Here is a 71,471-nt window from a genome sequence, read left to right on the forward strand (position 1 = left end):
TCCTTCAAGGCTCTCCCTGAATGGCTACGCCGCCCCCTTTTATCCCAGTTCTCTTCAATGCTCACAGCTGCAGCCCATCAAGGACAACCAGGACCTGTGGGACAGATATTCAAATAGAATCCATTTCCTCTACTCTAGCCAGTAAGTACTACCCTACAAGTCCTCAGAACCCCAAAGGCCACCTTTCATCTGACACCCAGACCCTGGGGAAAGGACTTCTTTTTCCCATGGCAAATGGCCTCCCTTGGCAGCCACTCACCCTGGCAGAAAGTGGGAGCCTAGCTAGAATGATGCAATCGTTGCTGGATTTTTCCAAAAGAAAAGCTGGCAGCAACTAGGGCCCTGGAAGTACTTAGAGCCTCAAACGCCACCTTGAACATATTCCTGAGACCCTGGGGAAAGGACTTCGTTTTTCCCATGGGAAATGGCCTTCATTTGTGGCCACTTGGCCTGGCAGGCAGGGCAGTGCCAAGCCAGGAATCTACAAACTCTGCTGGATCCTTCCAGAACGAAAGCTGCCAGCAACTAGGACCCTGCAAGTCCTTAGAGCCCCAGATGCCACCAGTCATCTGACACCCAGAGCCTGGGCCAATGACTTCGTTTTCCCCATGGAAAATGGCCTCCATTTCTGGCCACTCGCCCTGACCAAGAGGGTGGTGCCCAGCAAGAAATTTGCAAGCTTTGCTGGATTGCTCCAAATCTAAAGCTACCACTTGTTGTTGTTCTATTTCTCTAGAGTCCCATCATGCTGTTCTCAGATTGCTAAAGTCCATACCTCCTCGGTGTGTTCTTATGGCTGCAGATCTTCACAGCACAGACGCTTTCTTCTGCATGCTGTTCTTTCCCAGTTCAGGGCTCCTTCAAGGCTCTCCCTGAATGGCTACGCCGCCCCCTTTTATCCCAGTTCTCTTCAATGCTCACAGCTGCAGCCCATCAAGGACAACCAGGACCTGTGGGACAGATATTCAAATAGAATCCATTTCCTCTACTCTAGCCAGTAAGTACTACCCTACAAGTCCTCAGAACCCCAAAGGCCACCTTTCATCTGACACCCAGACCCTGGGGAAAGGACTTCTTTTTCCCATGGCAAATGGCCTCCCTTGGCAGCCACTCACCCTGGCAGAAAGTGGGAGCCTAGCTAGAATGATGCAATCGTTGCTGGATTTTTCCAAAAGAAAAGCTGCCAGCAACTAGGGCCCTGGAAGTACTTAGAGCCTCAAACGCCACCTTGAACATATTCCTGAGACCCTGGGGAAAGGACTTCGTTTTTCCCATGGAAAATGGCCTTCATTTGTGGCCACTCTGCCTGGCAGGCAGGGCAGTGCCAAGCCAGGAATCTACAAACTCTGCTGGATCCTTCCAGAACGAAAGCTGCCAGCAACTAGGACCCTGCAAGTCCTTACAGCCCCAGATGCCACCAGTCATCTGACACCCAGAGCCTGGGCCAATGACTTCGTTTTCCCCATGGAAAATGGCCTCCATTTCTGGCCACTCGCCCTGACCAAGAGGGTGGTGCCCAGCAAGAAATTTGCAAGCTTTGCTGGATTGCTCCAAATCTAAAGCTACCACTTGTTGTTCTTCTATTTCTCTAGAGTCCCATCATGCTGTTCTCAGATTGCTAAAGTCCATACCTCCTCGGTGTGTTCTTATGGCTGCAGATCTTCACAGCACAGACGCTTTCTTCTGCATGCTGTTCTTTCCCAGTTCAGGGCTCCTTCAAGGCTCTCCCTGAATGGCTACGCCGCCCCCTTTTATCCCAGTTCTCTTCAATGCTCACAGCTGCAGCCCATCAAGGACAACCAGGACCTGTGGGACAGATATTCAAATAGAATCCATTTCCTCTACTCTAGCCAGTAAGTACTACCCTACAAGTCCTCAGAACCCCAAAGGCCACCTTTCATCTGACACCCAGACCCTGGGGAAAGGACTTCTTTTTCCCATGGCAAATGGCCTCCCTTGGCAGCCACTCACCCTGGCAGAAAGTGGGAGCCTAGCTAGAATGATGCAATCGTTGCTGGATTTTTCCAAAAGAAAAGCTGCCAGCAACTAGGGCCCTGGAAGTACTTAGAGCCTCAAACGCCACCTTGAACATATTCCTGAGACCCTGGGGAAAGGACTTCGTTTTTCCCATGGGAAATGGCCTTCATTTGTGGCCACTTGGCCTGGCAGGCAGGGCAGTGCCAAGCCAGGAATCTACAAACTCTGCTGGATCCTTCCAGAACGAAAGCTGCCAGCAACTAGGACCCTGCAAGTCCTTAGAGCCCCAGACGCCACCTTTCATCTGACACCCAGAGCCTGGGCCAATGACTTCGTTTTCCCCATGGAAAATGGCCTCCATTTCTGGCCTCTCACCCTGACCAAGAGGGTGGTGCCCAGCAAGAAATTTGCAAGCTTTGCTGGATTGCTCCAAATCTAAAGCTACCACTTGTTGTTGTTCTATTTCTCTAGAGTCCCATCATGCTGTTCTCAGATTGCTAAAGTCCATACCTCCTCGGTGTGTTCTTATGGCTGCAGATCTTCACAGCACAGACGCTTTCTTCTGCATGCTGTTCTTTCCCAGTTCAGGGCTCCTTCAAGGCTCTCCCTGAATGGCTACGCCGCCCCCTTTTATCCCAGTTCTCTTCAATGCTCACAGCTGCAGCCCATCAAGGACAACCAGGACCTGTGGGACAGATATTCAAATAGAATCCATTTCCTCTACTCTAGCCAGTAAGTACTACCCTACAAGTCCTCAGAACCCCAAAGGCCACCTTTCATCTGACACCCAGACCCTGGGGAAAGGACTTCTTTTTCCCATGGCAAATGGCCTCCCTTGGCAGCCACTCACCCTGGCAGAAAGTGGGAGCCTAGCTAGAATGATGCAATCGTTGCTGGATTTTTCCAAAAGAAAAGCTGGCAGCAACTAGGGCCCTGGAAGTACTTAGAGCCTCAAACGCCACCTTGAACATATTACTGAGACCCTGGGGAAAGGACTTCGTTTTTCCCATGGAAAATGGCCTTCATTTGTGGCCACTCTGCCTGGCAGGCAGGGCAGTGCCAAGCCAGGAATCTACAAACTCTGCTGGATCCTTCCAGAACGAAAGCTGCCAGCAACTAGGACCCTGCAAGTCCTTACAGCCCCAGATGCCACCAGTCATCTGACACCCAGAGCCTGGGCCAATGACTTCGTTTTCCCCATGGAAAATGGCCTCCATTTCTGGCCACTCGCCCTGACCAAGAGGGTGGTGCCCAGCAAGAAATTTGCAAGCTTTGCTGGATTGCTCCAAATCTAAAGCTACCACTTGTTGTTGTTCTATTTCTCTAGAGTCCCATCATGCTGTTCTCAGATTGCTAAAGTCCATACCTCCTCGGTGTGTTCTTATGGCTGCAGATCTTCACAGCACAGACGCTTTCTTCTGCATGCTGTTCTTTCCCAGTTCAGGGCTCCTTCAAGGCTCTCCCTGAATGGCTACGCCGCCCCCTTTTATCCCAGTTCTCTTCAATGCTCACAGCTGCAGCCCATCAAGGACAACCAGGACCTGTGGGGCAAAGCCTCTAGACAGATATTCAAATAGAATCCATTTCCTCTACTCTAGCCAGTAAGTACTACCCTACAAGTCCTCAGAACCCCAAAGGCCACCTTTCATCTGACACCCAGACCCTGGGGAAAGGACTTCTTTTTCCCATGGCAAATGGCCTCCCTTGGCAGCCACTCACCCTGGCAGAAAGTGGGAGCCTAGCTAGAATGATGCAATCGTTGCTGGATTTTTCCAAAAGAAAAGCTGGCAGCAACTAGGGCCCTGGAAGTACTTAGAGCCTCAAACGCCACCTTGAACATATTCCTGAGACCCTGGGGAAAGGACTTCGTTTTTCCCATGGAAAATGGCCTTCATTTGTGGCCACTCTGCCTGGCAGGCAGGGCAGTGCCAAGCCAGGAATCTACAAACTCTGCTGGATCCTTCCAGAACGAAAGCTGCCAGCAACTAGGACCCTGCAAGTCCTTACAGCCCCAGATGCCACCAGTCATCTGACACCCAGAGCCTGGGCCAATGACTTCGTTTTCCCCATGGAAAATGGCCTCCATTTCTGGCCACTCGCCCTGACCAAGAGGGTGGTGCCCAGCAAGAAATTTGCAAGCTTTGCTGGATTGCTCCAAATCTAAAGCTACCACTTGTTGTTCTTCTATTTCTCTAGAGTCCCATCATGCTGTTCTCAGATTGCTAAAGTCCATACCTCCTCGGTGTGTTCTTATGGCTGCAGATCTTCACAGCACAGACGCTTTCTTCTGCATGCTGTTCTTTCCCAGTTCAGGGCTCCTTCAAGGCTCTCCCTGAATGGCTAAGCCGCCCCCTTTTATCCCAGTTCTCTTCAATGCTCACAGCTGCAGCCCATCAAGGACAACCAGGACCTGTGGGGCAAAGCCTCTAGACAGATATTCAAATAGAATCCATTTCCTCTACTCTAGCCAGTAAGTACTACCCTACAAGTCCTCAGAACCCCAAAGGCCACCTTTCATCTGACACCCAGACCCTGGGGAAAGGACTTCTTTTTCCCATGGCAAATGGCCTCCCTTGGCAGCCACTCACCCTGGCAGAAAGTGGGAGCCTAGCTAGAATGATGCAATCGTTGCTGGATTTTTCCAAAAGAAAAGCTGGCAGCAACTAGGGCCCTGGAAGTACTTAGAGCCTCAAACGCCACCTTGAACATATTCCTGAGACCCTGGGGAAAGGACTTCGTTTTTCCCATGGAAAATGGCCTTCATTTGTGGCCACTCTGCCTGGCAGGCAGGGCAGTGCCAAGCCAGGAATCTACAAACTGTGCTGGATCCTTCCAGAACGAAAGCTGCCAGCAACTAGGACCCTGCAAGTCCTTACAGCCCCAGATGCCACCAGTCATCTGACACCCAGAGCCTTGGCCAATGACTTCGTTTTCCCCATGGAAAATGGCCTCCATTTCTGGCCACTCGCCCTGACCAAGAGGGTGGTGCCCAGCAAGAAATTTGCAAGCTTTGCTGGATTGCTCCAAATCTAAAGCTACCACTTGTTGTTCTTCTATTTCTCTAGAGTCCCATCATGCTGTTCTCAGATTGCTAAAGTCCATACCTCCTCGGTGTGTTCTTATGGCTGCAGATCTTCACAGCACAGACGCTTTCTTCTGCATGCTGTTCTTTCCCAGTTCAGGGCTCCTTCAAGGCTCTCCCTGAATGGCTACGCCGCCCCCTTTTATCCCAGTTCTCTTCAATGCTCACAGCTGCAGCCCATCAAGGACAACCAGGACCTGTGGGACAGATATTCAAATAGAATCCATTTCCTCTACTCTAGCCAGTAAGTACTACCCTACAAGTCCTCAGAACCCCAAAGGCCACCTTTCATCTGACACCCAGACCCTGGGGAAAGGACTTCTTTTTCCCATGGCAAATGGCCTCCCTTGGCAGCCACTCACCCTGGCAGAAAGTGGGAGCCTAGCTAGAATGATGCAATCGTTGCTGGATTTTTCCAAAAGAAAAGCTGGCAGCAACTAGGGCCCTGGAAGTACTTAGAGCCTCAAACGCCACCTTGAACATATTACTGAGACCCTGGGGAAAGGACTTCGTTTTTCCCATGGAAAATGGCCTTCATTTGTGGCCACTCTGCCTGGCAGGCAGGGCAGTGCCAAGCCAGGAATCTACAAACTCTGCTGGATCCTTCCAGAACGAAAGCTGCCAGCAACTAGGACCCTGCAAGTCCTTACAGCCCCAGATGCCACCAGTCATCTGACACCCAGAGCCTGGGCCAATGACTTCGTTTTCCCCATGGAAAATGGCCTCCATTTCTGGCCACTCGCCCTGACCAAGAGGGTGGTGCCCAGCAAGAAATTTGCAAGCTTTGCTGGATTGCTCCAAATCTAAAGCTACCACTTGTTGTTCTTCTATTTCTCTAGAGTCCCATCATGCTGTTCTCAGATTGCTAAAGTCCATACCTCCTCGGTGTGTTCTTATGGCTGCAGATCTTCACAGCACAGACGCTTTCTTCTGCATGCTGTTCTTTCCCAGTTCAGGGCTCCTTCAAGGCTCTCCCTGAATGGCTACGCCGCCCCCTTTTATCCCAGTTCTCTTCAATGCTCACAGCTGCAGCCCATCAAGGACAACCAGGACCTGTGGGACAGATATTCAAATAGAATCCATTTCCTCTACTCTAGCCAGTAAGTACTACCCTACAAGTCCTCAGAACCCCAAAGGCCACCTTTCATCTGACACCCAGACCCTGGGGAAAGGACTTCTTTTTCCCATGGCAAATGGCCTCCCTTGGCAGCCACTCACCCTGGCAGAAAGTGGGAGCCTAGCTAGAATGATGCAATCGTTGCTGGATTTTTCCAAAAGAAAAGCTGCCAGCAACTAGGGCCCTGGAAGTACTTAGAGCCTCAAACGCCACCTTGAACATATTCCTGAGACCCTGGGGAAAGGACTTCGTTTTTCCCATGGGAAATGGCCTTCATTTGTGGCCACTTGGCCTGGCAGGCAGGGCAGTGCCAAGCCAGGAATCTACAAACTCTGCTGGATCCTTCCAGAACGAAAGCTGCCAGCAACTAGGACCCTGCAAGTCCTTAGAGCCCCAGATGCCACCAGTCATCTGACACCCAGAGCCTGGGCCAATGACTTCGTTTTCCCCATGGAAAATGGCCTCCATTTCTGGCCACTCGCCCTGACCAAGAGGGTGGTGCCCAGCAAGAAATTTGCAAGCTTTGCTGGATTGCTCCAAATCTAAAGCTACCACTTGTTGTTGTTCTATTTCTCTAGAGTCCCATCATGCTGTTCTCAGATTGCTAAAGTCCATACCTCCTCGGTGTGTTCTTATGGCTGCAGATCTTCACAGCACAGACGCTTTCTTCTGCATGCTGTTCTTTCCCAGTTCAGGGCTCCTTCAAGGCTCTCCCTGAATGGCTACGCCGCCCCCTTTTATCCCAGTTCTCTTCAATGCTCACAGCTGCAGCCCATCAAGGACAACCAGGACCTGTGGGACAGATATTCAAATAGAATCCATTTCCTCTACTCTAGCCAGTAAGTACTACCCTACAAGTCCTCAGAACCCCAAAGGCCACCTTTCATCTGACACCCAGACCCTGGGGAAAGGACTTCTTTTTCCCATGGCAAATGGCCTCCCTTGGCAGCCACTCACCCTGGCAGAAAGTGGGAGCCTAGCTAGAATGATGCAATCGTTGCTGGATTTTTCCAAAAGAAAAGCTGGCAGCAACTAGGGCCCTGGAAGTACTTAGAGCCTCAAACGCCACCTTGAACATATTCCTGAGACCCTGGGGAAAGGACTTCGTTTTTCCCATGGAAAATGGCCTTCATTTGTGGCCACTCTGCCTGGCAGGCAGGGCAGTGCCAAGCCAGGAATCTACAAACTCTGCTGGATCCTTCCAGAACGAAAGCTGCCAGCAACTAGGACCCTGCAAGTCCTTACAGCCCCAGATGCCACCAGTCATCTGACACCCAGAGCCTGGGCCAATGACTTCGTTTTCCCCATGGAAAATGGCCTCCATTTCTGGCCACTCGCCCTGACCAAGAGGGTGGTGCCCAGCAAGAAATTTGCAAGCTTTGCTGGATTGCTCCAAATCTAAAGCTACCACTTGTTGTTGTTCTATTTCTCTAGAGTCCCATCATGCTGTTCTCAGATTGCTAAAGTCCATACCTCCTCGGTGTGTTCTTATGGCTGCAGATCTTCACAGCACAGACGCTTTCTTCTGCATGCTGTTCTTTCCCAGTTCAGGGCTCCTTCAAGGCTCTCCCTGAATGGCTACGCCGCCCCCTTTTATCCCAGTTCTCTTCAATGCTCACAGCTGCAGCCCATCAAGGACAACCAGGACCTGTGGGACAGATATTCAAATAGAATCCATTTCCTCTACTCTAGCCAGTAAGTACTACCCTACAAGTCCTCAGAACCCCAAAGGCCACCTTTCATCTGACACCCAGACCCTGGGGAAAGGACTTCTTTTTCCCATGGCAAATGGCCTCCCTTGGCAGCCACTCACCCTGGCAGAAAGTGGGAGCCTAGCTAGAATGATGCAATCGTTGCTGGATTTTTCCAAAAGAAAAGCTGCCAGCAACTAGGGCCCTGGAAGTACTTAGAGCCTCAAACGCCACCTTGAACATATTCCTGAGACCCTGGGGAAAGGACTTCGTTTTTCCCATGGGAAATGGCCTTCATTTGTGGCCACTTGGCCTGGCAGGCAGGGCAGTGCCAAGCCAGGAATCTACAAACTATGCTGGATCCTTCCAGAACGAAAGCTGCCAGCAACTAGGACCCTGCAAGTCCTTAGAGCCCCAGATGCCACCTTTCATCTGACACCCAGAGCCTGGGCCAATGACTTCGTTTTCCCCATGGAAAATGGCCTCCATTTCTGGCCTCTCACCCTGACCAAGAGGGTGGTGCCCAGCAAGAAATTTGCAAGCTTTGCTGGATTGCTCCAAATCTAAAGCTACCACTTGTTGTTGTTCTATTTCTCTAGAGTCCCATCATGCTGTTCTCAGATTGCTAAAGTCCATACCTCCTCGGTGTGTTCTTATGGCTGCAGATCTTCACAGCACAGACGCTTTCTTCTGCATGCTGTTCTTTCCCAGTTCAGGGCTCCTTCAAGGCTCTCCCTGAATGGCTACGCCGCCCCCTTTTATCCCAGTTCTCTTCAATGCTCACAGCTGCAGCCCATCAAGGACAACCAGGACCTGTGGGACAGATATTCAAATAGAATCCATTTCCTCTACTCTAGCCAGTAAGTACTACCCTACAAGTCCTCAGAACCCCAAAGGCCACCTTTCATCTGACACCCAGACCCTGGGGAAAGGACTTCTTTTTCCCATGGCAAATGGCCTCCCTTGGCAGCCACTCACCCTGGCAGAAAGTGGGAGCCTAGCTAGAATGATGCAATCGTTGCTGGATTTTTCCAAAAGAAAAGCTGGCAGCAACTAGGGCCCTGGAAGTACTTAGAGCCTCAAACGCCACCTTGAACATATTCCTGAGACCCTGGGGAAAGGACTTCGTTTTTCCCATGGAAAATGGCCTTCATTTGTGGCCACTTGGCCTGGCAGGCAGGGCAGTGCCAAGCCAGGAATCTACAAACTCTGCTGGATCCTTCCAGAACGAAAGCTGCCAGCAACTAGGACCCTGCAAGTCCTTAGAGCCCCAGACGCCACCTTTCATCTGACACCCAGAGCCTGGGCCAATGACTTCGTTTTCCCCATGGAAAATGGCCTCCATTTCTGGCCTCTCACCCTGACCAAGAGGGTGGTGCCCAGCAAGAAATTTGCAAGCTTTGCTGGATTGCTCCAAATCTAAAGCTACCACTTGTTGTTGTTCTATTTCTCTAGAGTCCCATCATGCTGTTCTCAGATTGCTAAAGTCCATACCTCCTCGGTGTGTTCTTATGGCTGCAGATCTTCACAGCACAGACGCTTTCTTCTGCATGCTGTTCTTTCCCAGTTCAGGGCTCCTTCAAGGCTCTCCCTGAATGGCTACGCCGCCCCCTTTTATCCCAGTTCTCTTCAATGCTCACAGCTGCAGCCCATCAAGGACAACCAGGACCTGTGGGACAGATATTCAAATAGAATCCATTTCCTCTACTCTAGCCAGTAAGTACTACCCTACAAGTCCTCAGAACCCCAAAGGCCACCTTTCATCTGACACCCAGACCCTGGGGAAAGGACTTCTTTTTCCCATGGCAAATGGCCTCCCTTGGCAGCCACTCACCCTGGCAGAAAGTGGGAGCCTAGCTAGAATGATGCAATCGTTGCTGGATTTTTCCAAAAGAAAAGCTGCCAGCAACTAGGGCCCTGGAAGTACTTAGAGCCTCAAACGCCACCTTGAACATATTCCTGAGACCCTGGGGAAAGGACTTCGTTTTTCCCATGGAAAATGGCCTTCATTTGTGGCCACTCTGCCTGGCAGGCAGGGCAGTGCCAAGCCAGGAATCTACAAACTCTGCTGGATCCTTCCAGAACGAAAGCTGCCAGCAACTAGGACCCTGCAAGTCCTTACAGCCCCAGATGCCACCAGTCATCTGACACCCAGAGCCTGGGCCAATGACTTCGTTTTCCCCATGGAAAATGGCCTCCATTTCTGGCCACTCGCCCTGACCAAGAGGGTGGTGCCCAGCAAGAAATTTGCAAGCTTTGCTGGATTGCTCCAAATCTAAAGCTACCACTTGTTGTTCTTCTATTTCTCTAGAGTCCCATCATGCTGTTCTCAGATTGCTAAAGTCCATACCTCCTCGGTGTGTTCTTATGGCTGCAGATCTTCACAGCACAGACGCTTTCTTCTGCATGCTGTTCTTTCCCAGTTCAGGGCTCCTTCAAGGCTCTCCCTGAATGGCTACGCCGCCCCCTTTTATCCCAGTTCTCTTCAATGCTCACAGCTGCAGCCCATCAAGGACAACCAGGACCTGTGGGGCAAAGCCTCTAGACAGATATTCAAATAGAATCCATTTCCTCTACTCTAGCCAGTAAGTACTACCCTACAAGTCCTCAGAACCCCAAAGGCCACCTTTCATCTGACACCCAGACCCTGGGGAAAGGACTTCTTTTTCCCATGGCAAATGGCCTCCCTTGGCAGCCACTCACCCTGGCAGAAAGTGGGAGCCTAGCTAGAATGATGCAATCGTTGCTGGATTTTTCCAAAAGAAAAGCTGGCAGCAACTAGGGCCCTGGAAGTACTTAGAGCCTCAAACGCCACCTTGAACATATTCCTGAGACCCTGGGGAAAGGACTTCGTTTTTCCCATGGAAAATGGCCTTCATTTGTGGCCACTCTGCCTGGCAGGCAGGGCAGTGCCAAGCCAGGAATCTACAAACTCTGCTGGATCCTTCCAGAACGAAAGCTGCCAGCAACTAGGACCCTGCAAGTCCTTACAGCCCCAGATGCCACCAGTCATCTGACACCCAGAGCCTTGGCCAATGACTTCGTTTTCCCCATGGAAAATGGCCTCCATTTCTGGCCACTCGCCCTGACCAAGAGGGTGGTGCCCAGCAAGAAATTTGCAAGCTTTGCTGGATTGCTCCAAATCTAAAGCTACCACTTGTTGTTCTTCTATTTCTCTAGAGTCCCATCATGCTGTTCTCAGATTGCTAAAGTCCATACCTCCTCGGTGTGTTCTTATGGCTGCAGATCTTCACAGCACAGACGCTTTCTTCTGCATGCTGTTCTTTCCCAGTTCAGGGCTCCTTCAAGGCTCTCCCTGAATGGCTACGCCGCCCCCTTTTATCCCAGTTCTCTTCAATGCTCACAGCTGCAGCCCATCAAGGACAACCAGGACCTGTGGGACAGATATTCAAATAGAATCCATTTCCTCTACTCTAGCCAGTAAGTACTACCCTACAAGTCCTCAGAACCCCAAAGGCCACCTTTCATCTGACACCCAGACCCTGGGGAAAGGACTTCTTTTTCCCATGGCAAATGGCCTCCCTTGGCAGCCACTCACCCTGGCAGAAAGTGGGAGCCTAGCTAGAATGATGCAATCGTTGCTGGATTTTTCCAAAAGAAAAGCTGCCAGCAACTAGGGCCCTGGAAGTACTTAGAGCCTCAAACGCCACCTTGAACATATTCCTGAGACCCTGGGGAAAGGACTTCGTTTTTCCCATGGAAAATGGCCTTCATTTGTGGCCACTCTGCCTGGCAGGCAGGGCAGTGCCAAGCCAGGAATCTACAAACTCTGCTGGATCCTTCCAGAACGAAAGCTGCCAGCAACTAGGACCCTGCAAGTCCTTAGAGCCCCAGATGCCACCAGTCATCTGACACCCAGAGCCTGGGCCAATGACTTCGTTTTCCCCATGGAAAATGGCCTCCATTTCTGGCCACTCGCCCTGACCAAGAGGGTGGTGCCCAGCAAGAAATTTGCAAGCTTTGCTGGATTGCTCCAAATCTAAAGCTACCACTTGTTGTTCTTCTATTTCTCTAGAGTCCCATCATGCTGTTCTCAGATTGCTAAAGTCCATACCTCCTCGGTGTGTTCTTATGGCTGCAGATCTTCACAGCACAGACGCTTTCTTCTGCATGCTGTTCTTTCCCAGTTCAGGGCTCCTTCAAGGCTCTCCCTGAATGGCTACGCCGCCCCCTTTTATCCCAGTTCTCTTCAATGCTCACAGCTGCAGCCCATCAAGGACAACCAGGACCTGTGGGACAGATATTCAAATAGAATCCATTTCCTCTACTCTAGCCAGTAAGTACTACCCTACAAGTCCTCAGAACCCCAAAGGCCACCTTTCATCTGACACCCAGACCCTGGGGAAAGGACTTCTTTTTCCCATGGCAAATGGCCTCCCTTGGCAGCCACTCACCCTGGCAGAAAGTGGGAGCCTAGCTAGAATGATGCAATCGTTGCTGGATTTTTCCAAAAGAAAAGCTGGCAGCAACTAGGGCCCTGGAAGTACTTAGAGCCTCAAACGCCACCTTGAACATATTCCTGAGACCCTGGGGAAAGGACTTCGTTTTTCCCATGGGAAATGGCCTTCATTTGTGGCCACTTGGCCTGGCAGGCAGGGCAGTGCCAAGCCAGGAATCTACAAACTCTGCTGGATCCTTCCAGAACGAAAGCTGCCAGCAACTAGGACCCTGCAAGTCCTTAGAGCCCCAGATGCCACCAGTCATCTGACACCCAGAGCCTGGGCCAATGACTTCGTTTTCCCCATGGAAAATGGCCTCCATTTCTGGCCACTCGCCCTGACCAAGAGGGTGGTGCCCAGCAAGAAATTTGCAAGCTTTGCTGGATTGCTCCAAATCTAAAGCTGCCACTTGTTGTTGTTCTATTTCTCTAGAGTCCCATCATGCTGTTCTCAGATTGCTAAAGTCCATACCTCCTCGGTGTGTTCTTATGGCTGCAGATCTTCACAGCACAGACGCTTTCTTCTGCATGCTGTTCTTTCCCAGTTCAGGGCTCCTTCAAGGCTCTCCCTGAATGGCTACGCCGCCCCCTTTTATCCCAGTTCTCTTCAATGCTCACAGCTGCAGCCCATCAAGGACAACCAGGACCTGTGGGACAGATATTCAAATAGAATCCATTTCCTCTACTCTAGCCAGTAAGTACTACCCTACAAGTCCTCAGAACCCCAAAGGCCACCTTTCATCTGACACCCAGACCCTGGGGAAAGGACTTCTTTTTCCCATGGCAAATGGCCTCCCTTGGCAGCCACTCACCCTGGCAGAAAGTGGGAGCCTAGCTAGAATGATGCAATCGTTGCTGGATTTTTCCAAAAGAAAAGCTGGCAGCAACTAGGGCCCTGGAAGTACTTAGAGCCTCAAACGCCACCTTGAACATATTCCTGAGACCCTGGGGAAAGGACTTCGTTTTTCCCATGGAAAATGGCCTTCATTTGTGGCCACTCTGCCTGGCAGGCAGGGCAGTGCCAAGCCAGGAATCTACAAACTCTGCTGGATCCTTCCAGAACGAAAGCTGCCAGCAACTAGGACCCTGCAAGTCCTTAGAGCCCCAGATGCCACCAGTCATCTGACACCCAGAGCCTGGGCCAATGACTTCGTTTTCCCCATGGAAAATGGCCTCCATTTCTGGCCACTCGCCCTGACCAAGAGGGTGGTGCCCAGCAAGAAATTTGCAAGCTTTGCTGGATTGCTCCAAATCTAAAGCTACCACTTGTTGTTGTTCTATTTCTCTAGAGTCCCATCATGCTGTTCTCAGATTGCTAAAGTCCATACCTCCTCGGTGTGTTCTTATGGCTGCAGATCTTCACAGCACAGACGCTTTCTTCTGCATGCTGTTCTTTCCCAGTTCAGGGCTCCTTCAAGGCTCTCCCTGAATGGCTACGCCGCCCCCTTTTATCCCAGTTCTCTTCAATGCTCACAGCTGCAGCCCATCAAGGACAACCAGGACCTGTGGGACAGATATTCAAATAGAATCCATTTCCTCTACTCTAGCCAGTAAGTACTACCCTACAAGTCCTCAGAACCCCAAAGGCCACCTTTCATCTGACACCCAGACCCTGGGGAAAGGACTTCTTTTTCCCATGGCAAATGGCCTCCCTTGGCAGCCACTCACCCTGGCAGAAAGTGGGAGCCTAGCTAGAATGATGCAATCGTTGCTGGATTTTTCCAAAAGAAAAGCTGCCAGCAACTAGGGCCCTGGAAGTACTTAGAGCCTCAAACGCCACCTTGAACATATTCCTGAGACCCTGGGGAAAGGACTTCGTTTTTCCCATGGGAAATGGCCTTCATTTGTGGCCACTTGGCCTGGCAGGCAGGGCAGTGCCAAGCCAGGAATCTACAAACTATGCTGGATCCTTCCAGAACGAAAGCTGCCAGCAACTAGGACCCTGCAAGTCCTTAGAGCCCCAGACGCCACCTTTCATCTGACACCCAGAGCCTGGGCCAATGACTTCGTTTTCCCCATGGAAAATGGCCTCCATTTCTGGCCTCTCACCCTGACCAAGAGGGTGGTGCCCAGCAAGAAATTTGCAAGCTTTGCTGGATTGCTCCAAATCTAAAGCTACCACTTGTTGTTGTTCTATTTCTCTAGAGTCCCATCATGCTGTTCTCAGATTGCTAAAGTCCATACCTCCTCGGTGTGTTCTTATGGCTGCAGATCTTCACAGCACAGACGCTTTCTTCTGCATGCTGTTCTTTCCCAGTTCAGGGCTCCTTCAAGGCTCTCCCTGAATGGCTACGCCGCCCCCTTTTATCCCAGTTCTCTTCAATGCTCACAGCTGCAGCCCATCAAGGACAACCAGGACCTGTGGGACAGATATTCAAATAGAATCCATTTCCTCTACTCTAGCCAGTAAGTACTACCCTACAAGTCCTCAGAACCCCAAAGGCCACCTTTCATCTGACACCCAGACCCTGGGGAAAGGACTTCTTTTTCCCATGGCAAATGGCCTCCCTTGGCAGCCACTCACCCTGGCAGAAAGTGGGAGCCTAGCTAGAATGATGCAATCGTTGCTGGATTTTTCCAAAAGAAAAGCTGCCAGCAACTAGGGCCCTGGAAGTACTTAGAGCCTCAAACGCCACCTTGAACATATTCCTGAGACCCTGGGGAAAGGACTTCGTTTTTCCCATGGAAAATGGCCTTCATTTGTGGCCACTCTGCCTGGCAGGCAGGGCAGTGCCAAGCCAGGAATCTACAAACTCTGCTGGATCCTTCCAGAACGAAAGCTGCCAGCAACTAGGACCCTGCAAGTCCTTACAGCCCCAGATGCCACCAGTCATCTGACACCCAGAGCCTGGGCCAATGACTTCGTTTTCCCCATGGAAAATGGCCTCCATTTCTGGCCACTCGCCCTGACCAAGAGGGTGGTGCCCAGCAAGAAATTTGCAAGCTTTGCTGGATTGCTCCAAATCTAAAGCTACCACTTGTTGTTCTTCTATTTCTCTAGAGTCCCATCATGCTGTTCTCAGATTGCTAAAGTCCATACCTCCTCGGTGTGTTCTTATGGCTGCAGATCTTCACAGCACAGACGCTTTCTTCTGCATGCTGTTCTTTCCCAGTTCAGGGCTCCTTCAAGGCTCTCCCTGAATGGCTACGCCGCCCCCTTTTATCCCAGTTCTCTTCAATGCTCACAGCTGCAGCCCATCAAGGACAACCAGGACCTGTGGGGCAAAGCCTCTAGACAGATATTCAAATAGAATCCATTTCCTCTACTCTAGCCAGTAAGTACTACCCTACAAGTCCTCAGAACCCCAAAGGCCACCTTTCATCTGACACCCAGACCCTGGGGAAAGGACTTCTTTTTCCCATGGCAAATGGCCTCCCTTGGCAGCCACTCACCCTGGCAGAAAGTGGGAGCCTAGCTAGAATGATGCAATCGTTGCTGGATTTTTCCAAAAGAAAAGCTGGCAGCAACTAGGGCCCTGGAAGTACTTAGAGCCTCAAACGCCACCTTGAACATATTCCTGAGACCCTGGGGAAAGGACTTCGTTTTTCCCATGGAAAATGGCCTTCATTTGTGGCCACTCTGCCTGGCAGGCAGGGCAGTGCCAAGCCAGGAATCTACAAACTCTGCTGGATCCTTCCAGAACGAAAGCTGCCAGCAACTAGGACCCTGCAAGTCCTTACAGCCCCAGATGCCACCAGTCATCTGACACCCAGAGCCTTGGCCAATGACTTCGTTTTCCCCATGGAAAATGGCCTCCATTTCTGGCCACTCGCCCTGACCAAGAGGGTGGTGCCCAGCAAGAAATTTGCAAGCTTTGCTGGATTGCTCCAAATCTAAAGCTACCACTTGTTGTTCTTCTATTTCTCTAGAGTCCCATCATGCTGTTCTCAGATTGCTAAAGTCCATACCTCCTCGGTGTGTTCTTATGGCTGCAGATCTTCACAGCACAGACGCTTTCTTCTGCATGCTGTTCTTTCCCAGTTCAGGGCTCCTTCAAGGCTCTCCCTGAATGGCTACGCCGCCCCCTTTTATCCCAGTTCTCTTCAATGCTCACAGCTGCAGCCCATCAAGGACAACCAGGACCTGTGGGACAGATATTCAAATAGAATCCATTTCCTCTACTCTAGCCAGTAAGTACTACCCTACAAGTCCTCAGAACCCCAAAGGCCACCTTTCATCTGACACCCAGACCCTGGGGAAAGGACTTCTTTTTCCCATGGCAAATGGCCTCCCTTGGCAGCCACTCACCCTGGCAGAAAGTGGGAGCCTAGCTAGAATGATGCAATCGTTGCTGGATTTTTCCAAAAGAAAAGCTGCCAGCAACTAGGGCCCTGGAAGTACTTAGAGCCTCAAACGCCACCTTGAACATATTCCTGAGACCCTGGGGAAAGGACTTCGTTTTTCCCATGGAAAATGGCCTTCATTTGTGGCCACTCTGCCTGGCAGGCAGGGCAGTGCCAAGCCAGGAATCTACAAACTCTGCTGGATCCTTCCAGAACGAAAGCTGCCAGCAACTAGGACCCTGCAAGTCCTTAGAGCCCCAGATGCCACCAGTCATCTGACACCCAGAGCCTGGGCCAATGACTTCGTTTTCCCCATGGAAAATGGCCTCCATTTCTGGCCACTCGCCCTGACCAAGAGGGTGGTGCCCAGCAAGAAATTTGCAAGCTTTGCTGGATTGCTCCAAATCTAAAGCTACCACTTGTTGTTCTTCTATTTCTCTAGAGTCCCATCATGCTGTTCTCAGATTGCTAAAGTCCATACCTCCTCGGTGTGTTCTTATGGCTGCAGATCTTCACAGCACAGACGCTTTCTTCTGCATGCTGTTCTTTCCCAGTTCAGGGCTCCTTCAAGGCTCTCCCTGAATGGCTACGCCGCCCCCTTTTATCCCAGTTCTCTTCAATGCTCACAGCTGCAGCCCATCAAGGACAACCAGGACCTGTGGGACAGATATTCAAATAGAATCCATTTCCTCTACTCTAGCCAGTAAGTACTACCCTACAAGTCCTCAGAACCCCAAAGGCCACCTTTCATCTGACACCCAGACCCTGGGGAAAGGACTTCTTTTTCCCATGGCAAATGGCCTCCCTTGGCAGCCACTCACCCTGGCAGAAAGTGGGAGCCTAGCTAGAATGATGCAATCGTTGCTGGATTTTTCCAAAAGAAAAGCTGCCAGCAACTAGGGCCCTGGAAGTACTTAGAGCCTCAAACGCCACCTTGAACATATTCCTGAGACCCTGGGGAAAGGACTTCGTTTTTCCCATGGGAAATGGCCTTCATTTGTGGCCACTTGGCCTGGCAGGCAGGGCAGTGCCAAGCCAGGAATCTACAAACTCTGCTGGATCCTTCCAGAACGAAAGCTGCCAGCAACTAGGACCCTGCAAGTCCTTAGAGCCCCAGATGCCACCAGTCATCTGACACCCAGAGCCTGGGCCAATGACTTCGTTTTCCCCATGGAAAATGGCCTCCATTTCTGGCCACTCGCCCTGACCAAGAGGGTGGTGCCCAGCAAGAAATTTGCAAGCTTTGCTGGATTGCTCCAAATCTAAAGCTGCCACTTGTTGTTGTTCTATTTCTCTAGAGTCCCATCATGCTGTTCTCAGATTGCTAAAGTCCATACCTCCTCGGTGTGTTCTTATGGCTGCAGATCTTCACAGCACAGACGCTTTCTTCTGCATGCTGTTCTTTCCCAGTTCAGGGCTCCTTCAAGGCTCTCCCTGAATGGCTACGCCGCCCCCTTTTATCCCAGTTCTCTTCAATGCTCACAGCTGCAGCCCATCAAGGACAACCAGGACCTGTGGGACAGATATTCAAATAGAATCCATTTCCTCTACTCTAGCCAGTAAGTACTACCCTACAAGTCCTCAGAACCCCAAAGGCCACCTTTCATCTGACACCCAGACCCTGGGGAAAGGACTTCTTTTTCCCATGGCAAATGGCCTCCCTTGGCAGCCACTCACCCTGGCAGAAAGTGGGAGCCTAGCTAGAATGATGCAATCGTTGCTGGATTTTTCCAAAAGAAAAGCTGGCAGCAACTAGGGCCCTGGAAGTACTTAGAGCCTCAAACGCCACCTTGAACATATTCCTGAGACCCTGGGGAAAGGACTTCGTTTTTCCCATGGAAAATGGCCTTCATTTGTGGCCACTCTGCCTGGCAGGCAGGGCAGTGCCAAGCCAGGAATCTACAAACTCTGCTGGATCCTTCCAGAACGAAAGCTGCCAGCAACTAGGACCCTGCAAGTCCTTACAGCCCCAGATGCCACCAGTCATCTGACACCCAGAGCCTGGGCCAATGACTTCGTTTTCCCCATGGAAAATGGCCTCCATTTCTGGCCACTCGCCCTGACCAAGAGGGTGGTGCCCAGCAAGAAATTTGCAAGCTTTGCTGGATTGCTCCAAATCTAAAGCTACCACTTGTTGTTGTTCTATTTCTCTAGAGTCCCATCATGCTGTTCTCAGATTGCTAAAGTCCATACCTCCTCGGTGTGTTCTTATGGCTGCAGATCTTCACAGCACAGACGCTTTCTTCTGCATGCTGTTCTTTCCCAGTTCAGGGCTCCTTCAAGGCTCTCCCTGAATGGCTACGCCGCCCCCTTTTATCCCAGTTCTCTTCAATGCTCACAGCTGCAGCCCATCAAGGACAACCAGGACCTGTGGGACAGATATTCAAATAGAATCCATTTCCTCTACTCTAGCCAGTAAGTACTACCCTACAAGTCCTCAGAACCCCAAAGGCCACCTTTCATCTGACACCCAGACCCTGGGGAAAGGACTTCTTTTTCCCATGGCAAATGGCCTCCCTTGGCAGCCACTCACCCTGGCAGAAAGTGGGAGCCTAGCTAGAATGATGCAATCGTTGCTGGATTTTTCCAAAAGAAAAGCTGCCAGCAACTAGGGCCCTGGAAGTACTTAGAGCCTCAAACGCCACCTTGAACATATTCCTGAGACCCTGGGGAAAGGACTTCGTTTTTCCCATGGGAAATGGCCTTCATTTGTGGCCACTTGGCCTGGCAGGCAGGGCAGTGCCAAGCCAGGAATCTACAAACTATGCTGGATCCTTCCAGAACGAAAGCTGCCAGCAACTAGGACCCTGCAAGTCCTTAGAGCCCCAGACGCCACCTTTCAGCTGACACCCAGAGCCTGGGCCAATGACTTCGTTTTCCCCATGGAAAATGGCCTCCATTTCTGGCCTCTCACCCTGACCAAGAGGGTGGTGCCCAGCAAGAAATTTGCAAGCTTTGCTGGATTGCTCCAAATCTAAAGCTACCACTTGTTGTTGTTCTATTTCTCTAGAGTCCCATCATGCTGTTCTCAGATTGCTAAAGTCCATACCTCCTCGGTGTGTTCTTATGGCTGCAGATCTTCACAGCACAGACGCTTTCTTCTGCATGCTGTTCTTTCCCAGTTCAGGGCTCCTTCAAGGCTCTCCCTGAATGGCTACGCCGCCCCCTTTTATCCCAGTTCTCTTCAATGCTCACAGCTGCAGCCCATCAAGGACAACCAGGACCTGTGGGGCAAAGCCTCTAGACAGATATTCAAATAGAATCCATTTCCTCTACTCTAGCCAGTAAGTACTACCCTACAAGTCCTCAGAACCCCAAAGGCCACCTTTCATCTGACACCCAGACCCTGGGGAAAGGACTTCTTTTTCCCATGGCAAATGGCCTCCCTTGGCAGCCACTCACCCTGGCAGAAAGTGGGAGCCTAGCTAGAATGATGCAATCGTTGCTGGATTTTTCCAAAAGAAAAGCTGCCAGCAACTAGGGCCCTGGAAGTACTTAGAGCCTCAAACGCCACCTTGAACATATTCCTGAGACCCTGGGGAAAGGACTTCGTTTTTCCCATGGAAAATGGCCTTCATTTGTGGCCACTCTGCCTGGCAGGCAGGGCAGTGCCAAGCCAGGAATCTACAAACTCTGCTGGATCCTTCCAGAACGAAAGCTGCCAGCAACTAGGACCCTGCAAGTCCTTACAGCCCCAGATGCCACCAGTCATCTGACACCCAGAGCCTGGGCCAATGACTTCGTTTTCCCCATGGAAAATGGCCTCCATTTCTGGCCACTCGCCCTGACCAAGAGGGTGGTGCCCAGCAAGAAATTTGCAAGCTTTGCTGGATTGCTCCAAATCTAAAGCTACCACTTGTTGTTCTTCTATTTCTCTAGAGTCCCATCATGCTGTTCTCAGATTGCTAAAGTCCATACCTCCTCGGTGTGTTCTTATGGCTGCAGATCTTCACAGCACAGACGCTTTCTTCTGCATGCTGTTCTTTCCCAGTTCAGGGCTCCTTCAAGGCTCTCCCTGAATGGCTACGCCGCCCCCTTTTATCCCAGTTCTCTTCAATGCTCACAGCTGCAGCCCATCAAGGACAACCAGGACCTGTGGGGCAAAGCCTCTAGACAGATATTCAAATAGAATCCATTTCCTCTACTCTAGCCAGTAAGTACTACCCTACAAGTCCTCAGAACCCCAAAGGCCACCTTTCATCTGACACCCAGACCCTGGGGAAAGGACTTCTTTTTCCCATGGCAAATGGCCTCCCTTGGCAGCCACTCACCCTGGCAGAAAGTGGGAGCCTAGCTAGAATGATGCAATCGTTGCTGGATTTTTCCAAAAGAAAAGCTGCCAGCAACTAGGGCCCTGGAAGTACTTAGAGCCTCAAACGCCACCTTGAACATATTCCTGAGACCCTGGGGAAAGGACTTCGTTTTTCCCATGGAAAATGGCCTTCATTTGTGGCCACTCTGCCTGGCAGGCAGGGCAGTGCCAAGCCAGGAATCTACAAACTCTGCTGGATCCTTCCAGAACGAAAGCTGCCAGCAACTAGGACCCTGCAAGTCCTTACAGCCCCAGATGCCACCAGTCATCTGACACCCAGAGCCTTGGCCAATGACTTCGTTTTCCCCATGGAAAATGGCCTCCATTTCTGGCCACTCGCCCTGACCAAGAGGGTGGTGCCCAGCAAGAAATTTGCAAGCTTTGCTGGATTGCTCCAAATCTAAAGCTACCACTTGTTGTTCTTCTATTTCTCTAGAGTCCCATCATGCTGTTCTCAGATTGCTAAAGTCCATACCTCCTCGGTGTGTTCTTATGGCTGCAGATCTTCACAGCACAGACGCTTTCTTCTGCATGCTGTTCTTTCCCAGTTCAGGGCTCCTTCAAGGCTCTCCCTGAATGGCTACGCCGCCCCCTTTTATCCCAGTTCTCTTCAATGCTCACAGCTGCAGCCCATCAAGGACAACCAGGACCTGTGGGACAGATATTCAAATAGAATCCATTTCCTCTACTCTAGCCAGTAAGTACTACCCTACAAGTCCTCAGAACCCCAAAGGCCACCTTTCATCTGACACCCAGACCCTGGGGAAAGGACTTCTTTTTCCCATGGCAAATGGCCTCCCTTGGCAGCCACTCACCCTGGCAGAAAGTGGGAGCCTAGCTAGAATGATGCAATCGTTGCTGGATTTTTCCAAAAGAAAAGCTGGCAGCAACTAGGGCCCTGGAAGTACTTAGAGCCTCAAACGCCACCTTGAACATATTACTGAGACCCTGGGGAAAGGACTTCGTTTTTCCCATGGAAAATGGCCTTCATTTGTGGCCACTCTGCCTGGCAGGCAGGGCAGTGCCAAGCCAGGAATCTACAAACTCTGCTGGATCCTTCCAGAACGAAAGCTGCCAGCAACTAGGACCCTGCAAGTCCTTACAGCCCCAGATGCCACCAGTCATCTGACACCCAGAGCCTGGGCCAATGACTTCGTTTTCCCCATGGAAAATGGCCTCCATTTCTGGCCACTCGCCCTGACCAAGAGGGTGGTGCCCAGCAAGAAATTTGCAAGCTTTGCTGGATTGCTCCAAATCTAAAGCTACCACTTGTTGTTGTTCTATTTCTCTAGAGTCCCATCATGCTGTTCTCAGATTGCTAAAGTCCATACCTCCTCGGTGTGTTCTTATGGCTGCAGATCTTCACAGCACAGACGCTTTCTTCTGCATGCTGTTCTTTCCCAGTTCAGGGCTCCTTCAAGGCTCTCCCTGAATGGCTACGCCGCCCCCTTTTATCCCAGTTCTCTTCAATGCTCACAGCTGCAGCCCATCAAGGACAACCAGGACCTGTGGGACAGATATTCAAATAGAATCCATTTCCTCTACTCTAGCCAGTAAGTACTACCCTACAAGTCCTCAGAACCCCAAAGGCCACCTTTCATCTGACACCCAGACCCTGGGGAAAGGACTTCTTTTTCCCATGGCAAATGGCCTCCCTTGGCAGCCACTCACCCTGGCAGAAAGTGGGAGCCTAGCTAGAATGATGCAATCGTTGCTGGATTTTTCCAAAAGAAAAGCTGGCAGCAACTAGGGCCCTGGAAGTACTTAGAGCCTCAAACGCCACCTTGAACATATTCCTGAGACCCTGGGGAAAGGACTTCGTTTTTCCCATGGAAAATGGCCTTCATTTGTGGCCACTCTGCCTGGCAGGCAGGGCAGTGCCAAGCCAGGAATCTACAAACTCTGCTGGATCCTTCCAGAACGAAAGCTGCCAGCAACTAGGACCCTGCAAGTCCTTAGAGCCCCAGATGCCACCAGTCATCTGACACCCAGAGCCTGGGCCAATGACTTCGTTTTCCCCATGGAAAATGGCCTCCATTTCTGGCCACTCGCCCTGACCAAGAGGGTGGTGCCCAGCAAGAAATTTGCAAGCTTTGCTGGATTGCTCCAAATCTAAAGCTACCACTTGTTGTTGTTCTATTTCTCTAGAGTCCCATCATGCTGTTCTCAGATTGCTAAAGTCCATACCTCCTCGGTGTGTTCTTATGGCTGCAGATCTTCACAGCACAGACGCTTTCTTCTGCATGCTGTTCTTTCCCAGTTCAGGGCTCCTTCAAGGCTCTCCCTGAATGGCTACGCCGCCCCCTTTTATCCCAGTTCTCTTCAATGCTCACAGCTGCAGCCCATCAAGGACAACCAGGACCTGTGGGACAGATATTCAAATAGAATCCATTTCCTCTACTCTAGCCAGTAAGTACTACCCTACAAGTCCTCAGAACCCCAAAGGCCACCTTTCATCTGACACCCAGACCCTGGGGAAAGGACTTCTTTTTCCCATGGCAAATGGCCTCCCTTGGCAGCCACTCACCCTGGCAGAAAGTGGGAGCCTAGCTAGAATGATGCAATCGTTGCTGGATTTTTCCAAAAGAAAAGCTGGCAGCAACTAGGGCCCTGGAAGTACTTAGAGCCTCAAACGCCACCTTGAACATATTCCTGAGACCCTGGGGAAAGGACTTCGTTTTTCCCATGGAAAATGGCCTTCATTTGTGGCCACTCTGCCTGGCAGGCAGGGCAGTGCCAAGCCAGGAATCTACAAACTCTGCTGGATCCTTCCAGAACGAAAGCTGCCAGCAACTAGGACCCTGCAAGTCCTTACAGCCCCAGATGCCACCAGTCATCTGACACCCAGAGCCTGGGCCAATGACTTCGTTTTCCCCATGGAAAATGGCCTCCATTTCTGGCCACTCGCCCTGACCAAGAGGGTGGTGCCCAGCAAGAAATTTGCAAGCTTTGCTGGATTGCTCCAAATCTAAAGCTACCACTTGTTGTTCTTCTATTTCTCTAGAGTCCCATCATGCTGTTCTCAGATTGCTAAAGTCCATACCTCCTCGGTGTGTTCTTATGGCTGCAGATCTTCACAGCACAGACGCTTTCTTCTGCATGCTGTTCTTTCCCAGTTCAGGGCTCCTTCAAGGCTCTCCCTGAATGGCTACGCCGCCCCCTTTTATCCCAGTTCTCTTCAATGCTCACAGCTGCAGCCCATCAAGGACAACCAGGACCTGTGGGACAGATATTCAAATAGAATCCATTTCCTCTACTCTAGCCAGTAAGTACTACCCTACAAGTCCTCAGAACCCCAAAGGCCACCTTTCATCTGACACCCAGACCCTGGGGAAAGGACTTCTTTTTCCCATGGCAAATGGCCTCCCTTGGCAGCCACTCACCCTGGCAGAAAGTGGGAGCCTAGCTAGAATGATGCAATCGTTGCTGGATTTTTCCAAAAGAAAAGCTGCCAGCAACTAGGGCCCTGGAAGTACTTAGAGCCTCAAACGCCACCTTGAACATATTCCTGAGACCCTGGGGAAAGGACTTCGTTTTTCCCATGGGAAATGGCCTTCATTTGTGGCCACTTGGCCTGGCAGGCAGGGCAGTGCCAAGCCAGGAATCTACAAACTATGCTGGATCCTTCCAGAACGAAAGCTGCCAGCAACTAGGACCCTGCAAGTCCTTAGAGCCCCAGACGCCACCTTTCATCTGACACCCAGAGCCTGGGCCAATGACTTCGTTTTCCCCATGGAAAATGGCCTCCATTTCTGGCCTCTCACCCTGACCAAGAGGGTGGTGCCCAGCAAGAAATTTGCAAGCTTTGCTGGATTGCTCCAAATCTAAAGCTACCACTTGTTGTTGTTCTATTTCTCTAGAGTCCCATCATGCTGTTCTCAGATTGCTAAAGTCCATACCTCCTCGGTGTGTTCTTATGGCTGCAGATCTTCACAGCACAGACGCTTTCTTCTGCATGCTGTTCTTTCCCAGTTCAGGGCTCCTTCAAGGCTCTCCCTGAATGGCTACGCCGCCCCCTTTTATCCCAGTTCTCTTCAATGCTCACAGCTGCAGCCCATCAAGGACAACCAGGACCTGTGGGACAGATATTCAAATAGAATCCATTTCCTCTACTCTAGCCAGTAAGTACTACCCTACAAGTCCTCAGAACCCCAAAGGCCACCTTTCATCTGACACCCAGACCCTGGGGAAAGGACTTCTTTTTCCCATGGCAAATGGCCTCCCTTGGCAGCCACTCACCCTGGCAGAAAGTGGGAGCCTAGCTAGAATGATGCAATCGTTGCTGGATTTTTCCAAAAGAAAAGCTGGCAGCAACTAGGGCCCTGGAAGTACTTAGAGCCTCAAACGCCACCTTGAACATATTCCTGAGACCCTGGGGAAAGGACTTCGTTTTTCCCATGGAAAATGGCCTTCATTTGTGGCCACTTGGCCTGGCAGGCAGGGCAGTGCCAAGCCAGGAATCTACAAACTCTGCTGGATCCTTCCAGAACGAAAGCTGCCAGCAACTAGGACCCTGCAAGTCCTTAGAGCCCCAGATGCCACCAGTCATCTGACACCCAGAGCCTGGGCCAATGACTTCGTTTTCCCCATGGAAAATGGCCTCCATTTCTGGCCACTCGCCCTGACCAAGAGGGTGGTGCCCAGCAAGAAATTTGCAAGCTTTTACTGGATTGCTCCAAATCTAAAGCTACCACTTGTTGTTGTTCTATTTCTCTAGAGTCCCATCATGCTGTTCTCAGATTGCTAAAGTCCATACCTCCTCGGTGTGTTCTTATGGCTGCAGATCTTCACAGCACAGACGCTTTCTTCTGCATGCTGTTCTTTCCCAGTTCAGGGCTCCTTCAAGGCTCTCCCTGAATGGCTACGCCGCCCCCTTTTATCCCAGTTCTCTTCAATGCTCACAGCTGCAGCCCATCAAGGACAACCAGGACCTGTGGGACAGATATTCAAATAGAATCCATTTCCTCTACTCTAGCCAGTAAGTACTACCCTACAAGTCCTCAGAACCCCAAAGGCCACCTTTCATCTGACACCCAGACCCTGGGGAAAGGACTTCTTTTTCCCATGGCAAATGGCCTCCCTTGGCAGCCACTCACCCTGGCAGAAAGTGGGAGCCTAGCTAGAATGATGCAATCGTTGCTGGATTTTTCCAAAAGAAAAGCTGCCAGCAACTAGGGCCCTGGAAGTACTTAGAGCCTCAAACGCCACCTTGAACATATTCCTGAGACCCTGGGGAAAGGACTTCGTTTTTCCCATGGAAAATGGCCTTCATTTGTGGCCACTTGGCCTGGCAGGCAGGGCAGTGCCAAGCCAGGAATCTACAAACTCTGCTGGATCCTTCCAGAACGAAAGCTGCCAGCAACTAGGACCCTGCAAGTCCTTAGAGCCCCAGACGCCACCTTTCATCTGACACCCAGAGCCTGGGCCAATGACTTCGTTTTCCCCATGGAAAATGGCCTCCATTTCTGGCCTCTCACCCTGACCAAGAGGGTGGTGCCCAGCAAGAAATTTGCAAGCTTTGCTGGATTGCTCCAAATCTAAAGCTACCACTTGTTGTTGTTCTATTTCTCTAGAGTCCCATCATGCTGTTCTCAGATTGCTAAAGTCCATACCTCCTCGGTGTGTTCTTATGGCTGCAGATCTTCACAGCACAGACGCTTTCTTCTGCATGCTGTTCTTTCCCAGTTCAGGGCTCCTTCAAGGCTCTCCCTGAATGGCTACGCCGCCCCCTTTTATCCCAGTTCTCTTCAATGCTCACAGCTGCAGCCCATCAAGGACAACCAGGACCTGTGGGACAGATATTCAAATAGAATCCATTTCCTCTACTCTAGCCAGTAAGTACTACCCTACAAGTCCTCAGAACCCCAAAGGCCACCTTTCATCTGACACCCAGACCCTGGGGAAAGGACTTCTTTTTCCCATGGCAAATGGCCTCCCTTGGCAGCCACTCACCCTGGCAGAAAGTGGGAGCCTAGCTAGAATGATGCAATCGTTGCTGGATTTTTCCAAAAGAAAAGCTGCCAGCAACTAGGGCCCTGGAAGTACTTAGAGCCTCAAACGCCACCTTGAACATATTCCTGAGACCCTGGGGAAAGGACTTCGTTTTTCCCATGGGAAATGGCCTTCATTTGTGGCCACTTGGCCTGGCAGGCAGGGCAGTGCCAAGCCAGGAATCTACAAACTCTGCTGGATCCTTCCAGAACGAAAGCTGCCAGCAACTAGGACCCTGCAAGTCCTTACAGCCCCAGATGCCACCAGTCATCTGACACCCAGAGCCTGGGCCAATGACTTCGTTTTCCCCATGGAAAATGGCCTCCATTTCTGGCCACTCGCCCTGACCAAGAGGGTGGTGCCCAGCAAGAAATTTGCAAGCTTTGCTGGATTGCTCCAAATCTAAAGCTACCACTTGTTGTTCTTCTATTTCTCTAGAGTCCCATCATGCTGTTCTCAGATTGCTAAAGTCCATACCTCCTCGGTGTGTTCTTATGGCTGCAGATCTTCACAGCACAGACGCTTTCTTCTGCATGCTGTTCTTTCCCAGTTCAGGGCTCCTTCAAGGCTCTCCCTGAATGGCTACGCCGCCCCCTTTTATCCCAGTTCTCTTCAATGCTCACAGCTGCAGCCCATCAAGGACAACCAGGACCTGTGGGACAGATATTCAAATAGAATCCATTTCCTCTACTCTAGCCAGTAAGTACTACCCTACAAGTCCTCAGAACCCCAAAGGCCACCTTTCATCTGACACCCAGACCCTGGGGAAAGGACTTCTTTTTCCCATGGCAAATGGCCTCCCTTGGCAGCCACTCACCCTGGCAGAAAGTGGGAGCCTAGCTAGAATGATGCAATCGTTGCTGGATTTTTCCAAAAGAAAAGCTGGCAGCAACTAGGGCCCTGGAAGTACTTAGAGCCTCAAACGCCACCTTGAACATATTACTGAGACCCTGGGGAAAGGACTTCGTTTTTCCCATGGAAAATGGCCTTCATTTGTGGCCACTCTGCCTGGCAGGCAGGGCAGTGCCAAGCCAGGAATCTACAAACTCTGCTGGATCCTTCCAGAACGAAAGCTGCCAGCAACTAGGACCCTGCAAGTCCTTACAGCCCCAGATGCCACCAGTCATCTGACACCCAGAGCCTGGGCCAATGACTTCGTTTTCCCCATGGAAAATGGCCTCCATTTCTGGCCACTCGCCCTGACCAAGAGGGTGGTGCCCAGCAAGAAATTTGCAAGCTTTGCTGGATTGCTCCAAATCTAAAGCTACCACTTGTTGTTCTTCTATTTCTCTAGAGTCCCATCATGCTGTTCTCAGATTGCTAAAGTCCATACCTCCTCGGTGTGTTCTTATGGCTGCAGATCTTCACAGCACAGACGCTTTCTTCTGCATGCTGTTCTTTCCCAGTTCAGGGCTCCTTCAAGGCTCTCCCTGAATGGCTACGCCGCCCCCTTTTATCCCAGTTCTCTTCAATGCTCACAGCTGCAGCCCATCAAGGACAACCAGGACCTGTGGGACAGATATTCAAATAGAATCCATTTCCTCTACTCTAGCCAGTAAGTACTACCCTACAAGTCCTCAGAACCCCAAAGGCCACCTTTCATCTGACACCCAGACCCTGGGGAAAGGACTTCTTTTTCCCATGGCAAATGGCCTCCCTTGGCAGCCACTCACCCTGGCAGAAAGTGGGAGCCTAGCTAGAATGATGCAATCGTTGCTGGATTTTTCCAAAAGAAAAGCTGGCAGCAACTAGGGCCCTGGAAGTACTTAGAGCCTCAAACGCCACCTTGAACATATTCCTGAGACCCTGGGGAAAGGACTTCGTTTTTCCCATGGAAAATGGCCTTCATTTGTGGCCACTCTGCCTGGCAGGCAGGGCAGTGCCAAGCCAGGAATCTACAAACTCTGCTGGATCCTTCCAGAACGAAAGCTGCCAGCAACTAGGACCCTGCAAGTCCTTAGAGCCCCAGATGCCACCAGTCATCTGACACCCAGAGCCTGGGCCAATGACTTCGTTTTCCCCATGGAAAATGGCCTCCATTTCTGGCCACTCGCCCTGACCAAGAGGGTGGTGCCCAGCAAGAAATTTGCAAGCTTTGCTGGATTGCTCCAAATCTAAAGCTACCACTTGTTGTTGTTCTATTTCTCTAGAGTCCCATCATGCTGTTCTCAGATTGCTAAAGTCCATACCTCCTCGGTGTGTTCTTATGGCTGCAGATCTTCACAGCACAGACGCTTTCTTCTGCATGCTGTTCTTTCCCAGTTCAGGGCTCCTTCAAGGCTCTCCCTGAATGGCTACGCCGCCCCCTTTTATCCCAGTTCTCTTCAATGCTCACAGCTGCAGCCCATCAAGGACAACCAGGACCTGTGGGACAGATATTCAAATAGAATCCATTTCCTCTACTCTAGCCAGTAAGTACTACCCTACAAGTCCTCAGAACCCCAAAGGCCACCTTTCATCTGACACCCAGACCCTGGGGAAAGGACTTCTTTTTCCCATGGCAAATGGCCTCCCTTGGCAGCCACTCACCCTGGCAGAAAGTGGGAGCCTAGCTAGAATGATGCAATCGTTGCTGGATTTTTCCAAAAGAAAAGCTGGCAGCAACTAGGGCCCTGGAAGTACTTAGAGCCTCAAACGCCACCTTGAACATATTCCTGAGACCCTGGGGAAAGGACTTCGTTTTTCCCATGGAAAATGGCCTTCATTTGTGGCCACTCTGCCTGGCAGGCAGGGCAGTGCCAAGCCAGGAATCTACAAACTCTGCTGGATCCTTCCAGAACGAAAGCTGCCAGCAACTAGGACCCTGCAAGTCCTTACAGCCCCAGATGCCACCAGTCATCTGACACCCAGAGCCTGGGCCAATGACTTCGTTTTCCCCATGGAAAATGGCCTCCATTTCTGGCCACTCGCCCTGACCAAGAGGGTGGTGCCCAGCAAGAAATTTGCAAGCTTTGCTGGATTGCTCCAAATCTAAAGCTACCACTTGTTGTTCTTCTATTTCTCTAGAGTCCCATCATGCTGTTCTCAGATTGCTAAAGTCCATACCTCCTCGGTGTGTTCTTATGGCTGCAGATCTTCACAGCACAGACGCTTTCTTCTGCATGCTGTTCTTTCCCAGTTCAGGGCTCCTTCAAGGCTCTCCCTGAATGGCTACGCCGCCCCCTTTTATCCCAGTTCTCTTCAATGCTCACAGCTGCAGCCCATCAAGGACAACCAGGACCTGTGGGACAGATATTCAAATAGAATCCATTTCCTCTACTCTAGCCAGTAAGTACTACCCTACAAGTCCTCAGAACCCCAAAGGCCACCTTTCATCTGACACCCAGACCCTGGGGAAAGGACTTCTTTTTCCCATGGCAAATGGCCTCCCTTGGCAGCCACTCACCCTGGCAGAAAGTGGGAGCCTAGCTAGAATGATGCAATCGTTGCTGGATTTTTCCAAAAGAAAAGCTGCCAGCAACTAGGGCCCTGGAAGTACTTAGAGCCTCAAACGCCACCTTGAACATATTCCTGAGACCCTGGGGAAAGGACTTCGTTTTTCCCATGGGAAATGGCCTTCATTTGTGGCCACTTGGCCTGGCAGGCAGGGCAGTGCCAAGCCAGGAATCTACAAACTCTGCTGGATCCTTCCAGAACGAAAGCTGCCAGCAACTAGGACCCTGCAAGTCCTTAGAGCCCCAGATGCCACCTGTCATCTGACACCCAGAGCCTTGGCCAATGACTTCGTTTTCCCCATGGAAAATGGCCTCCATTTCTGGCCACTCGCCCTGACCAAGAGGGTGGTGCCCAGCAAGAAATTTGCAAGCTTTGCTGGATTGCTCCAAATCTAAAGCTACCACTTGTTGTTCTTCTATTTCTCTAGAGTCCCATCATGCTGTTCTCAGATTGCTAAAGTCCATACCTCCTCGGTGTGTTCTTATGGCTGCAGATCTTCACAGCACAGACGCTTTCTTCTGCATGCTGTTCTTTCCCAGTTCAGGGCTCCTTCAAGGCTCTCCCTGAATGGCTACGCCGCCCCCTTTTATCCCAGTTCTCTTCAATGCTCACAGCTGCAGCCCATCAAGGACAACCAGGACCTGTGGGACAGATATTCAAATAGAATCCATTTCCTCTACTCTAGCCAGTAAGTACTACCCTACAAGTCCTCAGAACCCCAAAGGCCACCTTTCATCTGACACCCAGACCCTGGGGAAAGGACTTCTTTTTCCCATGGCAAATGGCCTCCCTTGGCAGCCACTCACCCTGGCAGAAAGTGGGAGCCTAGCTAGAATGATGCAATCGTTGCTGGATTTTTCCAAAAGAAAAGCTGGCAGCAACTAGGGCCCTGGAAGTACTTAGAGCCTCAAACGCCACCTTGAACATATTCCTGAGACCCTGGGGAAAGGACTTCGTTTTTCCCATGGGAAATGGCCTTCATTTGTGGCCACTTGGCCTGGCAGGCAGGGCAGTGCCAAGCCAGGAATCTACAAACTCTGCTGGATCCTTCCAGAACGAAAGCTGCCAGCAACTAGGACCCTGCAAGTCCTTAGAGCCCCAGATGCCACCAGTCATCTGACACCCAGAGCCTGGGCCAATGACTTCGTTTTCCCCATGGAAAATGGCCTCCATTTCTGGCCACTCGCCCTGACCAAGAGGGTGGTGCCCAGCAAGAAATTTGCAAGCTTTGCTGGATTGCTCCAAATCTAAAGCTACCACTTGTTGTTCTTCTATTTCTCTAGAGTCCCATCATGCTGTTCTCAGATTGCTAAAGTCCATACCTCCTCGGTGTGTTCTTATGGCTGCAGATCTTCACAGCACAGACGCTTTCTTCTGCATGCTGTTCTTTCCCAGTTCAGGGCTCCTTCAAGGCTCTCCCTGAATGGCTACGCCGCCCCCTTTTATCCCAGTTCTCTTCAATGCTCACAGCTGCAGCCCATCAAGGACAACCAGGACCTGTGGGACAGATATTCAAATAGAATCCATTTCCTCTACTCTAGCCAGTAAGTACTACCCTACAAGTCCTCAGAACCCCAAAGGCCACCTTTCATCTGACACCCAGACCCTGGGGAAAGGACTTCTTTTTCCCATGGCAAATGGCCTCCCTTGGCAGCCACTCACCCTGGCAGAAAGTGGGAGCCTAGCTAGAATGATGCAATCGTTGCTGGATTTTTCCAAAAGAAAAGCTGGCAGCAACTAGGGCCCTGGAAGTACTTAGAGCCTCAAACGCCACCTTGAACATATTCCTGAGACCCTGGGGAAAGGACTTCGTTTTTCCCATGGGAAATGGCCTTCATTTGTGGCCACTTGGCCTGGCAGGCAAGGCAGTGCCAAGCCAGGAATCTACAAACTCTGCTGGATCCTTCCAGAACGAAAGCTGCCAGCAACTAGGACCCTGCAAGTCCTTAGAGCCCCAGATGCCACCAGTCATCTGACACCCAGAGCCTGGGCCAATGACTTCGTTTTCCCCATGGAAAATGGCCTCCATTTCTGGCCACTCGCCCTGACCAAGAGGGTGGTGCCCAGCAAGAAATTTGCAAGCTTTGCTGGATTGCTCCAAATCTAAAGCTACCACTTGTTGTTGTTCTATTTCTCTAGAGTCCCATCATGCTGTTCTCAGATTGCTAAAGTCCATACCTCCTCGGTGTGTTCTTATGGCTGCAGATCTTCACAGCACAGACGCTTTCTTCTGCATGCTGTTCTTTCCCAGTTCAGGGCTCCTTCAAGGCTCTCCCTGAATGGCTACGCCGCCCCCTTTTATCCCAGTTCTCTTCAATGCTCACAGCTGCAGCCCATCAAGGACAACCAGGACCTGTGGGACAGATATTCAAATAGAATCCATTTCCTCTACTCTAGCCAGTAAGTACTACCCTACAAGTCCTCAGAACCCCAAAGGCCACCTTTCATCTGACACCCAGACCCTGGGGAAAGGACTTCTTTTTCCCATGGCAAATGGCCTCCCTTGGCAGCCACTCACCCTGGCAGAAAGTGGGAGCCTAGCTAGAATGATGCAATCGTTGCTGGATTTTTCCAAAAGAAAAGCTGGCAGCAACTAGGGCCCTGGAAGTACTTAGAGCCTCAAACGCCACCTTGAACATATTCCTGAGACCCTGGGGAAAGGACTTCGTTTTTCCCATGGAAAATGGCCTTCATTTGTGGCCACTTGGCCTGGCAGGCAGGGCAGTGCCAAGCCAGGAATCTACAAACTCTGCTGGATCCTTCCAGAACGAAAGCTGCCAGCAACTAGGACCCTGCAAGTCCTTAGAGCCCCAGATGCCACCTGTCATCTGACACCCAGAGCCTTGGCCAATGACTTCGTTTTCCCCATGGAAAATGGCCTCCATTTCTGGCCACTCGCCCTGACCAAGAGGGTGGTGCCCAGCAAGAAATTTGCAAGCTTTGCTGGATTGCTCCAAATCTAAAGCTACCACTTGTTGTTCTTCTATTTCTCTAGAGTCCCATCATGCTGTTCTCAGATTGCTAAAGTCCATACCTCCTCGGTGTGTTCTTATGGCTGCAGATCTTCACAGCACAGACGCTTTCTTCTGCATGCTGTTCTTTCCCAGTTCAGGGCTCCTTCAAGGCTCTCCCTGAATGGCTACGCCGCCCCCTTTTATCCCAGTTCTCTTCAATGCTCACAGCTGCAGCCCATCAAGGACAACCAGGACCTGTGGGACAGATATTCAAATAGAATCCATTTCCTCTACTCTAGCCAGTAAGTACTACCCTACAAGTCCTCAGAACCCCAAAGGCCACCTTTCATCTGACACCCAGACCCTGGGGAAAGGACTTCTTTTTCCCATGGCAAATGGCCTCCCTTGGCAGCCACTCACCCTGGCAGAAAGTGGGAGCCTAGCTAGAATGATGCAATCGTTGCTGGATTTTTCCAAAAGAAAAGCTGGCAGCAACTAGGGCCCTGGAAGTACTTAGAGCCTCAAACGCCACCTTGAACATATTACTGAGACCCTGGGGAAAGGACTTCGTTTTTCCCATGGAAAATGGCCTTCATTTGTGGCCACTCTGCCTGGCAGGCAGGGCAGTGCCAAGCCAGGAATCTACAAACTCTGCTGGATCCTTCCAGAACGAAAGCTGCCAGCAACTAGGACCCTGCAAGTCCTTAGAGCCCCAGATGCCACCAGTCATCTGACACCCAGAGCCTGGGCCAATGACTTCGTTTTCCCCATGGAAAATGGCCTCCATTTCTGGCCACTCGCCCTGACCAAGAGGGTGGTGCCCAGCAAGAAATTTGCAAGCTTTGCTGGATTGCTCCAAATCTAAAGCTACCACTTGTTGTTCTTCTATTTCTCTAGAGTCCCATCATGCTGTTCTCAGATTGCTAAAGTCCATACCTCCTCGGTGTGTTCTTATGGCTGCAGATCTTCACAGCACAGACGCTTTCTTCTGCATGCTGTTCTTTCCCAGTTCAGGGCTCCTTCAAGGCTCTCCCTGAATGGCTACGCCGCCCCCTTTTATCCCAGTTCTCTTCAATGCTCACAGCTGCAGCCCATCAAGGACAACCAGGACCTGTGGGACAGATATTCAAATAGAATCCATTTCCTCTACTCTAGCCAGTAAGTACTACCCTACAAGTCCTCAGAACCCCAAAGGCCACCTTTCATCTGACACCCAGACCCTGGGGAAAGGACTTCTTTTTCCCATGGCAAATGGCCTCCCTTGGCAGCCACTCACCCTGGCAGAAAGTGGGAGCCTAGCTAGAATGATGCAATCGTTGCTGGATTTTTCCAAAAGAAAAGCTGGCAGCAACTAGGGCCCTGGAAGTACTTAGAGCCTCAAACGCCACCTTGAACATATTCCTGAGACCCTGGGGAAAGGACTTCGTTTTTCCCATGGGAAATGGCCTTCATTTGTGGCCACTTGGCCTGGCAGGCAAGGCAGTGCCAAGCCAGGAATCTACAAACTCTGCTGGATCCTTCCAGAACGAAAGCTGCCAGCAACTAGGACCCTGCAAGTCCTTAGAGCCCCAGATGCCACCAGTCATCTGACACCCAGAGCCTGGGCCAATGACTTCGTTTTCCCCATGGAAAATGGCCTCCATTTCTGGCCACTCGCCCTGACCAAGAGGGTGGTGCCCAGCAAGAAATTTGCAAGCTTTGCTGGATTGCTCCAAATCTAAAGCTACCACTTGTTGTTGTTCTATTTCTCTAGAGTCCCATCATGCTGTTCTCAGATTGCTAAAGTCCATACCTCCTCGGTGTGTTCTTATGGCTGCAGATCTTCACAGCACAGACGCTTTCTTCTGCATGCTGTTCTTTCCCAGTTCAGGGCTCCTTCAAGGCTCTCCCTGAATGGCTACGCCGCCCCCTTTTATCCCAGTTCTCTTCAATGCTCACAGCTGCAGCCCATCAAGGACAACCAGGACCTGTGGGACAGATATTCAAATAGAATCCATTTCCTCTACTCTAGCCAGTAAGTACTACCCTACAAGTCCTCAGAACCCCAAAGGCCACCTTTCATCTGACACCCAGACCCTGGGGAAAGGACTTCTTTTTCCCATGGCAAATGGCCTCCCTTGGCAGCCACTCACCCTGGCAGAAAGTGGGAGCCTAGCTAGAATGATGCAATCGTTGCTGGATTTTTCCAAAAGAAAAGCTGGCAGCAACTAGGGCCCTGGAAGTACTTAGAGCCTCAAACGCCACCTTGAACATATTCCTGAGACCCTGGGGAAAGGACTTCGTTTTTCCCATGGAAAATGGCCTTCATTTGTGGCCACTCTGCCTGGCAGGCAGGGCAGTGCCAAGCCAGGAATCTACAAACTCTGCTGGATCCTTCCAGAACGAAAGCTGCCAGCAACTAGGACCCTGCAAGTCCTTACAGCCCCAGATGCCACCAGTCATCTGACACCCAGAGCCTGGGCCAATGACTTCGTTTTCCCCATGGAAAATGGCCTCCATTTCTGGCCACTCGCCCTGACCAAGAGGGTGGTGCCCAGCAAGAAATTTGCAAGCTTTGCTGGATTGCTCCAAATCTAAAGCTACCACTTGTTGTTGTTCTATTTCTCTAGAGTCCCATCATGCTGTTCTCAGATTGCTAAAGTCCATACCTCCTCGGTGTGTTCTTATGGCTGCAGATCTTCACAGCACAGACGCTTTCTTCTGCATGCTGTTCTTTCCCAGTTCAGGGCTCCTTCAAGGCTCTCCCTGAATGGCTACGCCGCCCCCTTTTATCCCAGTTCTCTTCAATGCTCACAGCTGCAGCCCATCAAGGACAACCAGGACCTGTGGGACAGATATTCAAATAGAATCCATTTCCTCTACTCTAGCCAGTAAGTACTACCCTACAAGTCCTCAGAACCCCAAAGGCCACCTTTCATCTGACACCCAGACCCTGGGGAAAGGACTTCTTTTTCCCATGGCAAATGGCCTCCCTTGGCAGCCACTCACCCTGGCAGAAAGTGGGAGCCTAGCTAGAATGATGCAATCGTTGCTGGATTTTTCCAAAAGAAAAGCTGCCAGCAACTAGGGCCCTGGAAGTACTTAGAGCCTCAAACGCCACCTTGAACATATTCCTGAGACCCTGGGGAAAGGACTTCGTTTTTCCCATGGGAAATGGCCTTCATTTGTGGCCACTTGGCCTGGCAGGCAGGGCAGTGCCAAGCCAGGAATCTACAAACTATGCTGGATCCTTCCAGAACGAAAGCTGCCAGCAACTAGGACCCTGCAAGTCCTTAGAGCCCCAGACGCCACCTTTCATCTGACACCCAGAGCCTGGGCCAATGACTTCGTTTTCCCCATGGAAAATGGCCTCCATTTCTGGCCTCTCACCCTGACCAAGAGGGTGGTGCCCAGCAAGAAATTTGCAAGCTTTGCTGGATTGCTCCAAATCTAAAGCTACCACTTGTTGTTGTTCTATTTCTCTAGAGTCCCATCATGCTGTTCTCAGATTGCTAAAGTCCATACCTCCTCGGTGTGTTCTTATGGCTGCAGATCTTCACAGCACAGACGCTTTCTTCTGCATGCTGTTCTTTCCCAGTTCAGGGCTCCTTCAAGGCTCTCCCTGAATGGCTACGCCGCCCCCTTTTATCCCAGTTCTCTTCAATGCTCACAGCTGCAGCCCATCAAGGACAACCAGGACCTGTGGGACAGATATTCAAATAGAATCCATTTCCTCTACTCTAGCCAGTAAGTACTACCCTACAAGTCCTCAGAACCCCAAAGGCCACCTTTCATCTGACACCCAGACCCTGGGGAAAGGACTTCTTTTTCCCATGGCAAATGGCCTCCCTTGGCAGCCACTCACCCTGGCAGAAAGTGGGAGCCTAGCTAGAATGATGCAATCGTTGCTGGATTTTTCCAAAAGAAAAGCTGCCAGCAACTAGGGCCCTGGAAGTACTTAGAGCCTCAAACGCCACCTTGAACATATTCCTGAGACCCTGGGGAAAGGACTTCGTTTTTCCCATGGAAAATGGCCTTCATTTGTGGCCACTTGGCCTGGCAGGCAGGGCAGTGCCAAGCCAGGAATCTACAAACTGTGCTGGATCCTTCCAGAACGAAAGCTGCCAGCAACTAGGACCCTGCAAGTCCTTACAGCCCCAGATGCCACCAGTCATCTGACACCCAGAGCCTGGGCCAATGACTTCGTTTTCCCCATGGAAAATGGCCTCCATTTCTGGCCACTCGCCCTGACCAAGAGGGTGGTGCCCAGCAAGAAATTTGCAAGCTTTTACTGGATTGCTCCAAATCTAAAGCTACCACTTGTTGTTGTTCTATTTCTCTAGAGTCCCATCATGCTGTTCTCAGATTGCTAAAGTCCATACCTCCTCGGTGTGTTCTTATGGCTGCAGATCTTCACAGCACAGACGCTTTCTTCTGCATGCTGTTCTTTCCCAGTTCAGGGCTCCTTCAAGGCTCTCCCTGAATGGCTACGCCGCCCCCTTTTATCCCAGTTCTCTTCAATGCTCACAGCTGCAGCCCATCAAGGACAACCAGGACCTGTGGGACAGATATTCAAATAGAATCCATTTCCTCTACTCTAGCCAGTAAGTACTACCCTACAAGTCCTCAGAACCCCAAAGGCCACCTTTCATCTGACACCCAGACCCTGGGGAAAGGACTTCTTTTTCCCATGGCAAATGGCCTCCCTTGGCAGCCACTCACCCTGGCAGAAAGTGGGAGCCTAGCTAGAATGATGCAATCGTTGCTGGATTTTTCCAAAAGAAAAGCTGCCAGCAACTAGGGCCCTGGAAGTACTTAGAGCCTCAAACGCCACCTTGAACATATTCCTGAGACCCTGGGGAAAGGACTTCGTTTTTCCCATGGAAAATGGCCTTCATTTGTGGCCACTTGGCCTGGCAGGCAGGGCAGTGCCAAGCCAGGAATCTACAAACTCTGCTGGATCCTTCCAGAACGAAAGCTGCCAGCAACTAGGACCCTGCAAGTCCTTAGAGCCCCAGACGCCACCTTTCATCTGACACCCAGAGCCTGGGCCAATGACTTCGTTTTCCCCATGGAAAATGGCCTCCATTTCTGGCCTCTCACCCTGACCAAGAGGGTGGTGCCCAGCAAGAAATTTGCAAGCTTTGCTGGATTGCTCCAAATCTAAAGCTACCACTTGTTGTTGTTCTATTTCTCTAGAGTCCCATCATGCTGTTCTCAGATTGCTAAAGTCCATACCTCCTCGGTGTGTTCTTATGGCTGCAGATCTTCACAGCACAGACGCTTTCTTCTGCATGCTGTTCTTTCCCAGTTCAGGGCTCCTTCAAGGCTCTCCCTGAATGGCTACGCCGCCCCCTTTTATCCCAGTTCTCTTCAATGCTCACAGCTGCAGCCCATCAAGGACAACCAGGACCTGTGGGACAGATATTCAAATAGAATCCATTTCCTCTACTCTAGCCAGTAAGTACTACCCTACAAGTCCTCAGAACCCCAAAGGCCACCTTTCATCTGACACCCAGACCCTGGGGAAAGGACTTCTTTTTCCCATGGCAAATGGCCTCCCTTGGCAGCCACTCACCCTGGCAGAAAGTGGGAGCCTAGCTAGAATGATGCAATCGTTGCTGGATTTTTCCAAAAGAAAAGCTGGCAGCAACTAGGGCCCTGGAAGTACTTAGAGCCTCAAACGCCACCTTGAACATATTACTGAGACCCTGGGGAAAGGACTTCGTTTTTCCCATGGAAAATGGCCTTCATTTGTGGCCACTTGGCCTGGCAGGCAGGGCAGTGCCAAGCCAGGAATCTACAAACTCTGCTGGATCCTTCCAGAACGAAAGCTGCCAGCAACTAGGACCCTGCAAGTCCTTACAGCCCCAGATGCCACCAGTCATCTGACACCCAGAGCCTGGGCCAATGACTTCGTTTTCCCCATGGAAAATGGCCTCCATTTCTGGCCACTCGCCCTGACCAAGAGGGTGGTGCCCAGCAAGAAATTTGCAAGCTTTGCTGGATTGCTCCAAATCGAAAGCTGCCACTTGTTGTTGTTCTATTTCTCTAGAGTCCCATCATGCTGTTCTCAGATTGCTAAAGTCCATACCTCCTCGGTGTGTTCTTATGGCTGCAGATCTTCACAGCACAGACGCTTTCTTCTGCATGCTGTTCTTTCCCAGTTCAGGGCTCCTTCAAGGCTCTCCCTGAATGGCTACGCCGCCCCCTTTTATCCCAGTTCTCTTCAATGCTCACAGCTGCAGCCCATCAAGGACAACCAGGACCTGTGGGACAGATATTCAAATAGAATCCATTTCCTCTACTCTAGCCAGTAAGTACTACCCTACAAGTCCTCAGAACCCCAAAGGCCACCTTTCATCTGACACCCAGACCCTGGGGAAAGGACTTCTTTTTCCCATGGCAAATGGCCTCCCTTGGCAGCCACTCACCCTGGCAGAAAGTGGGAGCCTAGCTAGAATGATGCAATCGTTGCTGGATTTTTCCAAAAGAAAAGCTGCCAGCAACTAGGGCCCTGGAAGTACTTAGAGCCTCAAACGCCACCTTGAACATATTCCTGAGACCCTGGGGAAAGGACTTCGTTTTTCCCATGGAAAATGGCCTTCATTTGTGGCCACTTGGCCTGGCAGGCAGGGCAGTGCCAAGCCAGGAATCTACAAACTCTGCTGGATCCTTCCAGAACGAAAGCTGCCAGCAACTAGGACCCTGCAAGTCCTTAGAGCCCCAGACGCCACCTTTCATCTGACACCCAGAGCCTGGGCCAATGACTTCGTTTTCCCCATGGAAAATGGCCTCCATTTCTGGCCTCTCACCCTGACCAAGAGGGTGGTGCCCAGCAAGAAATTTGCAAGCTTTGCTGGATTGCTCCAAATCTAAAGCTACCACTTGTTGTTGTTCTATTTCTCTAGAGTCCCATCATGCTGTTCTCAGATTGCTAAAGTCCATACCTCCTCGGTGTGTTCTTATGGCTGCAGATCTTCACAGCACAGACGCTTTCTTCTGCATGCTGTTCTTTCCCAGTTCAGGGCTCCTTCAAGGCTCTCCCTGAATGGCTACGCCGCCCCCTTTTATCCCAGTTCTCTTCAATGCTCACAGCTGCAGCCCATCAAGGACAACCAGGACCTGTGGGACAGATATTCAAATAGAATCCATTTCCTCTACTCTAGCCAGTAAGTACTACCCTACAAGTCCTCAGAACCCCAAAGGCCACCTTTCATCTGACACCCAGACCCTGGGGAAAGGACTTCTTTTTCCCATGGCAAATGGCCTCCCTTGGCAGCCACTCACCCTGGCAGAAAGTGGGAGCCTAGCTAGAATGATGCAATCGTTGCTGGATTTTTCCAAAAGAAAAGCTGGCAGCAACTAGGGCCCTGGAAGTACTTAGAGCCTCAAACGCCACCTTGAACATATTACTGAGACCCTGGGGAAAGGACTTCGTTTTTCCCATGGAAAATGGCCTTCATTTGTGGCCACTTGGCCTGGCAGGCAGGGCAGTGCCAAGCCAGGAATCTACAAACTCTGCTGGATCCTTCCAGAACGAAAGCTGCCAGCAACTAGGACCCTGCAAGTCCTTACAGCCCCAGATGCCACCAGTCATCTGACACCCAGAGCCTGGGCCAATGACTTCGTTTTCCCCATGGAAAATGGCCTCCATTTCTGGCCACTCGCCCTGACCAAGAGGGTGGTGCCCAGCAAGAAATTTGCAAGCTTTGCTGGATTGCTCCAAATCGAAAGCTGCCACTTGTTGTTGTTCTATTTCTCTAGAGTCCCATCATGCTGTTCTCAGATTGCTAAAGTCCATACCTCCTCGGTGTGTTCTTATGGCTGCAGATCTTCACAGCACAGACGCTTTCTTCTGCATGCTGTTCTTTCCCAGTTCAGGGCTCCTTCAAGGCTCTCCCTGAATGGCTACGCCGCCCCCTTTTATCCCAGTTCTCTTCAATGCTCACAGCTGCAGCCCATCAAGGACAACCAGGACCTGTGGGGCAAAGCCTCTAGACAGATATTCAAATAGAATCCATTTCCTCTACTCTAGCCAGTAAGTACTACCCTACAAGTCCTCAGAACCCCAAAGGCCACCTTTCATCTGACACCCAGACCCTGGGGAAAGGACTTCTTTTTCCCATGGCAAATGGCCTCCCTTGGCAGCCACTCACCCTGGCAGAAAGTGGGAGCCTAGCTAGAATGATGCAATCGTTGCTGGATTTTTCCAAAAGAAAAGCTGCCAGCAACTAGGGCCCTGGAAGTACTTAGAGCCTCAAACGCCACCTTGAACATATTACTGAGACCCTGGGGAAAGGACTTCGTTTTTCCCATGGAAAATGGCCTTCATTTCTGGCCACTCTGCCTGGCAGGCAGGGCAGTGCCAAGCCAGGAATCTACAAACTGTGCTGGATCCTTCCAGAACGAAAGCTGCCAGCAACTAGGACCCTGCAAGTCCTTACAGCCCCAGATGCCACCAGTCATCTGACACCCAGAGCCTGGGCCAATGACTTCGTTTTCCCCATGGAAAATGGCCTCCATTTCTGGCCACTCGCCCTGACCAAGAGGGTGGTGCCCAGCAAGAAATTTGCAAGCTTTGCTGGATTGCTCCAAATCTAAAGCTACCACTTGTTGTTGTTCTATTTCTCTAGAGTCCCATCATGCTGTTCTCAGATTGCTAAAGTCCATACCTCCTCGGTGTGTTCTTATGGCTGCAGATCTTCACAGCACAGACGCTTTCTTCTGCATGCTGTTCTTTCCCAGTTCAGGGCTCCTTCAAGGCTCTCCCTGAATGGCTACGCCGCCCCCTTTTATCCCAGTTCTCTTCAATGCTCACAGCTGCAGCCCATCAAGGACAACCAGGACCTGTGGGACAGATATTCAAATAGAATCCATTTCCTCTACTCTAGCCAGTAAGTACTACCCTACAAGTCCTCAGAACCCCAAAGGCCACCTTTCATCTGACACCCAGACCCTGGGGAAAGGACTTCTTTTTCCCATGGCAAATGGCCTCCCTTGGCAGCCACTCACCCTGGCAGAAAGTGGGAGCCTAGCTAGAATGATGCAATCGTTGCTGGATTTTTCCAAAAGAAAAGCTGCCAGCAACTAGGGCCCTGGAAGTACTTAGAGCCTCAAACGCCACCTTGAACATATTACTGAGACCCTGGGGAAAGGACTTCGTTTTTCCCATGGAAAATGGCCTTCATTTCTGGCCACTTGGCCTGGCAGGCAGGGCAGTGCCAAGCCAGGAATCTACAAACTCTGCTGGATCCTTCCAGAACGAAAGCTGCCAGCAACTAGGACCCTGCAAGTCCTTACAGCCCCAGATGCCACCAGTCATCTGACACCCAGAGCCTGGGCCAATGACTTCGTTTTCCCCATGGAAAATGGCCTCCATTTCTGGCCACTCGCCCTGACCAAGAGGGTGGTGCCCAGCAAGAAATTTGCAAGCTTTGCTGGATTGCTCCAAATCTAAAGCTACCACTTGTTGTTCTTCTATTTCTCTAGAGTCCCATCATGCTGTTCTCAGATTGCTAAAGTCCATACCTCCTCGGTGTGTTCTTATGGCTGCAGATCTTCACAGCACAGACGCTTTCTTCTGCATGCTGTTCTTTCCCAGTTCAGGGCTCCTTCAAGGCTCTCCCTGAATGGCTACGCCGCCCCCTTTTATCCCAGTTCTCTTCAATGCTCACAGCTGCAGCCCATCAAGGACAACCAGGACCTGTGGGACAGATATTCAAATAGAATCCATTTCCTCTACTCTAGCCAGTAAGTACTACCCTACAAGTCCTCAGAACCCCAAAGGCCACCTTTCATCTGACACCCAGACCCTGGGGAAAGGACTTCTTTTTCCCATGGCAAATGGCCTCCCTTGGCAGCCACTCACCCTGGCAGAAAGTGGGAGCCTAGCTAGAATGATGCAATCGTTGCTGGATTTTTCCAAAAGAAAAGCTGCCAGCAACTAGGGCCCTGGAAGTACTTAGAGCCTCAAACGCCACCTTGAACATATTCCTGAGACCCTGGGGAAAGGACTTCGTTTTTCCCATGGAAAATGGCCTTCATTTGTGGCCACTTGGCCTGGCAGGCAGGGCAGTGCCAAGCCAGGAATCTACAAACTCTGCTGGATCCTTCCAGAACGAAAGCTGCCAGCAACTAGGACCCTGCAAGTCCTTACAGCCCCAGATGCCACCAGTCATCTGACACCCAGAGCCTGGGCCAATGACTTCGTTTTCCCCATGGAAAATGGCCTCCATTTCTGGCCACTCGCCCTGACCAAGAGGGTGGTGCCCAGCAAGAAATTTGCAAGCTTTGCTGGATTGCTCCAAATCGAAAGCTGCCACTTGTTGTTGTTCTATTTCTCTAGAGTCCCATCATGCTGTTCTCAGATTGCTAAAGTCCATACCTCCTCGGTGTGTTCTTATGGCTGCAGATCTTCACAGCACAGACGCTTTCTTCTGCATGCTGTTCTTTCCCAGTTCAGGGCTCCTTCAAGGCTCTCCCTGAATGGCTACGCCGCCCCCTTTTATCCCAGTTCTCTTCAATGCTCACAGCTGCAGCCCATCAAGGACAACCAGGACCTGTGGGGCAAAGCCTCTAGACAGATATTCAAATAGAATCCATTTCCTCTACTCTAGCCAGTAAGTACTACCCTACAAGTCCTCAGAACCCCAAAGGCCACCTTTCATCTGACACCCAGACCCTGGGGAAAGGACTTCTTTTTCCCATGGCAAATGGCCTCCCTTGGCAGCCACTCACCCTGGCAGAAAGTGGGAGCCTAGCTAGAATGATGCAATCGTTGCTGGATTTTTCCAAAAGAAAAGCTGGCAGCAACTAGGGCCCTGGAAGTACTTAGAGCCTCAAACGCCACCTTGAACATATTCCTGAGACCCTGGGGAAAGGACTTCGTTTTTCCCATGGAAAATGGCCTTCATTTGTGGCCACTTGGCCTGGCAGGCAGGGCAGTGCCAAGCCAGGAATCTACAAACTCTGCTGGATCCTTCCAGAACGAAAGCTGCCAGCAACTAGGACCCTGCAAGTCCTTAGAGCCCCAGATGCCACCAGTCATCTGACACCCAGAGCCTGGGCCAATGACTTCGTTTTCCCCATGGAAAATGGCCTCCATTTCTGGCCACTCGCCCTGACCAAGAGGGTGGTGCCCAGCAAGAAATTTGCAAGCTTTGCTGGATTGCTCCAAATCTAAAGCTACCACTTGTTGTTGTTCTATTTCTCTAGAGTCCCATCATGCTGTTCTCAGATTGCTAAAGTCCATACCTCCTCGGTGTGTTCTTATGGCTGCAGATCTTCACAGCACAGACGCTTTCTTCTCCATGCTGTTCTTTCCCAGTTCAGGGCTCCTTCAAGGCTCTCCCTGAATGGCTACGCCGCCCCCTTTTATCCCAGTTCTCTTCAATGCTCACAGCTGCAGCCCATCAAGGACAACCAGGACCTGTGGGACAGATATTCAAATAGAATCCATTTCCTCTACTCTAGCCAGTAAGTACTACCCTACAAGTCCTCAGAACCCCAAAGGCCACCTTTCATCTGACACCCAGACCCTGGGGAAAGGACTTCTTTTTCCCATGGCAAATGGCCTCCCTTGGCAGCCACTCACCCTGGCAGAAAGTGGGAGCCTAGCTAGAATGATGCAATCGTTGCTGGATTTTTCCAAAAGAAAAGCTGGCAGCAACTAGGGCCCTGGAAGTACTTAGAGCCTCAAACGCCACCTTGAACATATTCCTGAGACCCTGGGGAAAGGACTTCGTTTTTCCCATGGAAAATGGCCTTCATTTGTGGCCACTTGGCCTGGCAGGCAGGGCAGTGCCAAGCCAGGAATCTACAAACTGTGCTGGATCCTTCCAGAACGAAAGCTGCCAGCAACTAGGACCCTGCAAGTCCTTAGAGCCCCAGACGCCACCTGTCATCTGACACCCAGAGCCTGGGCCAATGACTTCGTTTTCCCCATGGAAAATGGCCTCCATTTCTGGCCACTCGCCCTGACCAAGAGGGTGGTGCCCAGCAAGAAATTTGCAAGCTTTGCTGGATTGCTCCAAATCGAAAGCTGCCACTTGTTGTTGTTCTATTTCTCTAGAGTCCCATCATGCTGTTCTCAGATTGCTAAAGTCCATACCTCCTCGGTGTGTTCTTATGGCTGCAGATCTTCACAGCACAGACGCTTTCTTCTGCATGCTGTTCTTTCCCAGTTCAGGGCTCCTTCAAGGCTCTCCCTGAATGGCTACGCCGCCCCCTTTTATCCCAGTTCTCTTCAATGCTCACAGCTGCAGCCCATCAAGGACAACCAGGACCTGTGGGGCAAAGCCTCTAGACAGATATTCAAATAGAATCCATTTCCTCTACTCTAGCCAGTAAGTACTACCCTACAAGTCCTCAGAACCCCAAAGGCCACCTTTCATCTGACACCCAGACCCTGGGGAAAGGACTTCTTTTTCCCATGGCAAATGGCCTCCCTTGGCAGCCACTCACCCTGGCAGAAAGTGGGAGCCTAGCTAGAATGATGCAATCGTTGCTGGATTTTTCCAAAAGAAAAGCTGCCAGCAACTAGGGCCCTGGAAGTACTTAGAGCCTCAAACGCCACCTTGAACATATTACTGAGACCCTGGGGAAAGGACTTCGTTTTTCCCATGGAAAATGGCCTTCATTTCTGGCCACTCTGCCTGGCAGGCAGGGCAGTGCCAAGCCAGGAATCTACAAACTCTGCTGGATCCTTCCAGAACGAAAGCTGCCAGCAACTAGGACCCTGCAAGTCCTTAGAGCCCCAGATGCCACCAGTCATCTGACACCCAGAGCCTGGGCCAATGACTTCGTTTTCCCCATGGAAAATGGCCTCCATTTCTGGCCACTCGCCCTGACCAAGAGGGTGGTGCCCAGCAAGAAATTTGCAAGCTTTGCTGGATTGCTCCAAATCTAAAGCTACCACTTGTTGTTGTTCTATTTCTCTAGAGTCCCATCATGCTGTTCTCAGATTGCTAAAGTCCATACCTCCTCGGTGTGTTCTTATGGCTGCAGATCTTCACAGCACAGACGCTTTCTTCTCCATGCTGTTCTTTCCCAGTTCAGGGCTCCTTCAAGGCTCTCCCTGAATGGCTACGCCGCCCCCTTTTATCCCAGTTCTCTTCAATGCTCACAGCTGCAGCCCATCAAGGACAACCAGGACCTGTGGGACAGATATTCAAATAGAATCCATTTCCTCTACTCTAGCCAGTAAGTACTACCCTACAAGTCCTCAGAACCCCAAAGGCCACCTTTCATCTGACACCCAGACCCTGGGGAAAGGACTTCTTTTTCCCATGGCAAATGGCCTCCCTTGGCAGCCACTCACCCTGGCAGAAAGTGGGAGCCTAGCTAGAATGATGCAATCGTTGCTGGATTTTTCCAAAAGAAAAGCTGGCAGCAACTAGGGCCCTGGAAGTACTTAGAGCCTCAAACGCCACCTTGAACATATTCCTGAGACCCTGGGGAAAGGACTTCGTTTTTCCCATGGAAAATGGCCTTCATTTGTGGCCACTTGGCCTGGCAGGCAGGGCAGTGCCAAGCCAGGAATCTACAAACTGTGCTGGATCCTTCCAGAACGAAAGCTGCCAGCAACTAGGACCCTGCAAGTCCTTAGAGCCCCAGACGCCACCTGTCATCTGACACCCAGAGCCTGGGCCAATGACTTCGTTTTCCCCATGGAAAATGGCCTCCATTTCTGGCCACTCGCCCTGACCAAGAGGGTGGTGCCCAGCAAGAAATTTGCAAGCTTTGCTGGATTGCTCCAAATCGAAAGCTGCCACTTGTTGTTGTTCTATTTCTCTAGAGTCCCATCATGCTGTTCTCAGATTGCTAAAGTCCATACCTCCTCGGTGTGTTCTTATGGCTGCAGATCTTCACAGCACAGACGCTTTCTTCTGCATGCTGTTCTTTCCCAGTTCAGGGCTCCTTCAAGGCTCTCCCTGAATGGCTACGCCGCCCCCTTTTATCCCAGTTCTCTTCAATGCTCACAGCTGCAGCCCATCAAGGACAACCAGGACCTGTGGGGCAAAGCCTCTAGACAGATATTCAAATAGAATCCATTTCCTCTACTCTAGCCAGTAAGTACTACCCTACAAGTCCTCAGAACCCCAAAGGCCACCTTTCATCTGACACCCAGACCCTGGGGAAAGGACTTCTTTTTCCCATGGCAAATGGCCTCCCTTGGCAGCCACTCACCCTGGCAGAAAGTGGGAGCCTAGCTAGAATGATGCAATCGTTGCTGGATTTTTCCAAAAGAAAAGCTGCCAGCAACTAGGGCCCTGGAAGTACTTAGAGCCTCAAACGCCACCTTGAACATATTACTGAGACCCTGGGGAAAGGACTTCGTTTTTCCCATGGAAAATGGCCTTCATTTCTGGCCACTCTGCCTGGCAGGCAGGGCAGTGCCAAGCCAGGAATCTACAAACTCTGCTGGATCCTTCCAGAACGAAAGCTGCCAGCAACTAGGACCCTGCAAGTCCTTAGAGCCCCAGATGCCACCAGTCATCTGACACCCAGAGCCTGGGCCAATGACTTCGTTTTCCCCATGGAAAATGGCCTCCATTTCTGGCCACTCGCCCTGACCAAGAGGGTGGTGCCCAGCAAGAAATTTGCAAGCTTTGCTGGATTGCTCCAAATCTAAAGCTACCACTTGTTGTTCTTCTATTTCTCTAGAGTCCCATCATGCTGTTCTCAGATTGCTAAAGTCCATACCTCCTCGGTGTGTTCTTATGGCTGCAGATCTTCACAGCACAGACGCTTTCTTCTGCATGCTGTTCTTTCCCAGTTCAGGGCTCCTTCAAGGCTCTCCCTGAATGGCTACGCCGCCCCCTTTTATCCCAGTTCTCTTCAATGCTCACAGCTGCAGCCCATCAAGGACAACCAGGACCTGTGGGACAGATATTCAAATAGAATCCATTTCCTCTACTCTAGCCAGTAAGTACTACCCTACAAGTCCTCAGAACCCCAAAGGCCACCTTTCATCTGACACCCAGACCCTGGGGAAAGGACTTCTTTTTCCCATGGCAAATGGCCTCCCTTGGCAGCCACTCACCCTGGCAGAAAGTGGGAGCCTAGCTAGAATGATGCAATCGTTGCTGGATTTTTCCAAAAGAAAAGCTGCCAGCAACTAGGGCCCTGGAAGTACTTAGAGCCTCAAACGCCACCTTGAACATATTCCTGAGACCCTGGGGAAAGGACTTCGTTTTTCCCATGGAAAATGGCCTTCATTTGTGGCCACTCTGCCTGGCAGGCAGGGCAGTGCCAAGCCAGGAATCTACAAACTCTGCTGGATCCTTCCAGAACGAAAGCTGCCAGCAACTAGGACCCTGCAAGTCCTTACAGCCCCAGATGCCACCAGTCATCTGACACCCAGAGCCTGGGCCAATGACTTCGTTTTCCCCATGGAAAATGGCCTCCATTTCTGGCCTCTCGCCCTGACCAAGAGGGTGGTGCCCAGCAAGAAATTTGCAAGCTTTGCTGGATTGCTCCAAATCTAAAGCTACCACTTGTTGTTGTTCTATTTCTCTAGAGTCCCATCATGCTGTTCTCAGATTGCTAAAGTCCATACCTCCTCGGTGTGTTCTTATGGCTGCAGATCTTCACAGCACAGACGCTTTCTTCTGCATGCTGTTCTTTCCCAGTTCAGGGCTCCTTCAAGGCTCTCCCTGAATGGCTACGCCGCCCCCTTTTATCCCAGTTCTCTTCAATGCTCACAGCTGCAGCCCATCAAGGACAACCAGGACCTGTGGGACAGATATTCAAATAGAATCCATTTCCTCTACTCTAGCCAGTAAGTACTACCCTACAAGTCCTCAGAACCCCAAAGGCCACCTTTCATCTGACACCCAGACCCTGGGGAAAGGACTTCTTTTTCCCATGGCAAATGGCCTCCCTTGGCAGCCACTCACCCTGGCAGAAAGTGGGAGCCTAGCTAGAATGATGCAATCGTTGCTGGATTTTTCCAAAAGAAAAGCTGGCAGCAACTAGGGCCCTGGAAGTACTTAGAGCCTCAAACGCCACCTTGAACATATTCCTGAGACCCTGGGGAAAGGACTTCGTTTTTCCCATGGAAAATGGCCTTCATTTGTGGCCACTCGGCCTGGCAGGCAGGGCGGTGCCAAGCCAGGAATCTACAAACTCTGCTGGATCCTTCCAGAACGAAAGCTGCCAGCAACTAGGACCCTGCAAGTCCTTAGAGCCCCAGATGCCACCAGTCATCTGACACCCAGAGCCTGGGCCAATGACTTTGTTTTCCCCATGGAAAATTGCCTCCATTTCTGGCCACTCGCCCTGACCAAGAGGGTGGTGCCCAGCAAGAAATTTGCAAGCTTTGCTGGATTGCTCCAAATCTAAAGCTGCCACTTGTTGTTGTTCTATTTCTCTAGAGTCCCATCATGCTGTTCTCAGATTGCTAAAGTCCATACCTCCTCGGTGTGTTCTTATGGCTGCAGATCTTCACAGCACAGACGCTTTCTTCTGCATGCTGTTCTTTCCCAGTTCAGGGCTCCTTCAAGGCTCTCCCTGAATGGCTACGCCGCCCCCTTTTATCCCAGTTCTCTTCAATGCTCACAGCTGCAGCCCATCAAGGACAACCAGGACCTGTGGGACAGATATTCAAATAGAATCCATTTCCTCTACTCTAGCCAGTAAGTACTACCCTACAAGTCCTCAGAACCCCAAAGGCCACCTTTCATCTGACACCCAGACCCTGGGGAAAGGACTTCTTTTTCCCATGGCAAATGGCCTCCCTTGGCAGCCACTCACCCTGGCAGAAAGTGGGAGCCTAGCTAGAATGATGCAATCGTTGCTGGATTTTTCCAAAAGAAAAGCTGGCAGCAACTAGGGCCCTGGAAGTACTTAGAGCCTCAAACGCCACCTTGAACATATTCCTGAGACCCTGGGGAAAGGACTTCGTTTTTCCCATGGGAAATGGCCTTCATTTGTGGCCACTCTGCCTGGCAGGCAGGGCAGTGCCAAGCCAGGAATCTACAAACTGTGCTGGATCCTTCCAGAACGAAAGCTGCCAGCAACTAGGACCCTGCAAGTCCTTAGAGCCCCAGACGCCACCTGTCATCTGACACCCAGAGCCTGGGCCAATGACTTCGTTTTCCCCATGGAAAATGGCCTCCATTTCTGGCCACTCGCCCTGACCAAGAGGGTGGTGCCCAGCAAGAAATTTGCAAGCTTTGCTGGATTGCTCCAAATCGAAAGCTGCCACTTGTTGTTGTTCTATTTCTCTAGAGTCCCATAATGCTGTTCTCAGATTGCTAAAGTCCATACCTCCTCGGTGTGTTCTTATGGCTGCAGATCTTCACAGCACAGACGCTTTCTTCTGCATGCTGTTCTTTCCCAGTTCAGGGCTCCTTCAAGGCTCTCCCTGAATGGCTACGCCGCCCCCTTTTATCCCAGTTCTCTTCAATGCTCACAGCTGCAGCCCATCAAGGACAACCAGGACCTGTGGGGCAAAGCCTCTAGACAGATATTCAAATAGAATCCATTTCCTCTACTCTAGCCAGTAAGTACTACCCTACAAGTCCTCAGAACCCCAAAGGCCACCTTTCATCTGACACCCAGACCCTGGGGAAAGGACTTCTTTTTCCCATGGCAAATGGCCTCCCTTGGCAGCCACTCACCCTGGCAGAAAGTGGGAGCCTAGCTAGAATGATGCAATCGTTGCTGGATTTTTCCAAAAGAAAAGCTGGCAGCAACTAGGGCCCTGGAAGTACTTAGAGCCTCAAACGCCACCTTGAACATATTCCTGAGACCCTGGGGAAAGGACTTCGTTTTTCCCATGGAAAATGGCCTTCATTTGTGGCCACTTGGCCTGGCAGGCAGGGCAGTGCCAAGCCAGGAATCTACAAACTCTGCTGGATCCTTCCAGAACGAAAGCTGCCAGCAACTAGGACCCTGCAAGTCCTTACAGCCCCAGATGCCACCAGTCATCTGACACCCAGAGCCTGGGCCAATGACTTCGTTTTCCCCATGGAAAATGGCCTCCATTTCTGGCCACTCGCCCTGACCAAGAGGGTGGTGCCCAGCAAGAAATTTGCAAGCTTTGCTGGATTGCTCCAAATCTAAAGCTACCACTTGTTGTTCTTCTATTTCTCTAGAGTCCCATCATGCTGTTCTCAGATTGCTAAAGTCCATACCTCCTCGGTGTGTTCTTATGGCTGCAGATCTTCACAGCACAGACGCTTTCTTCTGCATGCTGTTCTTTCCCAGTTCAGGGCTCCTTCAAGGCTCTCCCTGAATGGCTACGCCGCCCCCTTTTATCCCAGTTCTCTTCAATGCTCACAGCTGCAGCCCATCAAGGACAACCAGGACCTGTGGGACAGATATTCAAATAGAATCCATTTCCTCTACTCTAGCCAGTAAGTACTACCCTACAAGTCCTCAGAACCCCAAAGGCCACCTTTCATCTGACACCCAGACCCTGGGGAAAGGACTTCTTTTTCCCATGGAAAATGGCCTCCCTTGGCAGCCACTCACCCTGGCAGAAAGTGGGAGCCTAGCTAGAATGATGCAATCGTTGCTGGATTTTTCCAAAAGAAAAGCTGGCAGCAACTAGGGCCCTGGAAGTACTTAGAGCCTCAAACGCCACCTTGAACATATTCCTGAGACCCTGGGGAAAGGACTTCGTTTTTCCCATGGAAAATGGCCTTCATTTCTGGCCACTTGGCCTGGCAGGCAGGGCAGTGCCAAGCCAGGAATCTACAAACTATGCTGGATCCTTCCAGAACGAAAGCTGCCAGCAACTAGGACCCTGCAAGTCCTTACAGCCCCAGACGCCACCTTTCATCTGACACCCAGAGCCTGGGCCAATGACTTCGTTTTCCCCATGGAAAATGGCCTCCATTTCTGGCCTCTCACCCTGACCAAGAGGGTGGTGCCCAGCAAGAAATTTGCAAGCTTTGCTGGATTGCTCCAAATCTAAAGCTACCACTTGTTGTTGTTCTATTTCTCTAGAGTCCCATCATGCTGTTCTCAGATTGCTAAAGTCCATACCTCCTCGGTGTGTTCTTATGGCTGCAGATCTTCACAGCACAGACGCTTTCTTCTGCATGCTGTTCTTTCCCAGTTCAGGGCTCCTTCAAGGCTCTCCCTGAATGGCTACGCCGCCCCCTTTTATCCCAGTTCTCTTCAATGCTCACAGCTGCAGCCCATCAAGGACAACCAGGACCTGTGGGACAGATATTCAAATAGAATCCATTTCCTCTACTCTAGCCAGTAAGTACTACCCTACAAGTCCTCAGAACCCCAAAGGCCACCTTTCATCTGACACCCAGACCCTGGGGAAAGGACTTCTTTTTCCCATGGCAAATGGCCTCCCTTGGCAGCCACTCACCCTGGCAGAAAGTGGGAGCCTAGCTAGAATGATGCAATCGTTGCTGGATTTTTCCAAAAGAAAAGCTGGCAGCAACTAGGGCCCTGGAAGTACTTAGAGCCTCAAACGCCACCTTGAACATATTCCTGAGACCCTGGGGAAAGGACTTCGTTTTTCCCATGGAAAATGGCCTTCATTTGTGGCCACTTGGCCTGGCAGGCAGGGCAGTGCCAAGCCAGGAATCTACAAACTGTGCTGGATCCTTCCAGAACGAAAGCTGCCAGCAACTAGGACCCTGCAAGTCCTTAGAGCCCCAGACGCCACCTGTCATCTGACACCCGGAGCCTGGGCCAATGACTTCGTTTTCCCCATGGAAAATGGCCTCCATTTCTGGCCACTCGCCCTGACCAAGAGGGTGGTGCCCAGCAAGAAATTTGCAAGCTTTGCTGGATTGCTCCAAATCGAAAGCTGCCACTTGTTGTTGTTCTATTTCTCTAGAGTCCCATAATGCTGTTCTCAGATTGCTAAAGTCCATACCTCCTCGGTGTGTTCTTATGGCTGCAGATCTTCACAGCACAGACGCTTTCTTCTGCATGCTGTTCTTTCCCAGTTCAGGGCTCCTTCAAGGCTCTCCCTGAATGGCTACGCCGCCCCCTTTTATCCCAGTTCTCTTCAATGCTCACAGCTGCAGCCCATCAAGGACAACCAGGACCTGTGGGGCAAAGCCTCTAGACAGATATTCAAATAGAATCCATTTCCTCTACTCTAGCCAGTAAGTACTACCCTACAAGTCCTCAGAACCCCAAAGGCCACCTTTCATCTGACACCCAGACCCTGGGGAAAGGACTTCTTTTTCCCATGGCAAATGGCCTCCCTTGGCAGCCACTCACCCTGGCAGAAAGTGGGAGCCTAGCTAGAATGATGCAATCGTTGCTGGATTTTTCCAAAAGAAAAGCTGCCAGCAACTAGGGCCCTGGAAGTACTTAGAGCCTCAAACGCCACCTTGAACATATTACTGAGACCCTGGGGAAAGGACTTCGTTTTTCCCATGGAAAATGGCCTTCATTTCTGGCCACTTGGCCTGGCAGGCAGGGCAGTGCCAAGCCAGGAATCTACAAACTGTGCTGGATCCTTCCAGAACGAAAGCTGCCAGCAACTAGGACCCTGCAAGTCCTTAGAGCCCCAGATGCCACCAGTCATCTGACACCCAGAGCCTGGGCCAATGACTTCGTTTTCCCCATGGAAAATGGCCTCCATTTCTGGCCACTCGCCCTGACCAAGAGGGTGGTGCCCAGCAAGAAATTTGCAAGCTTTGCTGGATTGCTCCAAATCTAAAGCTACCACTTGTTGTTGTTCTATTTCTCTAGAGTCCCATCATGCTGTTCTCAGATTGCTAAAGTCCATACCTCCTCGGTGTGTTCTTATGGCTGCAGATCTTCACAGCACAGACGCTTTCTTCTGCATGCTGTTCTTTCCCAGTTCAGGGCTCCTTCAAGGCTCTCCCTGAATGGCTACGCCGCCCCCTTTTATCCCAGTTCTCTTCAATGCTCACAGCTGCAGCCCATCAAGGACAACCAGGACCTGTGGGACAGATATTCAAATAGAATCCATTTCCTCTACTCTAGCCAGTAAGTACTACCCTACAAGTCCTCAGAACCCCAAAGGCCACCTTTCATCTGACACCCAGACCCTGGGGAAAGGACTTCTTTTTCCCATGGCAAATGGCCTCCCTTGGCAGCCACTCACCCTGGCAGAAAGTGGGAGCCTAGCTAGAATGATGCAATCGTTGCTGGATTTTTCCAAAAGAAAAGCTGGCAGCAACTAGGGCCCTGGAAGTACTTAGAGCCTCAAACGCCACCTTGAACATATTACTGAGACCCTGGGGAAAGGACTTCGTTTTTCCCATGGAAAATGGCCTTCATTTGTGGCCACTCTGCCTGGCAGGCAGGGCAGTGCCAAGCCAGGAATCTACAAACTCTGCTGGATCCTTCCAGAACGAAAGCTGCCAGCAACTAGGACCCTGCAAGTCCTTACAGCCCCAGATGCCACCAGTCATCTGACACCCAGAGCCTGGGCCAATGACTTCGTTTTCCCCATGGAAAATGGCCTCCATTTCTGGCCACTCGCCCTGACCAAGAGGGTGGTGCCCAGCAAGAAATTTGCAAGCTTTGCTGGATTGCTCCAAATCGAAAGCTACCACTTGTTGTTCTATTTCTCTAGAGTCCCATCATGCTGTTCTCAGATTGCTAAAGTCCATACCTCCTCGGTGTGTTCTTATGGCTGCAGATCTTCACAGCACAGACGCTTTCTTCTGCATGCTGTTCTTTCCCAGTTCAGGGCTCCTTCAAGGCTCTCCCTGAATGGCTACGCCGCCCCCTTTTATCCCAGTTCTCTTCAATGCTCACAGCTGCAGCCCATCAAGGACAACCAGGACCTGTGGGACAGATATTCAAATAGAATCCATTTCCTCTACTCTAGCCAGTAAGTACTACCCTACAAGTCCTCAGAACCCCAAAGGCCACCTTTCATCTGACACCCAGACCCTGGGGAAAGGACTTCTTTTTCCCATGGCAAATGGCCTCCCTTGGCAGCCACTCACCCTGGCAGAAAGTGGGAGCCTAGCTAGAATGATGCAATCGTTGCTGGATTTTTCCAAAAGAAAAGCTGGCAGCAACTAGGGCCCTGGAAGTACTTAGAGCCTCAAACGCCACCTTGAACATATTCCTGAGACCCTGGGGAAAGGACTTCGTTTTTCCCATGGAAAATGGCCTTCATTTGTGGCCACTTGGCCTGGCAGGCAGGGCAGTGCCAAGCCAGGAATCTACAAACTGTGCTGGATCCTTCCAGAACGAAAGCTGCCAGCAACTAGGACCCTGCAAGTCCTTAGAGCCCCAGACGCCACCTGTCATCTGACACCCAGAGCCTGGGCCAATGACTTCGTTTTCCCCATGGAAAATGGCCTCCATTTCTGGCCACTCGCCCTGACCAAGAGGGTGGTGCCCAGCAAGAAATTTGCAAGCTTTGCTGGATTGCTCCAAATCGAAAGCTGCCACTTGTTGTTGTTCTATTTCTCTAGAGTCCCATAATGCTGTTCTCAGATTGCTAAAGTCCATACCTCCTCGGTGTGTTCTTATGGCTGCAGATCTTCACAGCACAGACGCTTTCTTCTGCATGCTGTTCTTTCCCAGTTCAGGGCTCCTTCAAGGCTCTCCCTGAATGGCTACGCCGCCCCCTTTTATCCCAGTTCTCTTCAATGCTCACAGCTGCAGCCCATCAAGGACAACCAGGACCTGTGGGGCAAAGCCTCTAGACAGATATTCAAATAGAATCCATTTCCTCTACTCTAGCCAGTAAGTACTACCCTACAAGTCCTCAGAACCCCAAAGGCCACCTTTCATCTGACACCCAGACCCTGGGGAAAGGACTTCTTTTTCCCATGGCAAATGGCCTCCCTTGGCAGCCACTCACCCTGGCAGAAAGTGGGAGCCTAGCTAGAATGATGCAATCGTTGCTGGATTTTTCCAAAAGAAAAGCTGCCAGCAACTAGGGCCCTGGAAGTACTTAGAGCCTCAAACGCCACCTTGAACATATTACTGAGACCCTGGGGAAAGGACTTCGTTTTTCCCATGGAAAATGGCCTTCATTTCTGGCCACTCTGCCTGGCAGGCAGGGCAGTGCCAAGCCAGGAATCTACAAACTGTGCTGGATCCTTCCAGAACGAAAGCTGCCAGCAACTAGGACCCTGCAAGTCCTTAGAGCCCCAGATGCCACCAGTCATCTGACACCCAGAGCCTGGGCCAATGACTTCGTTTTCCCCATGGAAAATGGCCTCCATTTCTGGCCACTCGCCCTGACCAAGAGGGTGGTGCCCAGCAAGAAATTTGCAAGCTTTGCTGGATTGCTCCAAATCTAAAGCTACCACTTGTTGTTGTTCTATTTCTCTAGAGTCCCATCATGCTGTTCTCAGATTGCTAAAGTCCATACCTCCTCGGTGTGTTCTTATGGCTGCAGATCTTCACAGCACAGACGCTTTCTTCTGCATGCTGTTCTTTCCCAGTTCAGGGCTCCTTCAAGGCTCTCCCTGAATGGCTACGCCGCCCCCTTTTATCCCAGTTCTCTTCAATGCTCACAGCTGCAGCCCATCAAGGACAACCAGGACCTGTGGGACAGATATTCAAATAGAATCCATTTCCTCTACTCTAGCCAGTAAGTACTACCCTACAAGTCCTCAGAACCCCAAAGGCCACCTTTCATCTGACACCCAGACCCTGGGGAAAGGACTTCTTTTTCCCATGGCAAATGGCCTCCCTTGGCAGCCACTCACCCTGGCAGAAAGTGGGAGCCTAGCTAGAATGATGCAATCGTTGCTGGATTTTTCCAAAAGAAAAGCTGGCAGCAACTAGGGCCCTGGAAGTACTTAGAGCCTCAAACGCCACCTTGAACATATTCCTGAGACCCTGGGGAAAGGACTTCGTTTTTCCCATGGAAAATGGCCTTCATTTGTGGCCACTCTGCCTGGCAGGCAGGGCAGTGCCAAGCCAGGAATCTACAAACTCTGCTGGATCCTTCCAGAACGAAAGCTGCCAGCAACTAGGACCCTGCAAGTCCTTACAGCCCCAGATGCCACCAGTCATCTGACACCCAGAGCCTGGGCCAATGACTTCGTTTTCCCCATGGAAAATGGCCTCCATTTCTGGCCACTCGCCCTGACCAAGAGGGTGGTGCCCAGCAAGAAATTTGCAAGCTTTGCTGGATTGCTCCAAATCGAAAGCTACCACTTGTTGTTCTATTTCTCTAGAGTCCCATCATGCTGTTCTCAGATTGCTAAAGTCCATACCTCCTCGGTGTGTTCTTATGGCTGCAGATCTTCACAGCACAGACGCTTTCTTCTGCATGCTGTTCTTTCCCAGTTCAGGGCTCCTTCAAGGCTCTCCCTGAATGGCTACGCCGCCCCCTTTTATCCCAGTTCTCTTCAATGCTCACAGCTGCAGCCCATCAAGGACAACCAGGACCTGTGGGACAGATATTCAAATAGAATCCATTTCCTCTACTCTAGCCAGTAAGTACTACCCTACAAGTCCTCAGAACCCCAAAGGCCACCTTTCATCTGACACCCAGACCCTGGGGAAAGGACTTCTTTTTCCCATGGCAAATGGCCTCCCTTGGCAGCCACTCACCCTGGCAGAAAGTGGGAGCCTAGCTAGAATGATGCAATCGTTGCTGGATTTTTCCAAAAGAAAAGCTGCCAGCAACTAGGGCCCTGGAAGTACTTAGAGCCTCAAACGCCACCTTGAACATATTCCTGAGACCCTGGGGAAAGGACTTCGTTTTTCCCATGGAAAATGGCCTTCATTTGTGGCCACTTGGCCTGGCAGGCAGGGCAGTGCCAAGCCAGGAATCTACAAACTCTGCTGGATCCTTCCAGAACGAAAGCTGCCAGCAACTAGGACCCTGCAAGTCCTTAGAGCCCCAGATGCCACCAGTCATCTGACACCCAGAGCCTTGGCCAATGACTTCGTTTTCCCCATGGAAAATGGCCTCCATTTCTGGCCACTCGCCCTGACCAAGAGGGTGGTGCCCAGCAAGAAATTTGCAAGCTTTGCTGGATTGCTCCAAATCGAAAGCTGCCACTTGTTGTTCTTCTATTTCTCTAGAGTCCCATCATGCTGTTCTCAGATTGCTAAAGTCCATACCTCCTCGGTGTGTTCTTATGGCTGCAGATCTTCACAGCACAGACGCTTTCTTCTGCATGCTGTTCTTTCCCAGTTCAGGGCTCCTTCAAGGCTCTCCCTGAATGGCTACGCCGCCCCCTTTTATCCCAGTTCTCTTCAATGCTCACAGCTGCAGCCCATCAAGGACAACCAGGACCTGTGGGGCAAAGCCTCTAGACAGATATTCAAATAGAATCCATTTCCTCTACTCTAGCCAGTAAGTACTACCCTACAAGTCCTCAGAACCCCAAAGGCCACCTTTCATCTGACACCCAGACCCTGGGGAAAGGACTTCTTTTTCCCATGGCAAATGGCCTCCCTTGGCAGCCACTCACCCTGGCAGAAAGTGGGAGCCTAGCTAGAATGATGCAATCGTTGCTGGATTTTTCCAAAAGAAAAGCTGCCAGCAACTAGGGCCCTGGAAGTACTTAGAGCCTCAAACGCCACCTTGAACATATTCCTGAGACCCTGGGGAAAGGACTTCGTTTTTCCCATGGAAAATGGCCTTCATTTGTGGCCACTTGGCCTGGCAGGCAGGGCAGTGCCAAGCCAGGAATCTACAAACTCTGCTGGATCCTTCCAGAACGAAAGCTGCCAGCAACTAGGACCCTGCAAGTCCTTACAGCCCCAGATGCCACCAGTCATCTGACACCCAGAGCCTGGGCCAATGACTTCGTTTTCCCCATGGAAAATGGCCTCCATTTCTGGCCACTCGCCCTGACCAAGAGGGTGGTGCCCAGCAAGAAATTTGCAAGCTTTGCTGGATTGCTCCAAATCTAAAGCTACCACTTGTTGTTGTTCTATTTCTCTAGAGTCCCATCATGCTGTTCTCAGATTGCTAAAGTCCATACCTCCTCGGTGTGTTCTTATGGCTGCAGATCTTCACAGCACAGACGCTTTCTTCTGCATGCTGTTCTTTCCCAGTTCAGGGCTCCTTCAAGGCTCTCCCTGAATGGCTACGCCGCCCCCTTTTATCCCAGTTCTCTTCAATGCTCACAGCTGCAGCCCATCAAGGACAACCAGGACCTGTGGGACAGATATTCAAATAGAATCCATTTCCTCTACTCTAGCCAGTAAGTACTACCCTACAAGTCCTCAGAACCCCAAAGGCCACCTTTCATCTGACACCCAGACCCTGGGGAAAGGACTTCTTTTTCCCATGGCAAATGGCCTCCCTTGGCAGCCACTCACCCTGGCAGAAAGTGGGAGCCTAGCTAGAATGATGCAATCGTTGCTGGATTTTTCCAAAAGAAAAGCTGGCAGCAACTAGGGCCCTGGAAGTACTTAGAGCCTCAAACGCCACCTTGAACATATTCCTGAGACCCTGGGGAAAGGACTTCGTTTTTCCCATGGAAAATGGCCTTCATTTGTGGCCACTTGGCCTGGCAGGCAGGGCAGTGCCAAGCCAGGAATCTACAAACTCTGCTGGATCCTTCCAGAACGAAAGCTGCCAGCAACTAGGACCCTGCAAGTCCTTACAGCCCCAGATGCCACCAGTCATCTGACACCCAGAGCCTGGGCCAATGACTTCGTTTTCCCCATGGAAAATGGCCTCCATTTCTGGCCACTCGCCCTGACCAAGAGGGTGGTGCCCAGCAAGAAATTTGCAAGCTTTGCTGGATTGCTCCAAATCTAAAGCTACCACTTGTTGTTCTTCTATTTCTCTAGAGTCCCATCATGCTGTTCTCAGATTGCTAAAGTCCATACCTCCTCGGTGTGTTCTTATGGCTGCAGATCTTCACAGCACAGACGCTTTCTTCTGCATGCTGTTCTTTCCCAGTTCAGGGCTCCTTCAAGGCTCTCCCTGAATGGCTACGCCGCCCCCTTTTATCCCAGTTCTCTTCAATGCTCACAGCTGCAGCCCATCAAGGACAACCAGGACCTGTGGGACAGATATTCAAATAGAATCCATTTCCTCTACTCTAGCCAGTAAGTACTACCCTACAAGTCCTCAGAACCCCAAAGGCCACCTTTCATCTGACACCCAGACCCTGGGGAAAGGACTTCTTTTTCCCATGGCAAATGGCCTCCCTTGGCAGCCACTCACCCTGGCAGAAAGTGGGAGCCTAGCTAGAATGATGCAATCGTTGCTGGATTTTTCCAAAAGAAAAGCTGGCAGCAACTAGGGCCCTGGAAGTACTTAGAGCCTCAAACGCCACCTTGAACATATTCCTGAGACCCTGGGGAAAGGACTTCGTTTTTCCCATGGAAAATGGCCTTCATTTGTGGCCACTCTGCCTGGCAGGCAGGGCAGTGCCAAGCCAGGAATCTACAAACTCTGCTGGATCCTTCCAGAACGAAAGCTGCCAGCAACTAGGACCCTGCAAGTCCTTACAGCCCCAGATGCCACCAGTCATCTGACACCCAGAGCCTGGGCCAATGACTTCGTTTTCCCCATGGAAAATGGCCTCCATTTCTGGCCACTCGCCCTGACCAAGAGGGTGGTGCCCAGCAAGAAATTTGCAAGCTTTGCTGGATTGCTCCAAATCTAAAGCTACCACTTGTTGTTGTTCTATTTCTCTAGAGTCCCATCATGCTGTTCTCAGATTGCTAAAGTCCATACCTCCTCGGTGTGTTCTTATGGCTGCAGATCTTCACAGCACAGACGCTTTCTTCTGCATGCTGTTCTTTCCCAGTTCAGGGCTCCTTCAAGGCTCTCCCTGAATGGCTACGCCGCCCCCTTTTATCCCAGTTCTCTTCAATGCTCACAGCTGCAGCCCATCAAGGACAACCAGGACCTGTGGGGCAAAGCCTCTAGACAGATATTCAAATAGAATCCATTTCCTCTACTCTAGCCAGTAAGTACTACCCTACAAGTCCTCAGAACCCCAAAGGCCACCTTTCATCTGACACCCAGACCCTGGGGAAAGGACTTCTTTTTCCCATGGCAAATGGCCTCCCTTGGCAGCCACTCACCCTGGCAGAAAGTGGGAGCCTAGCTAGAATGATGCAATCGTTGCTGGATTTTTCCAAAAGAAAAGCTGGCAGCAACTAGGGCCCTGGAAGTACTTAGAGCCTCAAACGCCACCTTGAACATATTCCTGAGACCCTGGGGAAAGGACTTCGTTTTTCCCATGGAAAATGGCCTTCATTTGTGGCCACTTGGCCTGGCAGGCAGGGCAGTGCCAAGCCAGGAATCTACAAACTCTGCTGGATCCTTCCAGAACGAAAGCTGCCAGCAACTAGGACCCTGCAAGTCCTTACAGCCCCAGATGCCACCAGTCATCTGACACCCAGAGCCTGGGCCAATGACTTCGTTTTCCCCATGGAAAATGGCCTCCATTTCTGGCCACTCGCCCTGACCAAGAGGGTGGTGCCCAGCAAGAAATTTGCAAGCTTTGCTGGATTGCTCCAAATCTAAAGCTACCACTTGTTGTTGTTCTATTTCTCTAGAGTCCCATCATGCTGTTCTCAGATTGCTAAAGTCCATACCTCCTCGGTGTGTTCTTATGGCTGCAGATCTTCACAGCACAGACGCTTTCTTCTGCATGCTGTTCTTTCCCAGTTCAGGGCTCCTTCAAGGCTCTCCCTGAATGGCTACGCCGCCCCCTTTTATCCCAGTTCTCTTCAATGCTCACAGCTGCAGCCCATCAAGGACAACCAGGACCTGTGGGACAGATATTCAAATAGAATCCATTTCCTCTACTCTAGCCAGTAAGTACTACCCTACAAGTCCTCAGAACCCCAAAGGCCACCTTTCATCTGACACCCAGACCCTGGGGAAAGGACTTCTTTTTCCCATGGCAAATGGCCTCCCTTGGCAGCCACTCACCCTGGCAGAAAGTGGGAGCCTAGCTAGAATGATGCAATCGTTGCTGGATTTTTCCAAAAGAAAAGCTGGCAGCAACTAGGGCCCTGGAAGTACTTAGAGCCTCAAACGCCACCTTGAACATATTCCTGAGACCCTGGGGAAAGGACTTCGTTTTTCCCATGGGAAATGGCCTTCATTTGTGGCCACTTGGCCTGGCAGGCAGGGCAGTGCCAAGCCAGGAATCTACAAACTATGCTGGATCCTTCCAGAACGAAAGCTGCCAGCAACTAGGACCCTGCAAGTCCTTAGAGCCCCAGACGCCACCTTTCATCTGACACCCAGAGCCTGGGCCAATGACTTCGTTTTCCCCATGGAAAATGGCCTCCATTTCTGGCCTCTCACCCTGACCAAGAGGGTGGTGCCCAGCAAGAAATTTGCAAGCTTTGCTGGATTGCTCCAAATCTAAAGCTACCACTTGTTGTTGTTCTATTTCTCTAGAGTCCCATAATGCTGTTCTCAGATTGCTAAAGTCCATACCTCCTCGGTGTGTTCTTATGGCTGCAGATCTTCACAGCACAGACGCTTTCTTCTGCATGCTGTTCTTTCCCAGTTCAGGGCTCCTTCAAGGCTCTCCCTGAATGGCTACGCCGCCCCCTTTTATCCCAGTTCTCTTCAATGCTCACAGCTGCAGCCCATCAAGGACAACCAGGACCTGTGGGGCAAAGCCTCTAGACAGATATTCAAATAGAATCCATTTCCTCTACTCTAGCCAGTAAGTACTACCCTACAAGTCCTCAGAACCCCAAAGGCCACCTTTCATCTGACACCCAGACCCTGGGGAAAGGACTTCTTTTTCCCATGGCAAATGGCCTCCCTTGGCAGCCACTCACCCTGGCAGAAAGTGGGAGCCTAGCTAGAATGATGCAATCGTTGCTGGATTTTTCCAAAAGAAAAGCTGCCAGCAACTAGGGCCCTGGAAGTACTTAGAGCCTCAAACGCCACCTTGAACATATTCCTGAGACCCTGGGGAAAGGACTTCGTTTTTCCCATGGAAAATGGCCTTCATTTGTGGCCACTTGGCCTGGCAGGCAGGGCAGTGCCAAGCCAGGAATCTACAAACTCTGCTGGATCCTTCCAGAACGAAAGCTGCCAGCAACTAGGACCCTGCAAGTCCTTAGAGCCCCAGATGCCACCAGTCATCTGACACCCAGAGCCTGGGCCAATGACTTCGTTTTCCCCATGGAAAATGGCCTCCATTTCTGGCCACTCGCCCTGACCAAGAGGGTGGTGCCCAGCAAGAAATTTGCAAGCTTTGCTGGATTGCTCCAAATCGAAAGCTGCCACTTGTTGTTCTTCTATTTCTCTAGAGTCCCATCATGCTGTTCTCAGATTGCTAAAGTCCATACCTCCTCGGTGTGTTCTTATGGCTGCAGATCTTCACAGCACAGACGCTTTCTTCTGCATGCTGTTCTTTCCCAGTTCAGGGCTCCTTCAAGGCTCTCCCTGAATGGCTACGCCGCCCCCTTTTATCCCAGTTCTCTTCAATGCTCACAGCTGCAGCCCATCAAGGACAACCAGGACCTGTGGGGCAAAGCCTCTAGACAGATATTCAAATAGAATCCATTTCCTCTACTCTAGCCAGTAAGTACTACCCTACAAGTCCTCAGAACCCCAAAGGCCACCTTTCATCTGACACCCAGACCCTGGGGAAAGGACTTCTTTTTCCCATGGCAAATGGCCTCCCTTGGCAGCCACTCACCCTGGCAGAAAGTGGGAGCCTAGCTAGAATGATGCAATCGTTGCTGGATTTTTCCAAAAGAAAAGCTGCCAGCAACTAGGGCCCTGGAAGTACTTAGAGCCTCAAACGCCACCTTGAACATATTCCTGAGACCCTGGGGAAAGGACTTCGTTTTTCCCATGGAAAATGGCCTTCATTTGTGGCCACTTGGCCTGGCAGGCAGGGCAGTGCCAAGCCAGGAATCTACAAACTCTGCTGGATCCTTCCAGAACGAAAGCTGCCAGCAACTAGGACCCTGCAAGTCCTTACAGCCCCAGATGCCACCAGTCATCTGACACCCAGAGCCTGGGCCAATGACTTCGTTTTCCCCATGGAAAATGGCCTCCATTTCTGGCCACTCGCCCTGACCAAGAGGGTGGTGCCCAGCAAGAAATTTGCAAGCTTTGCTGGATTGCTCCAAATCTAAAGCTACCACTTGTTGTTGTTCTATTTCTCTAGAGTCCCATCATGCTGTTCTCAGATTGCTAAAGTCCATACCTCCTCGGTGTGTTCTTATGGCTGCAGATCTTCACAGCACAGACGCTTTCTTCTGCATGCTGTTCTTTCCCAGTTCAGGGCTCCTTCAAGGCTCTCCCTGAATGGCTACGCCGCCCCCTTTTATCCCAGTTCTCTTCAATGCTCACAGCTGCAGCCCATCAAGGACAACCAGGACCTGTGGGGCAAAGCCTCTAGACAGATATTCAAATAGAATCCATTTCCTCTACTCTAGCCAGTAAGTACTACCCTACAAGTCCTCAGAACCCCAAAGGCCACCTTTCATCTGACACCCAGACCCTGGGGAAAGGACTTCTTTTTCCCATGGCAAATGGCCTCCCTTGGCAGCCACTCACCCTGGCAGAAAGTGGGAGCCTAGCTAGAATGATGCAATCGTTGCTGGATTTTTCCAAAAGAAAAGCTGCCAGCAACTAGGGCCCTGGAAGTACTTAGAGCCTCAAACGCCACCTTGAACATATTCCTGAGACCCTGGGGAAAGGACTTCGTTTTTCCCATGGAAAATGGCCTTCATTTGTGGCCACTTGGCCTGGCAGGCAGGGCAGTGCCAAGCCAGGAATCTACAAACTCTGCTGGATCCTTCCAGAACGAAAGCTGCCAGCAACTAGGACCCTGCAAGTCCTTAGAGCCCCAGATGCCACCAGTCATCTGACACCCAGAGCCTGGGCCAATGACTTCGTTTTCCCCATGGAAAATGGCCTCCATTTCTGGCCACTCGCCCTGACCAAGAGGGTGGTGCCCAGCAAGAAATTTGCAAGCTTTGCTGGATTGCTCCAAATCTAAAGCTACCACTTGTTGTTCTTCTATTTCTCTAGAGTCCCATCATGCTGTTCTCAGATTGCTAAAGTCCATACCTCCTCGGTGTGTTCTTATGGCTGCAGATCTTCACAGCACAGACGCTTTCTTCTGCATGCTGTTCTTTCCCAGTTCAGGGCTCCTTCAAGGCTCTCCCTGAATGGCTACGCCGCCCCCTTTTATCCCAGTTCTCTTCAATGCTCACAGCTGCAGCCCATCAAGGACAACCAGGACCTGTGGGACAGATATTCAAATAGAATCCATTTCCTCTACTCTAGCCAGTAAGTACTACCCTACAAGTCCTCAGAACCCCAAAGGCCACCTTTCATCTGACACCCAGACCCTGGGGAAAGGACTTCTTTTTCCCATGGCAAATGGCCTCCCTTGGCAGCCACTCACCCTGGCAGAAAGTGGGAGCCTAGCTAGAATGATGCAATCGTTGCTGGATTTTTCCAAAAGAAAAGCTGGCAGCAACTAGGGCCCTGGAAGTACTTAGAGCCTCAAACGCCACCTTGAACATATTCCTGAGACCCTGGGGAAAGGACTTCGTTTTTCCCATGGAAAATGGCCTTCATTTGTGGCCACTTGGCCTGGCAGGCAGGGCAGTGCCAAGCCAGGAATCTACAAACTATGCTGGATCCTTCCAGAACGAAAGCTGCCAGCAACTAGGACCCTGCAAGTCCTTAGAGCCCCAGACGCCACCTTTCATCTGACACCCAGAGCCTGGGCCAATGACTTCGTTTTCCCCATGGAAAATGGCCTCCATTTCTGGCCTCTCACCCTGACCAAGAGGGTGGTGCCCAGCAAGAAATTTGCAAGCTTTGCTGGATTGCTCCAAATCTAAAGCTACCACTTGTTGTTGTTCTATTTCTCTAGAGTCCCATAATGCTGTTCTCAGATTGCTAAAGTCCATACCTCCTCGGTGTGTTCTTATGGCTGCAGATCTTCACAGCACAGACGCTTTCTTCTGCATGCTGTTCTTTCCCAGTTCAGGGCTCCTTCAAGGCTCTCCCTGAATGGCTACGCCGCCCCCTTTTATCCCAGTTCTCTTCAATGCTCACAGCTGCAGCCCATCAAGGACAACCAGGACCTGTGGGGCAAAGCCTCTAGACAGATATTCAAATAGAATCCATTTCCTCTACTCTAGCCAGTAAGTACTACCCTACAAGTCCTCAGAACCCCAAAGGCCACCTTTCATCTGACACCCAGACCCTGGGGAAAGGACTTCTTTTTCCCATGGCAAATGGCCTCCCTTGGCAGCCACTCACCCTGGCAGAAAGTGGGAGCCTAGCTAGAATGATGCAATCGTTGCTGGATTTTTCCAAAAGAAAAGCTGCCAGCAACTAGGGCCCTGGAAGTACTTAGAGCCTCAAACGCCACCTTGAACATATTCCTGAGACCCTGGGGAAAGGACTTCGTTTTTCCCATGGAAAATGGCCTTCATTTGTGGCCACTTGGCCTGGCAGGCAGGGCAGTGCCAAGCCAGGAATCCACAAACTGTGCTGGATCCTTCCAGAACGAAAGCTGCCAGCAACTAGGACCCTGCAAGTCCTTAGAGCCCCAGATGCCACCAGTCATCTGACACCCAGAGCCTGGGCCAATGACTTCGTTTTCCCCATGGAAAATGGCCTCCATTTCTGGCCACTCGCCCTGACCAAGAGGGTGGTGCCCAGCAAGAAATTTGCAAGCTTTGCTGGATTGCTCCAAATCGAAAGCTGCCACTTGTTGTTCTTCTATTTCTCTAGAGTCCCATCATGCTGTTCTCAGATTGCTAAAGTCCATACCTCCTCGGTGTGTTCTTATGGCTGCAGATCTTCACAGCACAGACGCTTTCTTCTGCATGCTGTTCTTTCCCAGTTCAGGGCTCCTTCAAGGCTCTCCCTGAATGGCTACGCCGCCCCCTTTTATCCCAGTTCTCTTCAATGCTCACAGCTGCAGCCCATCAAGGACAACCAGGACCTGTGGGACAGATATTCAAATAGAATCCATTTCCTCTACTCTAGCCAGTAAGTACTACCCTACAAGTCCTCAGAACCCCAAAGGCCACCTTTCATCTGACACCCAGACCCTGGGGAAAGGACTTCTTTTTCCCATGGCAAATGGCCTCCCTTGGCAGCCACTCACCCTGGCAGAAAGTGGGAGCCTAGCTAGAATGATGCAATCGTTGCTGGATTTTTCCAAAAGAAAAGCTGGCAGCAACTAGGGCCCTGGAAGTACTTAGAGCCTCAAACGCCACCTTGAACATATTCCTGAGACCCTGGGGAAAGGACTTCGTTTTTCCCATGGAAAATGGCCTTCATTTGTGGCCACTTGGCCTGGCAGGCAGGGCAGTGCCAAGCCAGGAATCTACAAACTGTGCTGGATCCTTCCAGAACGAAAGCTGCCAGCAACTAGGACCCTGCAAGTCCTTACAGCCCCAGATGCCACCAGTCATCTGACACCCAGAGCCTGGGCCAATGACTTCGTTTTCCCCATGGAAAATGGCCTCCATTTCTGGCCACTCGCCCTGACCAAGAGGGTGGTGCCCAGCAAGAAATTTGCAAGCTTTGCTGGATTGCTCCAAATCGAAAGCTACCACTTGTTGTTGTTCTATTTCTCTAGAGTCCCATAATGCTGTTCTCAGATTGCTAAAGTCCATACCTCCTCGGTGTGTTCTTATGGCTGCAGATCTTCACAGCACAGACGCTTTCTTCTGCATGCTGTTCTTTCCCAGTTCAGGGCTCCTTCAAGGCTCTCCCTGAATGGCTACGCCGCCCCCTTTTATCCCAGTTCTCTTCAATGCTCACAGCTGCAGCCCATCAAGGACAACCAGGACCTGTGGGACAGATATTCAAATAGAATCCATTTCCTCTACTCTAGCCAGTAAGTACTACCCTACAAGTCCTCAGAACCCCAAAGGCCACCTTTCATCTGACACCCAGACCCTGGGGAAAGGACTTCTTTTTCCCATGGCAAATGGCCTCCCTTGGCAGCCACTCACCCTGGCAGAAAGTGGGAGCCTAGCTAGAATGATGCAATCGTTGCTGGATTTTTCCAAAAGAAAAGCTGGCAGCAACTAGGGCCCTGGAAGTACTTAGAGCCTCAAACGCCACCTTGAACATATTCCTGAGACCCTGGGGAAAGGACTTCGTTTTTCCCATGGGAAATGGCCTTCATTTGTGGCCACTTGGCCTGGCAGGCAGGGCAGTGCCAAGCCAGGAATCTACAAACTCTGCTGGATCCTTCCAGAACGAAAGCTGCCAGCAACTAGGACCCTGCAAGTCCTTAGAGCCCCAGACGCCACCTTTCATCTGACACCCAGAGCCTGGGCCAATGACTTCGTTTTCCCCATGGAAAATGGCCTCCATTTCTGGCCTCTCACCCTGACCAAGAGGGTGGTGCCCAGCAAGAAATTTGCAAGCTTTGCTGGATTGCTCCAAATCTAAAGCTACCACTTGTTGTTGTTCTATTTCTCTAGAGTCCCATAATGCTGTTCTCAGATTGCTAAAGTCCATACCTCCTCGGTGTGTTCTTATGGCTGCAGATCTTCACAGCACAGACGCTTTCTTCTGCATGCTGTTCTTTCCCAGTTCAGGGCTCCTTCAAGGCTCTCCCTGAATGGCTACGCCGCCCCCTTTTATCCCAGTTCTCTTCAATGCTCACAGCTGCAGCCCATCAAGGACAACCAGGACCTGTGGGGCAAAGCCTCTAGACAGATATTCAAATAGAATCCATTTCCTCTACTCTAGCCAGTAAGTACTACCCTACAAGTCCTCAGAACCCCAAAGGCCACCTTTCATCTGACACCCAGACCCTGGGGAAAGGACTTCTTTTTCCCATGGCAAATGGCCTCCCTTGGCAGCCACTCACCCTGGCAGAAAGTGGGAGCCTAGCTAGAATGATGCAATCGTTGCTGGATTTTTCCAAAAGAAAAGCTGCCAGCAACTAGGGCCCTGGAAGTACTTAGAGCCTCAAACGCCACCTTGAACATATTCCTGAGACCCTGGGGAAAGGACTTCGTTTTTCCCATGGAAAATGGCCTTCATTTCTGGCCACTTGGCCTGGCAGGCAGGGCAGTGCCAAGCCAGGAATCTACAAACTATGCTGGATCCTTCCAGAACGAAAGCTGCCAGCAACTAGGACCCTGCAAGTCCTTAGAGCCCCAGACGCCACCAGTCATCTGACACCCAGAGCCTGGGCCAATGACTTCGTTTTCCCCATGGAAAATGGCCTCCATTTCTGGCCTCTCACCCTGACCAAGAGGGTGGTGCCCAGCAAGAAATTTGCAAGCTTTGCTGGATTGCTCCAAATCTAAAGCTACCACTTGTTGTTGTTCTATTTCTCTAGAGTCCCATAATGCTGTTCTCAGATTGCTAAAGTCCATACCTCCTCGGTGTGTTCTTATGGCTGCAGATCTTCACAGCACAGACGCTTTCTTCTGCATGCTGTTCTTTCCCAGTTCAGGGCTCCTTCAAGGCTCTCCCTGAATGGCTACGCCGCCCCCTTTTATCCCAGTTCTCTTCAATGCTCACAGCTGCAGCCCATCAAGGACAACCAGGACCTGTGGGACAGATATTCAAATAGAATCCATTTCCTCTACTCTAGCCAGTAAGTACTACCCTACAAGTCCTCAGAACCCCAAAGGCCACCTTTCATCTGACACCCAGACCCTGGGGAAAGGACTTCTTTTTCCCATGGCAAATGGCCTCCCTTGGCAGCCACTCACCCTGGCAGAAAGTGGGAGCCTAGCTAGAATGATGCAATCGTTGCTGGATTTTTCCAAAAGAAAAGCTGCCAGCAACTAGGGCCCTGGAAGTACTTAGAGCCTCAAACGCCACCTTGAACATATTACTGAGACCCTGGGGAAAGGACTTCGTTTTTCCCATGGAAAATGGCCTTCATTTCTGGCCACTTGGCCTGGCAGGCAGGGCAGTGCCAAGCCAGGAATCTACAAACTGTGCTGGATCCTTCCAGAACGAAAGCTGCCAGCAACTAGGACCCTGCAAGTCCTTACAGCCCCAGATGCCACCAGTCATCTGACACCCAGAGCCTGGGCCAATGACTTCGTTTTCCCCATGGAAAATGGCCTCCATTTCTGGCCACTCGCCCTGACCAAGAGGGTGGTGCCCAGCAAGAAATTTGCAAGCTTTGCTGGATTGCTCCAAATCTAAAGCTACCACTTGTTGTTGTTCTATTTCTCTAGAGTCCCATCATGCTGTTCTCAGATTGCTAAAGTCCATACCTCCTCGGTGTGTTCTTATGGCTGCAGATCTTCACAGCACAGACGCTTTCTTCTGCATGCTGTTCTTTCCCAGTTCAGGGCTCCTTCAAGGCTCTCCCTGAATGGCTACGCCGCCCCCTTTTATCCCAGTTCTCTTCAATGCTCACAGCTGCAGCCCATCAAGGACAACCAGGACCTGTGGGACAGATATTCAAATAGAATCCATTTCCTCTACTCTAGCCAGTAAGTACTACCCTACAAGTCCTCAGAACCCCAAAGGCCACCTTTCATCTGACACCCAGACCCTGGGGAAAGGACTTCTTTTTCCCATGGCAAATGGCCTCCCTTGGCAGCCACTCACCCTGGCAGAAAGTGGGAGCCTAGCTAGAATGATGCAATCGTTGCTGGATTTTTCCAAAAGAAAAGCTGGCAGCAACTAGGGCCCTGGAAGTACTTAGAGCCTCAAACGCCACCTTGAACATATTCCTGAGACCCTGGGGAAAGGACTTCGTTTTTCCCATGGGAAATGGCCTTCATTTGTGGCCACTTGGCCTGGCAGGCAGGGCAGTGCCAAGCCAGGAATCTACAAACTCTGCTGGATCCTTCCAGAACGAAAGCTGCCAGCAACTAGGACCCTGCAAGTCCTTAGAGCCCCAGACGCCACCTTTCATCTGACACCCAGAGCCTGGGCCAATGACTTCGTTTTCCCCATGGAAAATGGCCTCCATTTCTGGCCTCTCACCCTGACCAAGAGGGTGGTGCCCAGCAAGAAATTTGCAAGCTTTGCTGGATTGCTCCAAATCTAAAGCTACCACTTGTTGTTGTTCTATTTCTCTAGAGTCCCATCATGCTGTTCTCAGATTGCTAAAGTCCATACCTCCTCGGTGTGTTCTTATGGCTGCAGATCTTCACAGCACAGACGCTTTCTTCTGCATGCTGTTCTTTCCCAGTTCAGGGCTCCTTCAAGGCTCTCCCTGAATGGCTACGCCGCCCCCTTTTATCCCAGTTCTCTTCAATGCTCACAGCTGCAGCCCATCAAGGACAACCAGGACCTGTGGGACAGATATTCAAATAGAATCCATTTCCTCTACTCTAGCCAGTAAGTACTACCCTACAAGTCCTCAG

This window comes from Agelaius phoeniceus, chromosome 30 (assembly GCF_051311805.1).
Source record: "Agelaius phoeniceus isolate bAgePho1 chromosome 30, bAgePho1.hap1, whole genome shotgun sequence".
In the NCBI taxonomy this organism is placed as follows: Eukaryota; Metazoa; Chordata; class Aves; order Passeriformes; family Icteridae; genus Agelaius; species Agelaius phoeniceus.